Source organism: Lactuca serriola, chromosome 5, assembly GCF_051521515.1.
Source record: "Lactuca serriola cultivar US96UC23 chromosome 5, Lser_US96UC23_V15, whole genome shotgun sequence".
Classification (NCBI taxonomy): Eukaryota; Viridiplantae; Streptophyta; class Magnoliopsida; order Asterales; family Asteraceae; genus Lactuca; species Lactuca serriola.
In genome coordinates, this window is record NC_136412.1 from 270,550,060 (window position 1) to 270,622,148 (window position 72,089).

The 72,089-nt window shown below is 37.5% G+C and overlaps 1 protein-coding gene across 1 annotated transcript; it reads right to left on the reverse strand.

Moving 5' to 3' along the window:
- Positions 1–37,627: 37,627 nt before the first annotated feature.
- On the reverse strand, positions 37,628–39,725 carry LOC145054286 (gibberellin 2-beta-dioxygenase 1-like). The gene is made up of 3 exons (XM_079002439.1): positions 39,269–39,725; positions 38,835–39,189; positions 37,628–37,882 (listed from the first exon to the last, which is right to left on the reverse strand). Exons 1-3 carry the CDS (start codon positions 39,670–39,672, stop codon positions 37,628–37,630), a joined length of 1,014 nt encoding a protein of 337 aa, XP_078858565.1. The 5' UTR covers positions 39,673–39,725.
- Between the last annotated feature and the right edge of the window lie 32,364 nt (positions 39,726–72,089).

Consider the following 72,089-nt stretch of genomic DNA (forward strand, 5'->3'; position numbering starts at 1 on the left):
AAATACCGGTTGTGGTAGCCACTGCTGAGCCAATAACAATGGTCGGAGTGCAAGCAATGATCCAGGCGATGTTGGATCGTCAAATGGAGGAAACCAGACGTTTGCTCCAGCAAAATCAAGAGGAAGCGACCATTCAGGTCGAACAGCCCGAGTTGAACGAAGGGCAGACTGAGGCAGGAAACTACAGTGGGACTGTTGGTCAAGTCAACCCACCAATAGTTCGACAAAATAACCAAGATGGCGAAGTCGAGAGGAATGGATGCAAGTATAAGGATTTTCTGACTTGCAAGCCATCGACTTTCACTGGAAAGGAGGATCCGATCAGGGTCATGGATTGGATCTCGAAGATGGAATTAGCTTTCATGACGTGCAGTTGCAAGGGAAAACAACAGACCATATTTGCAGTGCGTCAGTTTCGAGGAGGCGTTGTGCATTGGTGGAATACCTTGGGGAAGACTCTGAGCCCCAATGAGCCCCTGCAACTGACATGGGCAGAATTTCTGGTGCAATTCAAACGTAGGTACTGCTCAGCCCAAAATCTGCTCGAGCTAGAAAACCAATTCCTTACCTTGAAGATAGGAAGCATGTCTGTTGATGAATACACCAACAACTTCACAGAGAAGATGGATTTCGTCTTACGTCTTGTTCCAGATGAACTGACGAAAGTTGACAAGTATGCAAAAGGACTTCCATGGGAGTACGCGGTGCCAGTGCGTCAGGCACCTACTTTGGAGGCAGCTATTTGGGCTACTAAGTCGGTTGAGGAGATGATCAAGGGAAGAGCTGCCAACAAGACCGAGGTTGGCGAAAAGAGGAAGTTTGAGGGGTCTGCGAAGCCCGATGAGAGAAGCAAGACCAGTACCAGGAAGTTTAGAGGAGGGAGTGAAGAAAGATGGTGCGAGAAGTGCAAAAAGAAACACTCTGGAAAATGCGGTGAGGAGGTGACTTGTTTCAAGTGTGGGAAGCATGGGCATTATGACAACGAGTGTAAATTCAACAAAAGGGTGTGTTATGAATATAACGAGGAAGGGCACTTCAAGCAAGATTGCCCAAAGAGAGAAGGGGCTACAAAGCCAAACGTGCCACCAAAACCAAAGGCAAGAACATTTCAAATGATCCTTGACGAAGCAGCTGACGATGCAAGGAATCAGGAGTAAGGATGGATATATAGAGATCGAGTTATGAAGAAGCCATATAGATAGTGTCATATGATGTAGCCTATTAGAGGCATAATCTAGAGTGAACTTGAACACCCATGTAATCGTTTCAAGTAATAAAATAAAACCTTCGTTTTGATATTTGATGTGTTAAGTTGTTATGTGATGGTGACTTGGGAAACTGCGGGACAATACTTGGGACGAGTATGAGTAGGTGTGAATGGTAGTAGAGGCCTATACTACCGGAAGCACATGACTCACACTTGGATCAGGGAAAGTCACAAGGTTACCAAGAAACTAGTAACTGATTTCGTTTTATTCAAGTGTGTTGTTACCATCGCTTCGGTAATGACTAAGAAGATTGTTGATATTCCGACCCTAGTGGTCATATCGAATTGAGTCCGACTACGCTAAGTATGCTATGTGGTTTAGAAAATCAAGATCGATGTAGCGTCCGACTTAAACCAAACGATTGAAATCAAAGCGATCAATAGAAATATCGCGCTCGTTGTTAAAGAAGTTGGTAGCTAGAAATTCCTAATGTTAAAGTGTGATTATATCACATTAGAACATGAAGGAAGGCATAGTCTGTTTTAGAATTTAACTCTAAGAGACCTAAGTCTAAGTGTTGCAATATACGATGATAAGTCATTAGAATATGACACATTGATCCATACTAGTAATAAAAGAACTCATCTCAAGTCCGTATCCAGTAAGGATCGAGATTGTGACTTGAAGGTCATAATTGGGAGTCTAGCCTGAGGTAGAGAGCTGGTGCACGATCGAGTACTCTTACAGTCAATGAGTTTAAGAGATAGACTTGAAGGAATGTAAAAGTTATAATTATTACCTAGGATGAAGAGATGACGGATGGAGTCATTATACGACCCTGTTTCGTTGATGATTCCGGGAAGTAATCATCCTAAGGGGGAGATAATTGTAACGCTCGCAAATCCGGGCTAGTCAATTAGAGGCAATAGGGGTCGAAAATGACTTTTCGACAAAAGATTATTTAGAATAAATAATCTTAACCAAGTTGTATAATATGTCACAAGGTTTCCGTACATATCAAGAACGCCGAAATCCGAGTTATAACGAAGAAGTTATGACCCGTCGAAGTTTCGCGTCGGAACCGGCACAGCACCAGGAAGCGTAAATAGTGAATTTATGATAGAGCGAGATTTAGCCTTAGTGCTCTAAATGAAAGTCGTAGAATATGTTAAACTAAGAACATCGATAAAAAGAACGCCCAAATCTGACTTCGTATGAAGAAGTTATGATTTTTCGAAGTTTCGGATTAGTAGTGTACAGCCCGAAATTCGAATGTTAGATCGAGCGGTTTTTAGCCGACACGACCTAAACGAGAATCGAAGATCTTGTTAAGAGTAGCGTAACGAGAAAAGTATGGGAAAAAACGGACATCGGATGAAGAAGTTATGAGAATTTAACGGACCACTCGTGTCCCGGCCCGTTAATAATATAAAATTTAAGATCGAGTCAAAATTAGCCGACAAAGTCTAAATGAAAGTTGTAGAGTACGTTCCCACCTTCGCGTGGATATAAAGAACGTAAAAAACGGAGCTCGTACGCGAAAGTTACGAATTTTTAAAGTTGAAGCATGAAATTGCGAGACCTGATGAATGATCGATGACGTGGCGCGTTCTGAACCGTCCATCGCTGAAGAAAGCCTCACTTCGGATCTTGACACGTCGCCCTTCGCTTTACGCCCCGCGTCCGAGTTCGGTACGCCCAACGTACCTCGGTTCTTATCCGTCCGAGTCCAATGTGCGAGCCAGCTGGTACGAGCTGGCAACCCTATCCGGAGTTACGCCCAACGCAGTCCGAAGTCAGGCGCCTATAAAAGCCATGCGAGGTGTTCCAGATTTCTCACTCATTTCCACCTTCTTTCTCTCACTAGTTTCTCTCTCTAGCTCCCCTAAACCTCCCAAAACCCTAGGTAAACCCCCTTAGCTCCCAAGGGAAGCCCCGAGGCTTCCGGAGTCCCGAGAAAAAGTGTCTTTCGGTTTCGAAACTCTGCTCCAATTAAGTTCCGGTTTTCGATAAAATTCATTGTAAGTGTGCTACACTTACGTAATTTTTAATATAGCTTTCAAATAATTATAGGAATGTTAGTAGGTCCTTAAAATAATTATTTGGGCTATTATTATGAGTTATATTGAGTGTTATTTAACGCTTATATAATAATAATAATAGTCAGACTATTAATTTGTCGCGGTTATCGTTAGACTAAACCCCAGTGGTATTGATACTAGGTTTTATCGAAGGAAATTGTTTTGAGAGTATCGAAGCGCTGTCTGAGTGCTGAGTCATCACCTTTCAGGTGAGTGCATGGTCCCCTTTAACTTAGACATAGATATGAAGTATTTACTACGTGTTATGTGTGCATATTGTCTGTTTACTTGCTGTCTATGTTCGGTGAACGATTTTATACATGTTTTAAATGATTTAAATTGTATATGTATTTTATATCTACGAAAATGTTGGGGTAATACATGGGTAGATGTAATAGATGAAATATGAGTTGGATGATAAGTTGAGAGGTGAAATAGACCGTAAGGTGAGGGTGAGAGGTAGACGATGTGAGAAGCCTTTTTCCCAAATGATGGCCCCGTCATTCAGCAGAGTATGGATGACAACCACAGACTATTCTAGACAGTCCAGTGGAACACTAGCAGGCTCGCAACCTGTAGGTGTTGTGAACGACGTGTTCACTGGTGTACTCTAAAAACCCATTGATATGTATTGCGAGTGGACTCTCGAAAACAATACTGTCAATAAAACCCGGCAGAAGCGCCTAAAGGACTCTACCGGCAGAAGCGCCTAAAGGACTCTACCGGCAGAAGCGCCTAATAGAGAACCTCATAATCTCGGCAGATGCGCCTTAAGGACTATTCCGGCAGATGCGCCCCATAGAGAATGTCACAATTTTGGCAACTGCGCCCTAGTGACAGAATTAGTAGTTGTGTTTGACAGATGGGTCACTTACAACGATGGAATTCATACCTATTCCTTAGGATACTCCTTAGGAATAAATGAACGAGAAATAGCTGATTCTTAGGGTAGACCCTAAGGATAAAGAAGATAATGGGGATGGGTAATTGGGTTGATTATTTGATTGTTTAAACATAATAATTATATTATTGTGGGTTGAAAACCCTATGTACTCACCAGGTTTCCCAACCTGACCCACTCAGATTATTTATATCACAGGTGTTGATACGAAGTCACATTACACTGAGAGATTAAAAGAGATGTAGATCACTAGTGTAAATAAATGTAAGTTCTGTTTATGCTTATATTCCTGTATAGACAATGACATCCCAAAAGTTTTAAAATGAATAAAATACGTTTCTTCGAAAATGTTTTGATAACGTATTTATCGTATTTTTCTGGGAACAAATTCCGCAACTCTTTTATTAAAAGATTACTCTGATTTTAAAATAAAGTATAAACAAAACTGGTCTTTTCTGGCCGTGATTTTGGGGATGTCACATCAAAGAAGAAGACGGTGTATTGGAAACCAAAATCATTGGCGACATAATCGTACCCATCTACAAGTCGACGTTCCTCAAAGCAATTGGTGTTAATGAAAACCCCAGAGGTTTCAAAGTTCAAGAACCCACTCCAGAAGAGTTCTAATATTCTTGAATCACATTGGGTACAACCAGGACTACAAGGCAAAAGACTTCAAGAAATCATCCGTTTCTAGACTCTGGACCGTGCTGGATCTTATCATTCGAGGACTTTCCAGAAAGCATGGCAGTACAGATACTCTCAGCAAGGACTGGCTCTATGTGGTATACAACATCTTTTCCGGATGCAACAATGCGGTTGATCTTCCGGAAGTGCTACGGCAAGACTTCTGCAAGTTTGCCATCAAGAGAAAGGACAACAAGATTTCAAACCCTAGGTTCTAGGCTCTGACTATTCAACAACTCTTCCAAGAGCTTTTCGAACTGCTTCCTATATTTGTGATTCATCTGGAGGTATGTGTTTCTTTCAAATTTATCATGACATATAGGATTCCGGACCAATCCTCTGTTGGTCCGGTTAGACGACTTCCGGACCATATTTGGCGTTTATCCCTTCCGATTCTATTCATTTGAAACAACATCTAGAGAATTCGATTGTGTTTGCCCCAACAAAACCTGCCCCAGTCTCAGTTGAGCCCACTTTGGAAGAGGCCAATCCTTCCATGTATGGACCAAGGAAGACCAAGAAGTCCGCCAAGAGGAAAACTTCCCCTACTAAGTCAAAGCCTAAAAAGAAATCCAAAGTCAGTTCCTCCTCTCAACAGGAAAGAACACATGAAATTCAGGCTGATTCTGGCCATCCGAACACCCCTCCTGCCCACTCATCTGAGGGACCCCTTGATGATTCAAAATCACAAGCACACACTCACAGGGAGTCTCCATATAATCCACCCTCACCTTCTCAAAAAGGTGTTGCCGGTGTTGAACATAGTTCCTTGCACCCCCTGGAACACACCCACGAGTCACTTTTGATATTCCTATTGTTTCTCCTTCACGCACACACTCCGGAACCCATGTTCCGAACCCTAAGCATTTCGAAGTTGGAGTAGTCCCTCCGACTTTGGAAGCCACAACTAGTCTGATACCCGAACGGTGTACAGGACGACCATGAGCTAACGATCCTAAATGGGAAGATTATGTGAGCATGGCTGTATCCAGGCGTTTGGATCTTAAAAGAGCTCAGGTGGAAGCTACGCTTATTTCAATGTGTAACAAAGATATTCAACGCAATCTTCCATACGTTCCTCCCACTGATGCTGATGTCGACAATGAGCTTGCTTCGGAACAACCACCAGTCAACCCTCAAAACAACTTCATCCAAACCAATCTGGATGAAGAACTCTCTGAAGAAATAATGCTAATTGATGAAGGAAAAATAGTTCCGGATCCCAACTTCATGTCTTCTGTTCGATTTCAATCTAAGCCATCATCCTCCAAAACCGCTTTTGACTTCAGATCATCCTCCTCAACCACTCCTAATGATGAATCAAACTCCAACATCAAGCTACATGAAGATGATGCCACCACTCAACCTGGTCCATCTATAAATCCCTCCTTGCATCAAGCAAAGCCACAACACTCCAATTCAGACTCCGAATCCTCAGCTGGTGATTATGTAGATCCATTCGCTCGCCTCGAAATTCAAACCAACGTGTCCGATAACATGAAGAAAGTCTCTTCAATCGAAATCTCCGTAACTGATCTCAACACCAAATTAGATCAAAAGGTTTCCAGATTGGATTCCAAGCTTGATGCTATCATTCAATCATCATCCAATCAGTCCGGAACTTCAATTGCGGCAAGAGAAGGTTGGTTAGATCAACTCATCTCTCTTCGGCTCAAGCACTCCATAGAAGAGGTTGAAGCTAAGTATGATGCTTCGGTTGAGCATTATCTAGACATAATCACCTCAATGCTAAAGGTCCATGATGACTTGGTGTCTACTACCAATGATCTTATTATGCAGACCCATGTTCGTAATGAGAAGCAAATTCAGCGATTGGAGAAGGAAATTAAGCAGAAGTACAAGATGAATCTGATAATTCAAGAAGTCCTCATCAAGCTCCTTCGATTAACTTGGAACATTGTTTATGTTCCGAATCGAAAGTTTGATGAGATGTTAGCCATCCTCGGACACTTGTTCGATCATCTTGCTGCTCAAGCTCCCACTTCTGTAGCATATGATGCGCTTACCCGTAAACTCAAAACCGGTCTTCAAAAGGTGTTTGAGAAATTTGATGGGTTACAAGATTCTTTATTGCTTGCACCGGTTCCTCGGTTCACCGATGCAAGAGGGGGAGAAGGTCCCAGTCAAGAAGGTCCCAACCAACCATGGAAGTTTGCCTCAATTTTTCAACTCTGAGATGAAGATCTTAGTTTCGATGATGAAGTCCATGTTGTTTCCAGACTTCTAGGAAACAATTCTGATAATGATGAAGAGAAGTATGTTATGGATGGAGTTCTTGGACTCGAGGCTACGAAGAAGCTTTTTCAGAAAGTTATGACAGATGAAGCAAAAAGAATTTGGTTCGCTGTCTCCTGGCCATCTTCTCTACCTGATGCTCTTCATATGGGAATTCAAATGGCAAAGGCGAAGTCCCTACTTACATCTCAAGCCTTTCGAGCCACTCCTTCAATTCTTCCTCCTATTCCGGCCCCAAAGATTGCTGCTATAGACCAGGGTTCTCCACTCTGGATCCATGATGACATTCCGGAAGAACCTCTTCCGAATCCTATTCTGGAATTTGCTGTTGATGAAAACATGAAGCTCAACATGTCTGCACTGAAGAATGACAAAGACAAAAAGCCTATGACAGCCGAACAACAAGCCTTCCACTCCGGACCTCCTCCAAAGAAAAAATATGGATGGTCTCAGGAGGAAATCAACCAGGTACTAGAGGACAGCATACATATCCAAGCTCTCAAGGACAATCCTGATCCGATGCGTGTAATATCTCCTCTATGCCGAGAAGGAGTTCTTCATAATCATGAAATCATTCCATTCATGTATTACGATGTTCCTTCAAATGACTCTGAACAGCTCGATCTTCATCTCTCCCCTTACAGCAAATACTACATCAAGTTTGCTCCTCTTCACCCCTATGACAATCCGGAGTGACTTTCCGGACTGAGTGAGAAAGGCTCGAAACATTCTATTCCAAGAATGCACAACATCTTAAGGAAGTGTGGACAAGGAAGAGAACTACCATAGTCGAGGGATTTGGAAGACAAATTCTAGTAAATTTCGAACTTAATTGCCCATTGTTTCGATTTCACATCCTCCAGAACAAACCAACACCCCAGACCATCACTGATGCTGATTTCCCCTCGATGAATCCTAATGACATTCTCACATTGACTGCTTACTTCCTAGGACTTCATAACAATGATATCAGTATGGGTGCTTACCATGCTGCTCTAAGCTTCCTCAAGGATTTTGTCACAGAGTTTTGCAGATGCGACTATGAGCTGGCACACCTATACGGAACAGAAGAATTCGTTGTGAAAATCGATTTTGTTCTTCCGGAAGCTGAACTACTTGTAGATGGCCCAATTGATGAACCAGTTCTAGGGTTTGTCTACACAACCAGAAAGACTAACAAGAAAGACTTTTTCTGAGTCCTTGACAAACACCTAGTTCCTACCAAATCCCTCAAGAAGTTCATTTCTCGAGCATCCAAGTCTGAAGCTCTGGAACAGATCAAAGCGAAGTTTGTAAATCAACTATTCTGGTACATCAAAGTCAGAGAATGGTTATTTTGTGCCTACACTTTCATCAAGGATGAAGCTGTATAAATTGAATGGATTGCTAAGTTCACTTAGGGGGAGATTGTTGGAACATGAAAGTGAACCTCTAGCAATCCTAAGTCTAAGTGATAATTCTGAAGTCGGTATGAGTTCCAAAGTAAAGAGTAGTCTAGAATATGTCCGGACCTGAAGAGAAGAAGATGAGGAGTTCAGTAGTGAAGACATTCCGGAATGGACATTATGTCTGGAATGTATGTTGTTCTGGAGTCGCTTTTTTTTTATCTCTTTATGTATTAATTACTTTTGTCTCTTTGCATGATTAGACATTTCATAGGACTTAGTTTGTTTGTCAACTTGGACAATCAGCATGTAAGAATTATTCCTTTTATCCGGTCATATGTATGTTTATTGGTTTGTACGATGTTTCACTCACTCCTATTTAAAGGAGCTTTCAATACAAAGTCAAAATATGGATCATTCACTTATTCTTGGCATTTACTAAGTTACTTCAATTCTCTTTCAAACATTCTTCTTGTTCTTCATTTATTAACTTTACATTGATATTTCATTCTCATTCTTCATTTATGACTTGATCATTTGTTGAATATATAAACTCAGACTTGACTGGTCTATCCAGACTTGACTAGAACATTTATTAGCAAGCAGACATTGACCTTAAGCATTCACTCAAGGTTTGAGTTTTCAAACCTTGTCCCTGCGCATCATATCTATTTGTTCTCTCAAAGCATCCAAGAGTATAATGTTGCTGAGGATCCTTCATCGAAAAGGATCCTTTTGACATAATGGTTGGTGAGTAAAGAGTGATCACCAATCCGTCGTGGTGAGGATCCTGTATGTCTTGTCTATCTACTTTGTCGAATGTAATCTCCTTCTCGTTTGTGATTGATGTATTCTTCCGTGGCCTTTCTTATTTTTCTATTTTTGACACCTTGACGTGCCTTTTTGTTGCAGAATAAGAGGCACCAAAAATGTCTGATCCTCTAGAGATCACATTGATTACCTTGGTGTCAACAAGAGGGGATCCTAGTTTATCGAGGATCTTCTAAGGATCATGATCTTTCTCTTTGGATATTTCCTTTCTTCTTCCAAGGATTTCTTTGAGGTATCCTTTGCTCAAAAGGTAGCTGATCTCCTTCTTGAGATCTATGCAATCCTCTGTGATATTACCAAAGTCTTCATGGTATGTACACAATTTGGATTTGTCTTTCCAAGTGGTGGATTTTTCTCCCTTCCTTGGCCATCTTGCTTTATCTCCAAGATCCTTCATAGTAAATATTATACCTGAAATATCCACAGAAAAGCAATAGTCAGTAATCTTAGGAAATTAGTCTTCCCCTCCTTCATCTTCAAGGGCATTAACCTTGTGATGATCAAGTTTGGAATATGGTTTTGACATGTACGATCTTTGTGCCGATGAGTCGACCTTCCTATTAGGGTGATCGTATGATCTTGGTGGGTTGCTCCTTTTTTTTGGATCTCCTTGTCTTCTTCGAGCCTTATGAATCTTAATGATCTGCTTCAGACCTCATCAATTCTCTTGCATGGGGTCATTACAAGGTCTTCGTAGAAAGGAGAGTCCTTTTTAAGCCCATTTTAAAAGGCTTCAACTGAAGTCATCCTATCAATGTTGGGGATACTCAGAGCTTCCGTGCCAAACTAGTTCACAAAAGTCTTGAGGGATTCCTTAGGATCCTGAACCACTCGATAAAGATCATTAGTCATCTTCTCGAATGTTCTGGTACAAGAAAATTGATTTTTAAAAAAATTAACTAGGTGAGCAAATGAAGTAATAGAGTCGGGAGGAACGTTAAGGAGCCACTTTAAGGCTGATCCTGTGAGGGTCGAACCAAAACCCTTGCACAGGAAGGCTTTCTTCAAGTGTGTGGGAATAGGGATGATCTCCATTCCTTCCCTATACTATGCGACATGCTCCTCAGGATTCGTGGTCCCGTCATAAGGCTTCATGTTGGGCGTTTGGAAGTTCTTTGGGACCTCAGTGTCAGTGATTACAGGAACTAATCTCGAGATCCTATAACTTGTAGGGGATACTTCCAGTATATGTTGAACTACCCCATGCACGCTGAAGATCATTTGTCTTAATTGTTGAAGCTTCTTAGCCATGATCGGGCTTAAACTTGTATCAGGGTCCATAGAATAAGTAGTAAATATATTATTATCGACGAAATTACCAGTATCCTTGTTATTAGGAGTAATGAAGGTTTCGTTGGGATCCTGGGTCGTATGGGCTTGCTCACTTGGAGTTGCGCCCCAAGCGGGAATACAAGTCGGTATTGGGGATCCTATCTCGCAACGATTTGTTGAGGATCCTATGTTATCAAAGTTCAGGATCTTGGACTGGAAGATCGAGGGTGATGCTTCTTGAGGTTTGTGGATTTTTTCCCTCATTCTCTCCACTTCCTTAAGTATTGTCCTGTTATCCTCCTGCTATCGAGTGACTTGTCGTTCTAGTCTCTTCATCATAGAAAATATTTCATTATTGGAAATCAACATAGGAGGATCCTGAAGTCCTTGGGTAGTAACCGAAGAGGTGTTTTTCTTTGGTGCCTTAGAGGCTTTCTTGGGTGCTTCCCTTGGGGGTGGAGGAAGGTTTTAGAAGAAATGGGAGGAATGGAGGAGGAACATATGGTCGGTTGTGTAGATATGATTTTCCGAAAGGTTTTGAACACCATGGTCCTACGGTAGGCACTAAATTTTTTTGGTCAAAAATCAACTAAGTAGCATCTAACCAAATTATATGAGAGGCTGTGATGTTTGTGGTAAATCCAGTAAGAAATGATAATCAAAGTGACACACGTGAGTTACAAGGAAAACCCTTGAGCCTTGATAGGATCTCCCGCATAAAAACTTGGGAGGTGATAATGATCACTCTCCTTGATGATTTTATTGATATAAAAATGTTGAATACAAAGGTTAATGTGTAAATGTAAGTACAAGGATGAGCTAAGTGTGTCCCTAGTGTTCTAGTTACATTTGATTTTTATAGTTTAATGTTAATAACAAGAAGTCTGATAATTCTAGGTTCCTCCAGAATTAGTATATGAACGCTATTTGACTTGGTATTCTGGGTCTTTTGCCTGGTTGAGATGACTCTCCGTTGAGAATGGGTCTCGTGTTGACTCGTTCTGCACATGTGAGAAAAATAAAGAGAATATAATATTTACAAGTGTTAGAAATATTAGTGGTGATAATCAGGATCCCAATACATGTTTAAGGATCCTGAGGCTTCAGAAGTATGTGAGGATCTTGGATATGAGTCAAGGATCTTGCCCCTAACACCAATTATGATTACTTGTATATAATTTGTTGATAAGATATTCATGTTAAATAAAGTTGGAGAATGGAACCTAGTACTCTTCGTGACTGTAATGTTATGGTTCACAATGACTTCATACTGCAGGGTAGTCTTGGTGGTCATAATATCTAGAATACAAACTATTGAATTTAGTGGTAATCTTAGTGACTGAAATTTCACAATATTGCAAACTATTGATCATGGTAGTCTTGGTGACTACAATGCCATTGATTAAAATGTATGTTAGTAGAGAAAGAATGGTGAAAGGTATGATAGATGTTGCAAGCATGTTGGAGAAATTGTGATTAAATTAAAAGTGTACTGAGATATGATATAGTAATCATTGATAGAAAAATGGGTTATACTTGCATGTGAATGCACGAGAATGATAAAGTATGTCATTATAACTTAGTTATAGTTATTTTAACGAGATTCCAAGGATGAAATCTTTTTAAGGAGAGGAGAACTTGTAACACCATGAATTTTATAACATGTATTATTATATAATAATGGATGGGAATTAGTGGAACAAAATGATAGTTCACTCTGAGACGATTATGTGGACATAAAGATCGTCGAAAATGGAGTTTGTATGAGAAAGTTATGATCGTTAGAAAAGTACGTTGCATATCAGGAAAAGCTGAAGGATGCGGAGCGCCCTTTAAAAAGCACAGCGTGCTCATGCTGAATTGATGCGTCGAATGATTAGGAAATATGGCGAACAACAATGAACACATGGCGAAAATGGGACAATCCTTATCACCGTGATGCGGCCAACATCCTATTACGTCATGGTGGCGCAAGGGTATAAATATATGTGTTTTGTGTCGTTTGAGGGGTGTTTGGCACACATGAATAAGAGAGAGGTTCATGAGGTGTTTCAAAAGAATTGTTATCGTAAAGTCGTACTAGTATATGGGATATAGGGGTTGAGTTACGAGAGGTGTTTTAAAAGAAGTGTTATTTTGAGAATCACAATTGTTGTGTGAATGTAATAACAATTCTTGAGCGTCGGGTCAAAATAATCAATTATTTGATAAGAACCAATTATTGTGTGAATGTAATAACAATTCTTGAGCGTCGGGTCAAAATAATCAATTATTTGATAAGAACCGTAATCAGTTCATAATCAATGGCTTGATTGGAATCACAATAAGTTCTTCCTATATATCAAATTGCTTCAAATTGAGCAATATCCTTCAAGCAAATCCATGGATATATTTGTTGCATAATAAAATGATGATTTCATACCTAATCATCGTAACCAACCCCATAAAATTTGAAATTATAGGAGAATCAAAACCAAAAATCATGAAATTTTAAGAAAAATGAAATAAAAATCAAAATTATATCAATAATAAGAGGCAATGGTGTAATTAGAAAACATATGACAAAATGAGGAAGAAAAGGATTAGGAGAAAGAGATGTACTTGCTTCATAAACTTGGATATTAGTTAAGAATCAACCAATGAAACATGGAGAAAAAACTAAGAATGACTCATCAGTCAACAAAAGAAAGGGGTGTCAAGGAGCTTTCAATTCAATTTCTAGGGATGAAGACGACAACATGAAGGATGCATGAGGCAACGAGAGTATATCGACAACGAATTCCTATTGGAAAAAATTTGGCCTAAAGAAACCAAGGCTAAAATGAAGGGCTCTCAACCATTTGCATTTCCTTATAGGTATACTAGGACAATTTGGAGGCCTGTGTTGTGAACCCTAGAGACGTACTTTGTATTTAGTTTCATAATTGAGGGTTAGTTTTGTTTATTTGTTTAGATAATTACATAACCCCATCATCAATAATCCATATTCTTATGATAATCAACATAACGTAACATAAACTATCATTACATTCTTTAGATAATAAACTTAATAGTAGACACTCATTGATTCATAAAACCTTCAAGAATACAAGATCTTTTAATAGAGGAAATCCATACTATCATTGATTCAATGATACAAAGTAGAAATATAGGAATAAATACAAAATATATTGGGTTTGTAGTAGATATCAAAAAGATTGATATGCTTTAAATGGGTAGATTTTCAAAGTAAATTACTATAATAGAGAAAATATAATTTCAATTAATTGGACAAAATACAAGAAAGAGTTTCACACTTTCTTTTGTTTTTTAACAAAATAATAAATATAACTTAAAATTAGGAATGTGGTAGACGTGACATTTTTTCACCACAAAATATTTCATTCATGCTTAAAAGTTGTTTAATACTTTTATTTTCATATTTCCTCCATTTATGTGACAACCCAAGTTGTTCCGTTACCTTTCCCCGTTACCGTTAATGGAATATTCCAGTTGTAAAAGTTCCGTTAATAAAGAGTCGTCAAATAAATAAATTTTTCATTTATTTATGTCGTTAAGTCGTGATAAGAGAAATAAAAACTCAAAATACACATTTCCATTTAGTTGGAAAAGTTAGTTTTTATTATTACGACCACTAAATCGGGTGCGACCAAAAGCCCCATATAACGACAGTATCGGGTAGAATTCCACTGAGCCCCGACTCAAAACCCTATATAAGGGTGAGTGGAGTCCATTGGAGACTTTTTACACTCCCCAAACCTCCTCTCTCTACAACTCAATTTCGAGCCAAAAATCGTCCGTTTCGAGCCTCAAACGAGTAGGTAAACTATCCTAACTCGTTGTATGAATTATCTAGCCTGCAATTTCGAGTTTAAAACATAAAATAGGGACATAATCATGTGTTTACGGCCCAAGAACACTCTTGGACTGTAAACACCAATTATTGGGGTTTTAAGCCCCAAAACCCCTCCAAATTGCCCCTAAGGCTTAGATATAATTTTTAGGCATGCATATTCGGACTTAGAACACCTTGAACTAGCATTTTGAAGAGTAAACATGAGTTTACTGCCCAAGAACATGCTTGGGCCGTAAACTCCTCTTCATGGGGAGTAAACTCATATTTGTGTGTTAAAAATGCCCTTAAACACACCTATGACCTTGGATTAAATTCTAGAATTGACCACCAACAAGCTAGGGAACTTAAACCCAATTAAACACATAGATTTGAGGGGTAAAAAGGAGTTTACGAACCAAGCACATGCCTAGGCCGTAAACACCTCCAAACCATGTCAAATGATGGTTTTAACCCCCCAAATGGCATCATACTTCATTATAAATCACTAGAATTGAACCAAGGGCCTTAAACTTCAATGAAACCTAAGGGATAGGAGTTCACGGCCGTGAACTCCCATAGGGGTGGTTCATGGGCCGTAAACTCCCAATTAGTGCCCAAGTGATGCCCAAAACTCTCAATATGACTTAGAAAAATGCCTAGGAATTTACCCTCCACCATTTAAGACTTGAAAACACCAAAAGAAAGAGGGTATAGGAGCTTACGGCCGTAAGCTCCCTTGCTTAGGGCCGTAAACTCCTCAATGGTCCATATGATGCCATAAATCCATTCACACCTTTTATATTTGGACCTAGGAAAAATCCCACAATTGATATGAGGCATTTTAGCACACTAGATACCCTCACCATGAGTTTATGGCCGTAAACTCATGGTGAGTAGTCCCTGGGCCGTAAACTAAGTGTTAAGGGTTTACTCTCGGAGAGTAAACTCCATTCCTAAGTCATACACACCCTTAGACGCTACCCGGGACACCCAAACACTTAACCAAAGTGTTTTCCGCTCATTTGAGTGCGTATATTTGTTTAATTATTATTAAACATACTAATTGTATGTGAACATATGTTATCATATGTTAAATAGGTCATTGTGTGTGTTCAAGTCCTTGCGTGACACCGAACGCCCAAACGACACCTTCGTCGGACCTACTTACACCAGGTGAGTTCATACCCCTGAATGAACCTTTCAATGTTTTTACATGTTTTATAGGGGGGGGGGGAATACAAGTTAAACATGCCAGTTATCATATCAATCACATGTGATTGATAACCCGCATGCACAAGATTTTACCACACTTTACACTGTTTTATCGAGTAGGATACTATGATGACTTTCAATAAGGTTTTCAAACTATTTCAAACTCTTACTTATATTTTTTTATTTAAAATCATTTCAAACTGGTTTATAAAGGTTCCAAAGATTTCTAAAGGTTTTCCCACTTATTTTACCAAAGAATACAAATGCGATTTTCCTGAGTATAACGGTTTTTCCAAGGTTTTCATGTTTACTTTTACTTGTTAGTTACTGCTGCTTCACTTATACTTATTTTTAAACTCCTACTTGATAACGCTTTCACTTTGTGATGCGTTTATACTTGTTATTGTCTCTACTTCGCTTATACTTGTAGTCGCTTATACTTGATAGACGTTCTTACTTCACTTATCGTCGTTTCCACTTCGTGATACACTTACACTTGATACACTTATACTTCACGATTCGATTATCCCACTCTGTACGCTTATACTTCACGACTCGGATGTTCCACTGTACGCTTATACTTCACGACTCGGATGTTCCACTGTACGCTTATACTTCACGACTCGGATATTTCACTGTATGCTTATACTTCACAAGTCGGTTATTCCACACTGTACACTTATACTTCACTGTATGATTTCACTTGATACACACTCAAGCGTAGTTAGATGTATGTTTGTGCTTGTATAGATGCATATAAATAATGATTGAAGGACTTAGGAAGGCTTGTCCGCCCTATTTCCTTTTCTTCGTTGAGATGTGGTCTGATGGGATCGGATGTCCATCCGAAGGTCGTTTGATTCATTAGTTATATATTATGTACACAAGCATAGACATACGGGTTTTCTTCAGTCAATTCAGTTATGAGTCTCTACCTCTAGGTCAGCACCTACATTAGAAACCCACTAGTTAGAAGTCTCTACCCACTATTTGGGATGCATCTTCAGGACACGGCCTTCTCCGTCGTCTAGTTGGTAACCAGAGTCTCCTGTAGGGAGAGCGGACATTGTGTGTATAGATCTATACGGGATTGACACCCCCGCACCCTGACTGCTAGCTACAGTCCACGGCTCACCAAGCCAAGGGGTGACAAATGTCACATTATATAGACGCTTGTAGGGCGTCTGGTACTCTAGTGTCGGTTAGTATGGTTACGAGTATCCCGGGTTACCTTATAATTCATGGCCTTAAGGTAACAGTATTCACCGGCAATCTACACTGTATGCTGGTAATTCAATTTCAGAGTCACACTGTTTTGACCTTACAAGACGTATCTTTCATTTGATACCGTCTGGGGTCTGTCTCCTCTGTTTTGACCTTACAAGACGTATCTCCCGTTTGATGTTGTCTGGGGTCTGTATTCACTGTTTTAAACCTTGCTAGACATATCTTTCATTTGATATTGTCTGCGGTCTGTATTCACTGTTTTGGACCTTACCAGCTGTACCTTTCATTTGGTACCTTCTGGGGTCTGTGTCTCTATTTGTTAGACTTAACCAGACGTGTCGTTCGTTCGATACTCTCTTGGAGTCTATGATTACTTTGCCTTAGTCAACAGTCCCCACTGCTGAGGCATATGTTATTTCCCTGTTGTCTCTTGCTTTCTTTAATAATCAAATTCAAAATTTTGATAATAATAGCAATTAAGGGAAAACCACTTTTTACCACATAACACTGACCAGTCTTGGTAGAAGGCTGCTTTGATTAAAGAAAATATAGGATTTTCTGGAAAGAACTCTAATACACTGTAAACACTTAAACTATTACTTTATAAAGTTATTTGAATGAAATGTCACTAAATACTTATGAACTCACCAGCATTTGTAAAAATGTTGATACTCGCTTTTCAAATAACTTGTATTCTCAGGTTAGCATTAGACAGGAACATCTCAGAGCTGTTGATGAAGATAGCTTAGTATCATGTTGTATCTATTCTATTACTTGTATTACTTGAATTGATGTATTAATGTAACCATGTAAAACTATTACTATTAATGCAATGTTTTGTTGTACTTTGATTACTATAATGCATGTGTTGTGATACTTGACATGACGTCATCCACCCTAGAACGTTTCCGCCGTTCCGGTTTTGGGGTGTGACAATTTATATATCATTTGACTTGAGATTTGTCTATCCTAGATCATAACACACACACACACACACACACACACACATATATATATATATATATATATATTAATATAAGAGTAATTAAATAAAAATACTAAGGTACTTAACTCTTTCCACGAATATAGGAAACACACATCATTTTTTATCCATAATATCAATGTACTTACAATAGTAGCAATATTTACCTCATAATAACAATGTACTTTTACTACCAATATAGACAACATACTTCATATTTCTATCCACGATAGCAATATACATACATTTTTACCCAAAATAGCATCATACTTATTTTTAATCTGGATAAAATTTATTTCAAAATTAATTGTCTTTTTTGTTGATGATTCTTTGTTTGTTTATCCATATATACTATGTTTTTCTATCTCGATTTCCCTACTATGTTTTTCCTATTATCCATATATTCATGTATTTGTGTTAGATACAAATTTACACGACCCGAACATGACACAAACTGTAAAACATGTCTAGAATGAAGATGATGTATTCATGTTAGATACAAAGTTTCACACTTTGGCCAAAGTGTGAAACTTTGTATCTAAGATGGAGGATCAAGCCACTTTATGATATATCATTGTTTAATTAAAAAAAATCAAATCATGATAGTCAAAATTATATGTTTTCTTATAGTTGATTGTTTAGAAAAACAATAATATAATGGTTTAACTTAATTTAATAATGATAATGTAATTATTTGGTTGTTAAATAATGAGTTAATTATATGTTTTATTAAAGTCGAATAGTTAAAAAACAAAAATATAAGTTACTAGGTTACAACCCGTGGAATCCACGGGAGATAAAGTAAAAGAATATTGATAATTCAAAATGAATTAAATCATGTTTTCTCGGTAACTTCAATGGTTAGTTCAAATTAATATGTAAAATGGTTTGAAGGTAGGAGCAATGTTTTTTTATGTGTAGATAAATAAAAAAAATGATAATTGTGTATAATGAATATAAAACTGAATAGACTGAAGAAAAAAAATAAAGAAGAAGCAAACGCATCGAATCATGAAAACGGCATTGTTATATGCAAATAAAAAATTAAGATACTTATATGAACACAATAAAATAAATTACAAATTCAAATGATGAATAAAATGTGTTCTACTAATAATAAAAACAATATTATATAAAAAAATTCTACAAATTGTTTACGAATTTTTAAAAAACTTATTTATACACAAAAATAATCATTAATCATATATTTGCAAATATTAATATTTTTATAAAATTTGATATGTTAACGGTAACAAATTAGAATAACTTAGATAATAATAATAAAATGATAGATTTATAAATGCTTCTTTTGATACAATATCTTTATCTACAATCTCTATATCAAATGGTTCAAAATTGTAATAAATGTTATTTGAATGATGATTAATAAGAAAATGATAATAGTGTACATAGAAAAATAAATTTTGAAAAAGTCAAAATAAGAACGACAATCATACATTGTATTAAAATGAAATTTTAAATCTGAAAAATGAGGTAATGTAACAAAACTACATGTATATAAGGAAGTGTGTAAATGAACTTTGATCGTTTAATGTTGCAGACGTTTTATTAGATTTTATGTTGTTCAAATATAGTTCTTTAAATTTTTTATTGTCTTGAGCGCCACCAATATAATAAATATTATTTGAATTGTAAAAAAAATAGCAATTTAATGCAATAAAAAAACACCGATGAACATTCCTAGAGTTGTTATAAGTTTTATTATGATTATATGTTTAATTGTTAATGAATAATTGGTCAAAAAATAATAGGCATAAAATATCAAATTTTAAGTTGGAAACTCTATTTCGAAAAGTACCCAAAATTATTTATAAATATTATTTTGTGGGTTCCTACAATGAAAACTCTTTTTCGAATAGACAACAAATAAAGAATTAATTGAAAATTAGGAATCATAAGGTAATAAGGTAACTGTTTTTTGTGATGTAGAATGTTTCTGTGGTGAAGGGAAAAAAAAGAACAGCGGTAGTAACAAAAAACAATAGAAACAAACAACCAACTACAATGACACAATAACACATACACACACAAATACAAAACTACAAAAGCAAAAAAAAAAACTGGAGAAGAATATTTTTGATACACATGAGACGATTTCTCTGATGAATAGTATATGGTTATTGTGTTTTATTGAATTGAATATAATATATAGTGACTAAATAAAATGGGTAAGTCTATTATTGTTTTACATATTAAAGATAATTTCCGGAAATATTGATAAAAAATTTCAAATTTGAAATATGAATTTAAACCAACAGCTGATGTTAAGGGATATCAATTTATATATGGCAAATATATTTTTTACCATTTACTTCTTTATTAGTTCCTAATTTAAATAGATTTTTATTGGTCAATGCAATTAAATATTATTAGGGGTAAGAAGGTAATTTAACTTTCATATGAAATGGTAAAGTATAATGACACGTGGCTGAAAAGGTTTCATTTATTAGGATTATGATGTTTCTTATAAAGTTAATGCGTAGAGTATTTTTATAAATGATAAGAATAAAATTTCAAACATTAAGTTTATATAGTTCAACATTATATTAAAAAAAATGCTTTTATAATCTCTTTATAATTAATCATAACTAGTAACTTACTACTTATGTTTCGTACAAGGGATTGAACTTGCATAACTACGGAAGTATAGGGAATAAACCTATAAATATACAAAGGTTTTGTGGCCAAAGTGTGAAACTCAAAAAGTCTAGGGATGAAATATGAAAATATATGAAAATATAAAGATCATACATGTCAATATACAAAAGTCTTATGGGCCAAGTTTGAAACCCAAAAATATAAGGACCAAAACTGTCAATATAGAAAACTAAACCAACAAACTATATTATTCATGTTTCATATATATATAAGTCCTACCGGGTGAGGACTCCAATTACGGTGAGGAATGCGATGACAAATCTAAGCTGATTATTGCTGAAATTTAATGGTTGAGATTTAATAGGATAAAAACAAATAAGTTAAAAATTTGAGGGTGTAATTATGTATTTCTCTGAAAGGAGGGGCCATTTTTGTAATGTTTAAGGGTAAGAGTGAAAATTGCAAAGACCTCACGATCGATTAATCTGAGGAAACGCACCGACGCGCTAAAGCACCCCACTCAGCTGGACACGTATTTCTCGGGAAGTAAGTTTTTTTTTTTTTTTTTTTCTAAAATAAATAATAAAGATGAGATTTTATTTATTATTTTATTATATATAAGAAAACAACAAGTATGAATAGTAAATCTTTGTTTTTTTTTGGATTTTTTTATAATAGTTTTTGGTTATTAGATTTCGACGAAAATAATTATGAGTACTTTATTTTTGCCTTTTTAATTTCCGCTATAATGGTTTTTACTTTTAGACTTTTGCCACAATAGTTTCCTATGTTGGTAAATTTGGTTTTTATGTAAAAGAATAAATTATAAAAATTGTCCCTATAATTTACAGCATGTCTATTTTTTTACGTTTGCGTTTTAGAATTTGGGCATATTTCGTATGTTGAAAGGTTTGATCTCTGCATAATAAAAAATTTCAAGATTAAGCATCATGTAAGTCTTCCTATTCTAATAAAAGAATATGTTTATTTTCGTATCGACAAGTGTTATATTATTAGAACTGATAATTAATATTATATCACATATCATTCTCTTGTCAACCTATTAATTGTCCATTTTAAATTTTAAATTTTAAATTCTCACTCTAATTATATTAAATTAATAATTGATTATCCATTTTAAATTTTTAATTTAAAATTTTCTCACTCTAATTACATTAAATTAACAATTGATTTTTCATTTTAAATTTCAAATTTCAAAATTTCTCTCTAATTATATTAAATTAATAAAATTAATGCAGATTATAAGATGATATACCTTCACGTATTTATTTAAATTAACGATTATAATTTTATATAACAAAAAATATCTCTTAAATAATAATTTATTAATAATTTTGATTTTTTAATATATAAGTTTAATTAATTTTATAACCATGATTATCACAAATATAAACTAGTTAGATATAAATAGACTCCCAACCAATTTACGTGGCAAAGCGGTTTTAATCAAATTACAAAAGCAATCCTTATGGTATATTATATCTTTTAGATTTGATCCAAAATAAATGTGTCATTTTAAAAATATTAACATGTAAAAAGTTAGAATTAAGAAAAACCAACGATGTTTTGAAAGCAAGACCATCGTTATAACGTTTTTCTAAAATTATCCTAAAAATATTACTTTTTAAAAAACACAGACACTATTTATAACATTTTGTCAAGAAAGAAACTGTACAATCTTCCACAATCAGCTCATGCCCACATACCCAACTCGTTCTTTTTTTGATCTCCCTATGCACACGTGCCCATCATTTCATGGTGGGGCTAAATTATGTTTTATAATTATATAGATAATTTTATGAATAATTATACTTTATCTTTATTAGAAAGTAAAACAAACTATAATAAAATATATAATTTTTTTCTAGATTAATATTGATATAGTACTTTATATATTATTTTTAATTTTAATTTAGGTTGATTGGATTATAATGTATTGACAGATCTAGTATATATCTCGGGGTAGGCCGGAATGCCCCTCAAAAAAATTTTAACATTGTAATTTTTTTCATAATTCTTTTTCTTATTGTGTACTATGCTATTTTTTTTACGGGGATACCATTTATTTGTCGGGGATACCTCTTTATTTTGATTATAGATCTGCCACTGTTATAATACTCAACAGTCTAAAAACTAGTTAAAACACTAAAAAAAAATTACATACCGAACGACTAAACGTTCATGCATAAATCATGAATTAAAGTATTTTGATACAATTATGTATGACACTAAACATAAGTCGTTTACTTATTATATTTGGATATTATTTGTAGGTTTAAACCTACAACCATCGTCTTTAAACTCACTATACGAGAGGCACTCTAGGCCGAAAGGATCTTCCTCTTTCATTTTCTTGTGTTTGTATGTTTTTTAACAGAAAATTTTAATATTCTCTTAAGCTAACAACACCTATTCCACATATATTCACGACGATACTTGAACCCTCGACCTCACAGAAGAAGAATATCACTTGATACCGTTGGACTACAAACCCTTTAGTTTATGTTTGTATGTAAACAATATATTCTATAAAATATGTTAAAAGTTTAGCATCCCTTTTCAATTTTTATATAAATTATTAGAACAATTCATTTAGTCTCCTTTTAATCACTGTGAAATTAAACTATCTTATCATATATTGACTGGACCTTTCATTCTAAAAGCATACATTATAAATAATATGGTTTGCTGTTTTCTTTCAACTCAAAGGTAAACTAACTTAATTCTAAATATCATCTATGTCTCATAGTGAAACTTGAACTCATGACTTCTAATTTGAGAGGGTCACTCTTTACCGACTCCTGATATGTGAATGTTTAGTTAGACAAAATTTCAAAAATGGTCCATGTGGTTCGCAAAATTCTATAGTTTTGGTCCAAAACGAAATGTTGGTGCATCACTGGTCAAATTTTAGATACATTTTGTGGTTTTGGTCCCTATGTTTGTATTTTCTTGTGTTTTTGATATGCCTCTTAAATAATTATATTTTAATTTCTTTTATTTATTTTCTTATTCTTATAAAAATGAAAAACAAAAATAAGTAAACCCACCACTCTCACGCACTCCATCTCTCTCCTTCTCTCCCTCCCTCTCTCTCTCTCTCTCTCTCTTCATCTGCCACGAACCATGTAGGGATGTCAACGGAGACAAACGGGACAGGGATTGCATCCCCCGCCCCCAAAATTTTCCCGTTCCCCCGCCTCCGCCCCCGAATTCCCCTTCTGACCCCCACCCCCGCCCCCGTTCCTCCGTCCCCGATTGATTTTGGGCTACCTTATTTGAGCTAAAAGAAACTATTTTTTGGGTAACAAATAGATATTTATAACATAATTTTACATGTTACAAACAACTTTAAAACATGTTTTTGTTGAATTTTTGTACGTAAAAATCATTTTATTATTTATTATATTTATATAATTAATATATGCCAATTTATATAAATATACGGGACGGGGCTCCTACGGGATCAGGGTCCCACGAGACTTTTTGACATCCCTAGAACCATGGGTTGTGGTGGTGTGTCCACAACAGCCTCATCTCTCACACTTTTCTTGTCCTCCAAGAGAGAGATGATGCTCTCTCTCTCTCTCTCTATATATATATATATATATATATATATATATATATATATATATATCTTCATATGCCATGAACCATGGGCTATGGTGGTGCGTCAGTGAGCCACCAAGACAACAACAACGTCATCTCTTGCACTTCTCTTCTCCTCCCATCGAGCAAACTCCACTGAACCCCACCTGCTTACATTGTTCCACCAGACCATTCTTCTGTCCACCTTCCCTTCGAGTTTCATCGTTGGATGCCGCCTCCATTCTTCTTTCTTTGAGCGACCCAAGGTCGACAATTCTGCTGCTTTGCGTCTCTTAGATCGTTGCTGAAGATGAGGAAGAAAAACCCACGAAGGGTCACCGGTCTTGAAGAAATGTTTCATCCCTCTCGACGGAAGGACCTCTGCCTTGTTTCCCTTCTTCCTCACAATGAACACAACGAGCCCTCATGTTCTTTTCAAATCGCCTCGTTCGACTGCCTTGTTCGTCCCCTCTTTATCCCGATTAAAACAAGAGACGGGGGCTTATGAGCCCTAATTTCATTAAGCTCCAGGTGTTGATTTCACTTTTACGATAAGTTTTTGACCAAAAATCATCAATTTCTTATCTATCAATTTTACATGAGTTTTCCAAAATTCGATCTTACTTTCAGTAAAAATCGATATTCCTTTCAGTGGAATTGATTATCTGAAATCGATGAAACCATAAAAAATGGCAATGTTCATGTGAAGTTATGTGATTAGGGATAAACAATTGATGATGGAGTCGATATCTTCATTTTTCAGATATCAACGCTGCTACCGCCACTGTTTGAATAACCTTAACCCAAGTGCAGATCTAGAAAACTCCTCTGGTTTAAAACTGTTGGATTAGTGTCTAAGTCCACAACTATTTTGGTATGTACTTGACCCGATGGTGCATGGTCCTTTTGGGTTGCCTTCACCAAAGCAACTTGATAGGATGAATTATGGAGATAGAAGATTAATTATGATTTATTAATATATTATGAGAAAAATATATTAGAGGAGAAATCATATTGTTTAATTAATATTAGTCAAGAATTAATTGATAATTAATTTTATGACTAAAAGAGATTAATTAAACTTAAGGGACTGGAACTGTAATTATAAGATAATTGCATTTGGGCTATGGATTACCTTGGGATAATAGGTTGACGAATTCTATGGGGAAACCCATTAGAAATCGTCCAAGGGATATTCTAAAAGGGTCCATGGGCTGCTTAGGGCTTAAGCAGTCAAATTAGGGTTTCCTAGTTGAAAACCCTAATAGCCTACATGTATATATAGTACCCTTAAACTCCAAAAACGTGGCTAAGAGTTTCACTAGGGTTTCTGGACGTTTTGGGCAGCCTCCTCTCTCCTTATTCTTCATCCTCTTGCTCTTGGTGTTTGTGAGCCATTAGAGGAGTGACAATTGTGACTCTAAGCTTTCTAAAGTCATCACAAGGAGGATTTGAGATTGTTATTGCTACATAACAATCAAAGGTAATTCTCTAAACCCTACTTTCAGTTTATAATATGTTAGATCTAGGATTGTAAGTCTTGGATACATTGCATGTACAATAGAGAAACCTAGATCCAAGCAATAGGGTTTGCATGAGCACATAGGATGTTCTTATAGCCAAAACCCATCAATGGTATCAGAGCCAGGTTGGTTTCTGTTGTATGTGATGCTATGTTGAATTATTAACTGAAAATCGAATTCTGGCCTTCTGTTCGAACTGACTCGGCGAGTCACTACATGGACTCGACGAGTTCCAATGTGTGACTCGGCTAGTCGGAGCGTCAGACAGAGGGAATTTCAGATTTTATTGCTGTTTTGCTTAAGGATAATTACCATATTCGTTTTAAACTTATAAAATACGATTTTTAATGTTTCTAAAAGATTATCCTTGCCAAAACACAAGATAATTACCAATTGATTAGATAATAACTTCCTTATATGATTTAAGATTGATTATTTGTATTAATTTGGTAACTTATCTTGCAAGAAATTGAAATTAGGTCAAATATAGATAACGACAAAATTAATTGTTTAATTTCTATTATTTGTTATTTGATCCTTGTGTTATGAAATAGTTTCATTTGTGCCCATGTAAGTTTTATGGTTTAAATTTGAACTTAAAGGTTTTGTTTTGAAATTTAAATAGTTGAAACCCTAATGTTTTGAAATGTTTCAAAACTTGCCCTCAAGTTTTGGAATTTAAAAGTTGATTAAAAGTTTAATTTAGAAATGTTAAATTCTAAAACCCTAGTATTGTTTTGAAAAGTTCAAATCACACCTTTATGGTTTTATTAGTTAATTAAAGTGTATAATTATTAAATTTGACCACCTAGTATTTTAAAAGTGTAAAATACACTCTATACTATATATAACATTAAAAGTCTAATATATATGTATGAGTAAAAGTCAGTCTTACCGTTAGTAGGCCTCATTCACGAAGCTGGTCTATAAGGGGTGTTTAAGGAAATTGCCAATAAAATGGCGATTGAATGGTTATCCACTCTTACCCACCGCACTCTTGACTAGTGGAGGGTCGTTAGCCGAACGGGTAGGATATGACAGAAACCTTCCATTATAAGTATAATGAAGCACAAAAGTAACTAAATGCTTTTACAAATTCCCAATCTTAGTTACTTTAAGCAAAAGCGAATTGATGCAATTCCATAAAATTACACTTTGTGCCCTTGCGAAGACGTTAGTGGAGAGTGTGTGGTTAACCGGAACACTAAATGGTTCTAAGCAAAGGTAGCAAAGGGTGACTCAATGTTTTTCATAGTTCGGTGGAGCGTGTGTGGTTAACCGGCACATCGAATAGGTGACTGTAACATGTGGGGGCACCATGTAAGTCTGCATGGTTATTCACACCCGCTTTGTGATCCTCGGTATCCCAGTCACAAACTAGAGGGGCATATCGAGATTTAAACATGCCATTGAAAAGTTCATTGAATCTCAAAAGATCTAGGAATTTTTAATAGATTTAAAACTTAAATTTCTTTTTCGTTTTTCATGGTGGAAATTAGTGAATCGTCATTCACTTACCTTCAAATATTCTGCAACTAGATTACGGCATCCCTTTTCTAGGTTGTAGAGTATTGTGTTGGGTCCTAGCCTTAATATCTCATTTGGGTGATTTATTAAGGACTCAATCAATCAACTAACTTGAATTTAATTTTTCTCCCGTTTTGTAGATGTCAAAGTATGATAACTATGGTCTTCCCAAATCCTGTGGAACAAGTTTTTCACATGAAGATGATATTCCACGATTCGATCGAGGAACACAAGATCATGCTTCACTTCCTCCACCTCCTCCTATTGTTCTCCCTAACCCACGAGTTCATAAGATTGAAAAATTCAAACTCACTCAAGCCCTTTTGGCAAGAAAACATGTAGAAGGAAAGTCAGTGTGTGCACACGTACTAGAGATGAAGTCACACATTGATAGGTTAATAATGTTGGGATCTGTTGTTTGTGAGGAGTTGGCTGTTGATTGGGTTCTTCAATCACTTCCTGACTCATATAGTGAGTTCGTAAGAGAGTACTATATGATGAGCCACGATGTAACCCTCATCGATCTCACCTATATGCTCATTGCTGCTGAATCAGCAATGATTTGGCGTACTGGAAAAGCAAAGTTAATTTGTGGATCTGCCTTCCAGACCTCTATGGATATATGCAATGGCAACGAAATGCATGCCATGATCGAAAAGTTTGATCATAAGAGAAAGGCAAAGTCAGAAGTAGTTCCATGTGCTGTTCCAAAAGAGTTAATTTGCTTTTATTGCCAAGAGAAGGGGCATTAGAGACGAAGCTGCCCTATTTACCTAAGAGATCTAAGAGATAGGAGAGTCAAAACATATGGCTCTGCTTTAGGTAAAATCCATTAACTAACTCTTTTAAGTTCCTATTCTAGATTCTTGATACATGATGTGATAAGATTACAATTGATGTTTTGTAGGATCGAAGAAAGGAAATGAAACTTAAGGGAAGAAGTGAGCAGAATCTAATCGTAAAGAAATGGATTTCGATCGCATTGCTTGAAGTTTGGATTCTTGAGCTACTACTTAGAGTTAGAATAGATTGCTAAGAAATATGTATTAACATAGTTTTTCAATGAATTGCATTGTAAGGATAAATTTTTCCGCAATAAAATAGATTTTGTTTTTATATTTATCCTTGCAATGGCGTGTATGAAAAATTGATGTTTGAATGTTTCTGTTATTAGCAATAATGGATTTGTTTCTTAATTATGTTATTTGTGGAAATGTCAAGAATTTACCAAATAGGGAAAGTTTCTCATCGCCCAAGTTTCAATTGGACAGAAACTTGGAATCATACAACTTGGTTGCATGATGAATAAGAAATTTCATATTTGAAAATTAGACTAATTCGTTGACAAAGTGTCAAGTGAAGGACTAGGAGATCGAGTACACAAGGTTGTGTGTTGATCAAGTCCACCACAAGAGTGACAAAGATATTCGTCATGATTTACTAAGGTTAATTAAATATGATTATACTTATGAGATTAAGTGTAATTCTCAGTTGATTGAAAGAGTTTCAATAAATAGCATAACGAATAAAGAAGAATCAAGTAGGCAGAAAGATAAAAGTTTCTCTATTCTAAGAAGAAGGGAGAGTACTTTTATTATGTTTTATGATAGGTCTTAATGATTAAGAATCATATCTTAATTGATCCTGTAAGTGAGTCTCAGTGCAATTGTATGTCTGAGAAGAGGAATCAAGAATTGAAGAAATGGTTAAATCAAGAAGTCAATCATACTTCATTCCAAAACAAGTCTTAGAGTTAAGATTGTGACATTGAGTGACAAGTCTTAAGAAGGTTTATAACATTCATCGAATGTAGAATTTGAAAAAGGTTTTCTTATTCTTGCACATTTGAAATTGGAAAGTTGTGATGTCTTGGATAAGACAAAGACCAACTAAGACCAATTTTGTGAAGTGTTTTGTCTTGATAAAAGCTACACTAACTCTTGAATATTTGTTTGTCAAGAAATGTTTATTGACAAGAGAATCTTATATGTCAAGGAGTCAGTGGGAGTCTCAATGGTCTTGAAAGGTTTCAAGAACAAATCAAGAATAAACCTTATCGATCATCACTAGCACACGACTTGAGGTTTACAACCCATTGTGTTGACATTATTTTGTTTATGTGCCATTCCAATTGAGTTAATTATGCATGTGAGTTCTATGAGTTCTCATTTGAATGCATAAAAAGCAAGGACCTTGATCAATGAAAAGTACATTGATAAGAAAGGATGAGCTGCTTAACTACTTGGAAGACATGGTGGGCACTCGTGTTACCATAAGACAAGAAATCAAGATTAAGAAAGGTCGGTCCATATGAGTCTGGATTTGTCGCAAACTTTGGTTTTGGGCAAATTCGCATGGATAGGAACACATACACCATTAAAACCTAAGTGTCATAAGATTCCCTCCTTCATGAAAATGACTGTGAGGAAATGCTTTCACTAAGAGAGATTTTAAGAAGATAGTGATTGTGAAATTGTATTCTCGAATTCGATTATGGTTACGGTATCCCTTTCATAATTCGAATTGTGAGATTTGACAATTAGTCTGAATTGTTTAGACACACATATGAGCTATCTAAGGCAAAAGTGTATAAGTTTAAGAAGCTTAGATAAATGATTATCATGTCAAAGCTAGTGGGAGCATAAGTGTTATGCTTATTTGATAATAATGATCATGATAGTCGGAGCATAAATGTTGTGCTTGTATGATTATTAAAACAAGTATTGCAAGTTAGCAATATTAATTATAGAAAACAAGAGTTATACTTTGAAAAGTCGTAAGGGTTGAATAGTTGTTTTGCTATAATTAAGGGAGAGAATATTATGCTTCATTTCTAATCTAAAGGCTTAGGTTGTGAAATGTTAATAAATTTAGTCAATGATACATAGTGTTATGGCATTGTTCGAATTGTGATAACGTGGCACATTAAATATTATGGCAGAAGATTGATAAAGTATCATATCTTTATGTAAGACATTATGCATCGTATCCCATACGCTTCGGGTATAGGATTGATTGCTAGTGCTATTATATTTGACCATTCTAAAATTTTCCAAAGGTCTAGCGCATTTAGAGGGAAAAGGACTAGAATCAGTTTTGACTAAAATAATTAAACAACTATCAAAGGACGATCCAAAGCTCGCTGAGGATTGGTCGCTTGTGAGTAGTTGGAAGTATTGTATTGGATGGACCATATCGACATTATTATGAATAGATAAGATTCTATTAACAATAAGTTGTCGTATGACAAAATATGGAAATGTTTCTATATTGGGAGTTGGATATCGAGAATCTATGTCTGGATTAGAAACTTTTATGCAAGAAGGATGTTCAAAGGAATGTACTTTGAATGAAAGACATCATATCTATAGAATTGCTTCTGATAGAGAATGGCCAAGTCTTGATGATTTTGAGCTATGAATTTACGAAAGGAACATTGCATAAAATGTTAGAATCTAGCATATTCTATATGTGGCAAGAATTTGATATTCTTATACTTATGATAAGGATTGGGAGTTGTGAAATGAGCATGATTGGAAATGTGTTCATTTGATCTATTTCACAAAGTAAGGACCGTAGGTAAACATTGTGTGCATGCTGAGAGCATGGGACAAGTGTAGTAATAATTCAAGTAAGAAGTTGATTACCCGAAACAACAAATAATGAGTAATCAATATAGTGATTAAATAAAATGTTTTATGTATACCCAGAGTTTGGTGCCATATGGGATTAGTATTATTCTTGTGTTTCACTTTGCATGTTTTGACTTCCTGAATAATTAAATTGGTTCAGAACAATCAAATTATTCGAACGGGCCACATCGTTCATATGTTGGAAGTAGGTATGAATGAAGACTGTCGTGAATTGGTGTGTGGATTGTCTAAAGTGTATTAGACATAAGCAAATGTTTGTTGCAACGTTCATGAGTGCTTATGAATATGAGTTTGAGCATTGGATTAAACCCACGCTCACTTGGATCACTTCATGGATTTTATCACGAGTGATTGGTGAGACGATAATATCTTATATTCTTGAAACCGAGATGTGTGAGTTGTATCTTGCGAGTCGGTTACACATTGATAATATGTAAACGCACCAGTAACTTGGTGTTATAACACATATTATTGTATGTTATTCGGTGAGTAAGTGCAAGCAAGCATTGAATCAAATTTTATCCGTTCCTTTTATCCAAAGTAGGATGAAAGCGATATCTGTGGGCCCCTCGATGATTTAGTGATGACACTAAGTGCTTGGCCAAGCCGGGACTAATTTGATGTGTTCAATTGTAGTTTGTTGTCAGTCGTCATAAATCGGAAATCGAGAAACAACACATAGACATAGAGAATGATTTAAATCCATGTATCAGTCTATACGATATCTAGAATGGAGGAATATATGATCCCTTATCTAAAGGACGCGTGTCTGATAAGATCAGGGTTGACAGCGGCTTTTGAAAGCTACGATTACAGATCAGGATATGAAGTCATACGCATAATAATTATTAGAGTTATCCAAGTGGGAGACTGTTGGATTAGTGTCTAAGTCCATAACTATTTTGGTATGTACTTGACCCGATGGTGCATGGTCCTTTTGGGTTGCCTTCACCAAAGCAACTTGATAGGATGAATTATGGAGAGAGAAGATTAATTATGATTTATTAATATATTATGAGAAAAATATATTAAAGGAGAAATCATATTGTTTAATTAATATTAGTCAAGAATTAATTGATAATTAATTTTGTGACTAAAAGAGATTAATTAAACTTAAGGGACTGGAACTGTAATTATAAGATAATTGCATTTGGGCTATGGATTACCTTGGGATAATAGGTTGACGAATTCTATGGGGAAACCCATTAGAAATCGTCCAAGGGATATTCTAAAAGGGTCCATGGGTTGCTTAGGGCTTAAGCAGTCAAATTAGGGTTTCCTAGTTGAAAACCCTAATAGCCTACATGTATATATAGTACCCTTAAACCCCAAAAACGTGGCTTAGAGTTTCACTAGGGTTTCTGGACGTTTTGGGCAGCCTCCTCTCTCCTTATTCTTCATCCTCTTGCTCTTGGTGTTTGTGAGCCATTAGAGGAGTGACAGTTGTGACTCTAAGCTTTCTAAAGTCATCACAAGGAGGATTTGAGATTGTTATTGCTACATAACAATCAAAGGTAATTCTCTAAACCCTACTTTCAGTTTATAATATGTTAGATCTAAGATTGTAAGTCTTGGATACATTGCATGTATAATAGAGAAACCTAGATCCAAGCACTAGGGTTTGCATGAGCACATAGGATGTTCTTATGACCAAAACCCATCAAAAACCCTATCACTAGGTGGCGTCCGATGATTTCTAGGTGGAGATGGAGGTGCTTGTAGGTGGTGATGGAGGACAGTGGTGACACTCGGTAAAACTAGGAAAACTCCTAGTGCATATATATAAAACTCCTCTAATGTGTGTTATTCTTGAGTATGTATCTTCATAATTATGTATGTGTGTGTGTGTTTAAGAAGACGAAGTTAAAGAACCCAGATGAAGATTTAGTTAGTTAGAGACAGAGAGAGATATGTTTGTGTGTATGAGAGAGTGAACGGGATGGTGGTGGGTTTTTTTTTGAATAAAAATTGATAATAAAAAACGGAAAAACAAATTATAAGGCCATAATGGTCTTCTCCAGTAGATAGGGACCAAAAACAATAGAAAGATCCAATTTTGGATCAGTGGTGCACCAATGTTTCGCTTTGGACCAAAGACACATAAAATTGTCAACCACAGGGACCATTTTTACAATTTTGTCATTTAGTTAACATTCAATATGTTATATTCAATCATAATAGGATTTCAAGTTGACATTCAATAACCACAGTGTCGGAGGCAATACAGGGGCAAACGGGTACTCTGCCCCCATAATCAGTAATCCCCATCTAATTACTTTACCATAAGGAGCTTATAAGCTAGCTTTTTGAAAAGCTACTTAGATTAGCTTTTTAGGAGCTTTTTAAATTTTTTCCAAATACACCCCTTAATTAATTATAGAAACACATATTCTTACATGTCCTTTTATGTAATTTTATATATTTCAGCTAGCTTTTCAGCTAGTTTTACCAAACGTTATTTTTTATTAGTTAGCTTTTTAGCTACCAGCTAGTTTTTTATTTAACAGTTAGCTTTTCAGCCATCAGCTAGCTTTTCAGCTAACAGCTAGTTTTTCAGCTAGTCCGCTAAACATAGCCTAAAATTCGATTGGTTGGTTTCTATTTAGCCCACCACCCCTGTTATCTCATTTAATTGTGGCCGATTCCAATTAAAGCTCACCACTAATTTACACGCATGATTACACCTTAAATCCTTAATTAGTTATGTGATTATATCGCGAATTTGGTCAATGATTCTAAACCCCACCCATAATAAATATTAAAGAACTTGCATTTGATATGCTCTCAAAAGTCCAAATCCTAGTGTAAACGAGTGACAAAAATTGTTATGAAAATCAATTTGAACGAAAATTGAAATCATGTCATCGCTATTAATTATGGAAGGTTATCTCAAGACTAAGGGGCTGTTTGTTTTTTGTGTGAAGATCTGCGCAACTACTTTTGTCTGCGCCGCGCAGACATATGCCCTCGCAGATTGTTTGTTTTTTGGAAGTGCGCAGATCAGAAAACGTCTGCGCGAGATCTTCCTGGCGCAGACATGGGCCACTGTCTTCAAAGGTGTTCAGACCTCATTTTAACCTAAACCAAAAAAAAACATGGGCCACCGTGCAGTTTTTTTTTTTTGTTAAAAATGTATTTTTAATGTTTATGACATGAAATTAAGTTTAAAAAATCAATTTATTTTAACAACCCGCAGACGTTAAAAACAAACAGTCCTCTTATTGCAGACTGCAGACATTTGGTCCACCTCTTCTGTCGCAGAGGCTTGCAGATGTGGTCCGCAGACTGCAGACATTTTGACTTCAAAAAAACAAACAACACCTAAGAGTTAATTTAAATTGTGTTGTTGTTGTCTATGCCTCCTCCTTTTCTCATGGTGTCGACGCCCCAGAACTCAAAGCCCCTAGTAAGAAATCGTCTCCAAATCTCCATTTATTATTTGTTTTATCTTTCTGTTCTGTTTTTACTTTGATGATGAGGTATATTGTGTATAGCTTTGAGTCGATCCAACGGTTTTTTCCTTACATATAACTTTCAATTGTTTATTAATTTTCGGTTTTTAATGTCTAGACATAATGTTTTGACGGCTTTGTTGTATATTCGTTGAGTTATTTTTAAATATTATCAATTTTCTAAGTTCCAATAGATTATTTATAGGTTAATTGATTAGTTGTTTAGCTTTTTATTAGTTTATTGTTTCAAATTTTTAAAACCACAAACTATTATTAATTGGTTATGGTTATGGTTTGTTGAATGAGAGATCCAAACATAGTGTTTTTTTTTTATTTTTTTTTAATGATAACTATTGGTTGTTTAGTGGTTTATTTATTGTCTTTCGGAAACAATAAATATGTGAACTTTTTCTACCAATTTTATACTTTCATATTTATAGATGATTGGGAATTGAATAAGAAATGCTAGGTGGTATTTGTATTTCATTGTAATTGTTTTAATAGCAAACAAGAAGGAATCAAAAGCTTATAAATGCATTTTAATATTTTAATATAACAGAAGCCTTTCTTATTCTAAAATTTTGGCTCGGTCCCTAAATAACCATTAAACTTTTCAATTCGAATAGATTTAAAAAAATTTAAATAACATTTCATTAAACTTTGTAAAAATCATTATAAAAACTAAATGGTAAAACTACATGAAAAAATGATGAAATTTAATCTAGTCCTTACATTATTTTTAAAAAACAAAATATTTATAATGTCTTTAAAGTTGCTAACAAACGATTTAAATAAAATGTAAACAAACTTTTTTTTTCTTTTTATATTTTTGCTTTTTTCATGCTATATTAGGTATAACATGTTATTTTACAATTTTATATTTTTTACCCAAGTGTTAAAATTTATTATTATTTTGGTCCAAACTTTCTTTTACAATTTCGTCTAAAAATATTTTTTAAAAAAAAATTTTTACAACCATTTTTTTTTAACTTTTTATAAAAAAATTTACAACTTTTTGTATAACCTTAAATTTTTTTTACACTCTTTACAACTTTTTTGTGCAATATGTTTAACTATTTTTATGACTTTTTTACAAGTTTTTTAGAACCTTTTTAATTTTTTTTAAGAACAAATTTTCAATTGTTTTACAACCAACATAAGAAATAGATTGAAACCCAAAGAACCAATCAACACAAAAAATAGACGATTGAATAACAAAGTTGGATTTATAAGTTTCAAACTGTTTTTTGTGTTTATTTGTTTTATGGGTTTTGATCTACATCTATATTTGATCTACTTTTTGTTTTGATTGTAAAAAAATATAAAAAAACTTTCTAAAATTGTAACAGAAAACATTATAAAAATAGCATAAAAAAGTTAAAAATATTGAAAAAAAGTGTAAAAACAATTAATTTGAAAAAAAAAAGTGAAAATGACTCTTGACGGTAATTAACTTTTGCGTTTGTACTCATTTGGTCCCCTTTTTGTATTCAATATACCATCGAACCTGTTGTTTGTGTTTATCATAACCCTTTTGACCGACTTTTGACATGTGATAGCCGATCAAAGGGTTATGGTGAACACAAACAACAAGTTCGATGGTATATTGAGTACAAAAAAAAGGAAATAGACCAAATGAGAACAAATTAAACAGTTGGTTACCATCCTGAGTCATTTTCCCTTTACTCATTTACAACAAATCTCACGTCATTAGGGGTGACAATTGTTGACACGACACGACAAATAAACACGACACGAAACGAATTTGGGACAAAAGTGAAATTCAAATTCGTGTTCGTGTCGTGTTCGTGTTAAGTGTAAATAACACGATGTCGTGTCGTGTCGTGTTCGTGTTTAAAATTCGACACGAAATTGACACGATTTAGCATTTATTTGTCGTGTTTTTCGTGTTATGTATGATTAAATATTAATTAAATAAACTATTTTTTTCATTATGTTATATTTGTCGTGTCGTGTCGTGTTTTAATCAGTTCGTTTTCGTGTTAGTTAAAAAAAACACGATATCGTGTCGTGTCGTGTTCGTGTTACATAAAACCTTGTCGTGTCGTGTCGTGTCAGACAAAAACACGACACGATGGCCCGATTTGCCACCCCTACACGTCATCTCCTACTGATATTAATGACTTTATGAGATTCATTCTTGCTTTTCTTCAAACATGACCTACGAAAGAACACTATTCATACATGTACAACTTTGTAATGCACTTGAGTATTTATTAGGGAAATCTTGACTAAGCAGTCGCATTTCATGACTACATTCACATTTCCAATCGAATGATTTATCGTATCATGGATTCTAGACAAGTCTACAAACGAGTGGAATCACAAGTGCTGTGATTTTTTAGTTTACTTAGCTTTAAGATCGAATTCATGGATGAGATACAACATCAATATGTACAATATCATGTTGTTTTTGCAGACACATCACCATAATATACCTTGAGGTAAACGTTTATGTTGATAAATATACCTCTCATACAAGATCATATCCTTTTGAAGAGAAGTGTTGACAGCTAACCACAGTAAGCATAGCATAGACCATGTTTTAACGAAGTTACCCCTCTGAAACGCTCTTCATATACGTTATGGCCAAAGAAGGTTGCAGTCTATGAAATTTTGCAACTTTAATTTCATTTAACTTTTCGGGGAAAATGACTCAGGAGGATAACCAACTGTTGAGTTTGTTCTCATTTGGTCCCTTTCCTTTTTTTGTACTCAATATACCATCGAACTTGTTATTTATGTTCACCATAACCCTTTGACCGACTATCACAGGTCAAAAGCCGGTCAAAATGGTTATGGTGGACACAAACAACAAGTTCAATGATATATTGAATACAAAAAAAAGAAAGGGACCAAATGATTACAAACGTAAAAGTTAAATACCCTCAAGAGTCATTTTCCAAAAAAAAAAAAAAAAACTAATTTTAAGACAAATTTGTAAAAAGAAACTTAGACCAAAATAGTAAAAGAAATTTAAAAAATATATATTTTACTTTTATATAATATATTCAGTTTGTTGGCAATTTGAAAACATTTATTGTAATTGTTTGTTGGCAATATAAAGACATAAATATATTTGTTTGCAATTTGTTATACATCTCCCGTTTCTATTCAAATGAAATAAATGGTTCCGATCTCCTTTAGCTTTTGATTCGTCATTCTTCTATTAATGTGTGTTGAGTTGTTACAACAAATAAATAGAAATTTAATTTCTTTTCTTTAAACGACAATATTACATATATATATATATATATATATATATATATATATATATATATATATATATATATATATATATATATATATATATATATATATTTCTGTAAAGAAATTAAAAATTAAATTAATATCTAGAAGAAATTTTTTCAAAGAATCCCAACCTATTATGAGACAATGGACAGTTAAAGGAAAATTTTTTGTACTCAAACCAAGTAAACTCTTTGTACAAACTTTCTTCATCCCTTTCAAGGAGTGATGCCAATGGTGTTATCTTCTCATTTAATGGTGGCCCTCCAAAATATATCATTGACATCCTGCTTTTTTTGCTATTTGCCACCACCCTATGCTTTATGCTCTTGAATCTTCCATTTGTCATCACCTTTAAACAAATACATATACATGATATATCTTTCAAGTTAATAATGTGGTGTTCAAACAAGTTGTGTTGCTACTGTTTCTGCCATGCTTAAAGGTCATGACTTCATGAGAGTGATGTGGAAGGCTTTAAATGTCAACAATAGCACTATTCAAAGTTGACATTAATTTATCCTGTTAAAATTCTCTCTTTTAAAACTTTATATTTTTATAAGTATGTCATTCTAGAATCATCTCTACTACCATGTCAATGTTTGTCATATAAATGTTTATATCATAATATATAAATTAAAGACTAATAATAGTGTAATGATTATTCTATTATTTTGTCTAAATTTGTAGGTAGAAAGTGACTTGAGGACGTTGGGAAAAAGATTGATTAGGACTAGGAAAGCAAATATGCTATTTTGATGGGGAATCTACATATATAGGAGTCATATGACCTTCTCTTATTATGCTTTAACAACTTCTATATTTTCTCACAAAGTACAACCCTTTTGGTAATCATTTTTAAAAAAGGTTTGTGTAATGGGCCCTTGCATAAATGTATGTTTTTCCCACCTCTTTATTTGATTAATGTAATTTTTAATATATAGATAATTTGTTAAAAAAATTAATCTGGTGATAATTCTATAAGCAAAAAAGTAGTTATTGAAATTATATACATCAATTTAAAAAACAATATAGATTGATAAGCAATACGTGATGAAACTATATATTAACTAACACTTCACTTTCATTTATAAAATTTAGCCAATCTTTTAATCATTATAATATTAATAAAAATATCAACAATAAGTCTTTTAAGAAAATGGTAAATTCGATTGGGGAAAACTCAGATACGGTTTGGTTTCATATCGTATCCTTCGAAATCGCAACAAATCTTGTAATGCCTTTTCAGGTTTCAAATATTACAAAGTTTGTGTGTGTGTGTGTGAATGTATAAGAATATGTACCTGTAAAGAGTCACCAACATTGATGAAAAACGACTCTGAATCCGGAGGAACAGACATCCAACTCCCATCTCTTAACGAAATTTCGAGTCCAGAAGTGTTATTGGATCTCAAAACAGAAATGATTTGTGGGTCTGTGTGTTCTCCAAATCCAATCAAATTCCCTCCTTTGATTTCATGTTCTTGAAGCTCTGGACATGGCGGATAGTAGTTGAGCCTGAAAACAGAGTCGCTCTGCTCATCCATTAACAGCTTACTAAAGACATTTCTCTGCTCCAATTTCAGTTCATCCGCCATAAATTCTAGAAGTTCACACGCCATTTTCTTCACAGCTCTCACGTAATCATCCACGACACACCTGAAAAAACCAAAATTCACATCGATCAGAAAACAGAGCATGAAGTTCTCATAAAATATTGATTTTAATTCATTCATACCGGAAACTTTCTGGGTGTTCTTCAAAACTGGAGATAATCTTATTGTAATCAGATTCAGGTTTTGTGTTGAGGAGAAGGTATTCCACCCAACCAACATCGCCATTTCGACCAATGTTCTTGTTACCATAACCAAACGGGTTAGGTGGGCCAGCTTTTTCTTTGACAGATTGAGGAGACGAGAAGAATTCTGTGGCTTCTGATTCGAGCTTATTGATCAATTTCATTGGGATTCCATGATTAACGACTTTAAAGAATCCAAAATCTTGGCATGCTTTAACAAGAAGGTGTTTTGAATCAGGTTTGGAAAGGTCAATGAGAGGAATTGCAGGATAAGTCAAACGGTTTACTGGTTTGCAGGTTTTAACATCGAACTGTTCGGTTGTGGGGTTTGGGAAAACCACCATTCTTGATTATCGTGAAAATTACAGAGAATTAAAAGAAGAAATTAATTTGAATATTTAAGAAAGAAGAAGAACACAGCGCATAAAGGCATTTGCTTGGTATTTGTAGGAGAGTAGAGGAGCTTTTTTTATTTTTTTTTATTTATTTATTTTTTATTTTTATTTTTATTTTTATTTTTATTTATTTATTTTTTTTTAATTGTAAATTTAATAAAAAATTAATTAGACTTTTCCTTTTCATCTTATTCACCATTCCACCGATAAAAGTCTTAGAGCATGTTTTGTTCATGGATTTTGAATGGATTTGGATAATTGAAAAAATTGGGTTCCATTTGCAAAATAAAAATTTTGGAATTTTTTTAATGAGAATTTAAATATATTTTTATTTTTTTTCCTCTAAATCCTCATATCCAATTAAATTGTGACATTTGTAATATTTAATGCTTATTTATTGATATTTTTGTATATTAATATGACACATGTCATTATTTAAATATGTATGAATATTTTAGTATGAATAAAAAATAAGAATATATTTAATTTCTCTTCTTTAATTCTATTAAACCTTGTGGTTTGAAGAAATTGATTGTTTTTTTAGAAAAATTCATTAAAATAACAATTATAACTAGCAATTATAAAGGAGGTATTTAACAAAAACATTATTTTTTATATTTTGAAAAATAATCACTTACTTCAGAATATCATATTTCAGAGTACTCATGGCCATTCCGGAGTTAGTGATGGTTAGTAGTAGTATTGTCCATATACCGAAGAAAGTGTATTTTGGAGACTAGTCTGCAAAGTACAAAAGTACAGACGTTTCAGACCAATGTTCCAGACTTGTAATATTCATGTATTTGTATTGTCATTCTTTTAGCATAACCCCATGAAGCTTTTGGATACTAAAAAATGAGTTTGTATAAGAAATGTTTCTAGAGGATCAATTTCTAGTGGAGAGTAATGACAACAAATTGATGGATCTATGTAATATATTGTTCCAGACTACACACGTTTTAGTGTAGATATAAGCAATGATATCAATTTTTGTGGTTAGTTACATTGGTTGCTTCAAAGTCCAACTTACACACTAATCAAATACGTATATCTTTACAATGTCCTAGATCAACCATAGTTATACAGGTTCTTGACGATAGTGATGTCAAATATTTTCTTAATTTTGTTAGTAGTATGTCTCCTAACACCGTATAGTTGTTTGTTGTTAATCATGTTATGTAAAGTAGTATTAATCGATTTCCAGTGGAAAAACATTCTAGTGGCAATGGGTCTTCTAGTGTTGGAAGTAACCAAATTTGTAATTTATTACCTATGACATTGAATCATGTTCCTTCTTACAATGACCCTGTGGATGAGAGTGATTATATGTATAAAGGTAAGAATGTTGTTGATGTTGCACCAACATTTGATGAATCTCCAAATGATCAGGCAAATCTAATATTGTTGGTTGATGATGGTAATATAATTCCACATGGAGAGTCAGTTGAACAATTCAAGAGTTTCACTGAATTTGTTAGGGATGAGACCAAATATGAACAGGAGGAATTTGAGCCCCGACAAGCTCGAAAATCCCGACAGGAACAGTTCCCTTTTTATTTTTTTTACATTATGAAGAAACACAAACCACTCATTGGGGGTGCCTGAACCCTTACCATTGCTCGAATTATCAGAAAAAAAACGTAAAGGTGTTGTATCCCACAATTATTCTTCTTATGTGAAGCTTTATTAACTCTTCAAAAGAAAAGAAGATCTTAAGCTTAAATTGGGATTCAAATGTGTTACTGAGGGCTTTCAAATAAGAGAGAGCAAATCTACAAATGACATGTATGAAGCTATTTTCCTTGTGAGAAATTGTAAATGGCGGTTAAGGGCTACGAAGGATAAAGACACTAATTCATTTCAAGCCATTAAACTATCGGATAGCTACATTTGCTCAAACACACGACTCATTCCCCATCATCGCAAAGCCAACCAAATAGTGTTGGGGCACTTCTTGAAGGCCATATTAGATGATGAAGAAAATATGTTGTGGGGAAAACATATCTAACGCACTTTAAATGACCATCTTAGTATACACATTTCATATTGGCAAGCATGGAGTGCAAAAATATATGCCCTAAATATGTTGAGAGGGAACCCTGAAGAAAGATTTCAAATACTTCTTTTATATTGCTATAGTTTATAAAGGAAGAATGTAGGGACCGTTACACATATAAAGACAGATAATGGAAACGAATTTGATGACTTTTTCATGACTATCGATTGCACGGTAATAATTTTTATAAAATGCCTAATCCATATTATGCTTAATTTAAATACTTTTCTACTTGCCATACATGTATTCGATTTAATGAGTAATTTATTAAATTATTGTGTAGATTTGAGTGTTTCAAACATGTTTACGTCCTATTATTATCATTGATGGAGCCCACCTTAAAGGAGAATATTTGGGCATGATGTTCCTAGCAGTAGGTATGGACAGTAATAACCAAATCCTGCCAATATCATTTGGCATTAGAAAAACAAAAATCGGGGAATCATAGATATGGTTTTTATCAAGACTAAACGAATGTGTTGGGGACATGGCCTCTCTGGCTATCATATATGATAGATTCAATTCCACTGAAATGGACATTCAAGCCATGTTCCAAAACGCAAGTCATGGACTGTGTTGTTGACATTTGTTGATGATATATGGGAGCAAAGATCATAAAACAAGACAAAATCCAAATTTTGTTTTAGGAGGCAACCAAAGCTTATCGAGAGTTTGATTTTAAAGATAGCTTGGGTATACTACGACTTGATCTATCTAATGATTGTGATACATGGATATACATAATCGTAACCATAAATGGGCCAAGCTGTGTTTCTCTATGGTTCGTTATAATTTAATGACATCAAACAACGTTGAGGCTATTAACGCGTTATAAAAAGACACACGAAAACTACCAATAACAATGTTGATTTACTTTTTCGAGCAACAATGCAACAATGGTGGTGTCAACGACCTAATGTTGGAGGTATTTAAAAAAAATTAAAGTTCTTTCAATTGAGTTTACCATAATGCAACATATAGAGAGGTGGTGTTTCATGTGCTAGTTCCATCTGAATATGAACAACCGAATGAAGTCATGGTTATACTACCACCATTGATGGAAAAACGAAAAACCAATCGTCCATGAAGCCATAACCATATGCCATCCCAACGTTAATATCTGATTCAGAAAAAACGCATCTTTTGCCAAAGGGTGGGTCACACATATAGAAGTTATGACGCTCAGTATCCCGTAGATTCAAAAAGTATTGAATCATCAAGTATGACTAAGTTAAGTCTCAAAACTGAGGATAATTCTAATGTTAAGTTCAATGTTATAGTTAGTAAAAAAAAGTCAAGAGCATGACATTGTTGATCTAAAAAACCCTTAGTCATGTTTGTACCAACTTTGCAACTTCTAAAATTATATTAAACTTCTTTTTCAGTCAAACATAGTTGTTCATATTATAACAGCAAAACAAAATTTTCCCTAACATGCTGAAAAATCACAAATCAAACATGTAAATATGCAATGTTTATCCAAGGCCAACTCTTAGCCTACCACAAAGCATCACACTCTGCCTAAGTAGACAACCGTTTGTTTGTGTAATCCTATATAACTCTTCCCCAAGGGTAACTGTGTCACTAATTTGCATTTTATAATAATAAATTATGGGAATCATGTGATATAAAATTATAATTTTAACTTTAATAACTTTATACATGTTGAACTTGTCCAAATTAGATACCAGTGCAATGTATTCTTCTTGCACTGGATGTTGTAACATCCTGATTCCCAGGTATGAGATTTATTCCCGTAAGTATGTTTTCCTTTTGAACTCGGCGTATTGATAGCCTCAACACGACGTGTTGAAGGGCTTTTAGGCCGCATATTTTTATGGACCAACTCGGCGAGTTGGTGGGGGGGGGGGGGGAACTTGACTTGTTGATGGTTGGATGAGAAACCCTAAATTTTAGGGTTTTGCACCCTATATAATCCCCTTAAGTCTCTAGGGCTGATCTTTAATCAACCTCCAAACCCTCATATCGACCCTTGTAAACCCAAATCATCATTGCCTCTCATATTGTGAACTAGTGTGGCATTTTGGAGCAAAAGCAGAAGAAAGTTGGAAGAAGGAAGTAAGGATCTGGCAAGCAAAGCTCTCATCTTCAGTTGACCCTCTTCTGGACCTTTGTAAGTGTCTAAAATCTGATTTTTATTCCTATATGTAGCTAGATATTGAGTTTTGTCCTTTTTTTCTCCTTATTCTTGGATGTTGCAATGGATGGACCTCATAAAGTTTGCAACTTTATGAATCTCAAGGTTAAGATGACTTTGTAGTGGTTTGGATTTGGCCTTTAGTCAAGCTTTGATGCCATGCATGGAGTTAAGCCATATTTTCCTCCTTTTGACCCATTTTGGGTTCAATACATGCATTGGACATGCATGTCTATAAAGCACCAACCTATGGGTCAATTTTGAGGCTTTAATCTCTTCTGGAAAGGTTGGGTTCCAGATCTCAAGGATTTTGTGCTTATTGGTTAAGCCCTTGAATCTTCAAGCCTTGTGAGTTGGTTCTTGAGCACTTGGAGTATCCCCAAAGGATAAAGTTGGAAAATTTACCCTTTTTGATAGAATTTGAGGTTAGATCTGAGTCTTGGAGTCCCTAGAATCGTAGGACCAGCTGAATGCATTAAGCTCGGACAAACTCGGCGAGTTTGCAAGCTAACTTGGCGTGTTGGCTGGGATTTTCCCGACCTTCTGATTATTGTAGGAACTCGATGAGTTTATTGGTGCACTCGACGAGTTGGGTCAACGTGGACTGTTGACCTTGACTTTAACCATGGTTGGCCAAGTTGACTTTTAAGGGCATTTTGGGTATTCCTGGATTTTGATGGAATTGGTCACATGGTGGTTGTAGGCATTTGAGTCGGGAGCTTCGATTCGGAGTAATATCTTATCAGTTATGCAGTACTTGAGATATGAGTGTTCCTCACTATGCTTGTTGGGTCGAAGGCACCACGACCGACCCTTTTGGATTGTTATCCTGATTATTGCATGATTGAGTATCGTTGTGATCTGTTAGATCAGTATCTTGGTATTTAGGATGTTGTTATGCTTATTGATCTGTAAGATCTTTCTGTCTGTTGCTGACTGCTGGTTCATAGTATGATTATCTGTATTATGTGCACATGATTAGTTGGTGGCTGAGGCTTCACCGCTTTGTGCGTAAGCCAACAGGCCGACACATTCTAGCCCGATGGTTGAGGGCCTAGGGTATTCAATCCTGAGGATAATTGGACCCATAGTATTTGGCATTCCAACCAGATGGTTGAGGGGCATGGGGTATTCCAACCCGATGGATGATTGGGCCCATAGTATGTTGTTATGTATTGGTATTTTGGGGGAAACTTACTAAGCTTTGGGCTTGCAGTTTTGGATTGTGTTTTAGGTACTTCTAAGGATCGTGAGAAGGTGAAGGCGTGATCGTGCACCTCATCATATTTTATTTCATGATTTTGGGATTTCTCTGATGTTGAACTTATTTTGAAAACAATTTGTAAACAATGATGGTTTTGAGTAAATTTGAAAGTTTAAAATTTTTGAGAATTTTATGAATGTTACAAGTTGGTATCAGAGCCATAGTTTGAGAGATTTGGAGGAACAATATTGTGAATCCAGACTCAATCCAAGGAAAAATATTTAAAAAAAATCAAACGACTTTCAAAATAATCAAGGAGGATGCGATGTGTACAATCAGCCGGAGCCAGTAAGTAGACCCTAAAATACCTTATTGTTATCAGATATTGTGATATGTTAGAACAACATGCTAGTAATAGGCTAGGGATCTTCAGGTTTTGCATGATAGAGTTATCTGATTATATGATGCATATTAGCCTAGCATTCTTCTCTAATGGAATTGACATCATTACTGTAATTGCTTAGTGTATGCATCATGGTTATATCAGACTCGAATCTTATAGCCTGAAAATGTTTGATTTGGCCTTATTTCCTGTTCTTGTTTGATTAAAGGCTTAGGATAGGATCGTATATTTGAATGTCTATAGGGTCCAGTGTTATTTATGGCTAGCATATACGAGTGCTTCAGGGTTGGTGGAAGTTTTATCAATGAGTCGTGTGGGGTCAGCAGGCCAATTTTGATATATATATATATATATATATATATATATATAGAATTCCTCTAGGATGTGGGGATTGAGTGTATGAGTTTGCTAGCAGTATTGTTAGGGTGTTGTGATGACTCCCTAAGACAACTACGGGTAGGTGTGGAAGGCAGTATAGGCTCGTAGTACCGAAAACACATGCTGAAACGTGGAAGTAGCCAGCATACCGGCGTAATACCAATTCTACGAATGGACCCCGCTACATTTCAAGCCGTTGTGGCAGCCGTCATGGTACAACTTAGCATTAACAATGCAAACGGAAGCGGGAACAGTGCCAACAGTTCCAATCACAGTGGCAACCAAGAATGCCAACACGTGTGTTCCTGCAAGGACACATCAAGCTACTAACCTAATAACTCCCACAACAATGGAGGGGGTACTACCCAAGAAATGAAAGTTCTGGAATAAGAAAAGGGGCCGTTCGACTCAGGAGCCTTCCAAAAGACAACGAACTGTGACAACCTATACCATCACTATCCCCACTGCCTCCGTGCCGATGAAAACATATGCTAGGAACCTGCCTAAGTGCAACAAGTGTAAGTTCCATCACTTTGGGATATGCCGAGAGATGCGCTACAACAATTGTAACAAAAAGGGGCACACCGCTCACTTTTGTAGGGTGCCAACTCAACAGACCACCCAATCCACTAATGCTGGATTGGGTTAGACTTGTTATAGATATGGAGAAATGGGGAATTTCAAGAGGGAGTGCCCAAAAGTCAATAACAGGAACGTTGGAAGCATGGGAAGAGTTCAAACAACGGGATATGAGAAAGCGACGAGGGACCCCACTATGATTACTGTTACGTTTCTCCTTAAATGACTCATATGCATTCATACATTACAATAGGGGTGCGGAGAGGAGGCTCGTGGCTCACAAAGTATAAATACATACTCAAAAAAAACCCCCAAGCATTCACGAAAACATTTCCGGTAGAGATGGCTAGGGGAACAATCGAAACCACCAACAACACATAACTAGGATGCACTTTAACTCTAAGCAAACATTCCTTCTAAATCGACCTAATATCGGTGATAATAGGAAACTTTGACGCAACTATTTACATGTTTTGGTTAAATCCTCACTATACCAATACCATATGTTACGAAAAGGCCGTTTAACTTAACTTACCAAATAACAAAATCCTTGTTATCTATGATGAAAAATACGACACAAACCTTCGAATCGTACCTTTCATCAAGGCTCAAAAGTACCTAGGCAAGAAGTAACACTATCTTCCTTAGGCCACGATAGGAATACGAATCAGGAAGTGAAGGACATCCAGGAATATTCTAGAAATCTGTAACTTCCCTATGTATTCCCAAAAGACCTTCCAGAAATACCACTCGTACGCCAAGACAAGTCCAGAATTGACTTGATTTCCTGAATTCACTCTCATAGCTCAATCCCCATATCGATCAACGCCAACGGAAATGCAGGAACTGTCCAGTTAATGGAACGATCTAATGAGTAAAGAAATTATCAGGCCAAGCTTCTCACCTTGGGGAGCGCCAGTCTTGTTCGCAAAGAAGAAAGGCGGATCATTCCATATGTGCGTTAACTGTCATGAGTTGAACGGACTAACTATTAAGGAACGATACCCCCTTCCCCGAATCGATGAACTGTACAACCAACTTCAAAGAATGAGCTATTTCACAGAAAGTTGGTCCAAGGTGATACAATCAGCTCATAGTTCCGGACAAAGAGGTTCCCAAGACAACTCAAGACTCATGAGGTCAACTACACCACGCATGACCTCGAACTAGGAACAGTGGTGTTCGCCCTGAAGATCTGGAGACACTACCTTTACGGCACAAAATGCACCATCTTCACCGATCATAAGAGCCTTCAACACATTCTCAATTAAAAGGAGCTCAACATGAGACAATGACGTTGGGTAGAACTGCTAAATGACTACAAATGTGGAATTCGTTATCATCCGGGTAAGGCCAACGTATTAGCAGACGCCCTAAGTCGGAAGGAATACTTGGACCGCCGAGTAAAATCATTAACCATGGCCATCCATTCACACATATCCACACAGATCAAGGAGGCGCAACTTGAAGCCTTGAAACCCGAGACCGTCGCAGGTGAAGAACTGTGGGGAATGGATAAAAACCATGAAGCCAAGGAGGACGGGGCTTATTATTTCATGAACCGAATCTGGACACCGAAATTTAGAGGGTACAAAGATGTGGTCAGGAATGAAGCTCACAATACCAAATACTCCGTTCATCCCGGTTCAGACAAGATGTATTTGGACCTCGAGAAACATATTAGTGGCCAAACATGAAGGCATAGATCGCTACCTATGTCGGCAAGTTCCTAACTTGTGCCAAGGTCAAAGTAGAGTACCAAAAGCCCTCGAGTTTGCGCCAGTAACCAGATATACCCGAGTGAAAGTGGGAGCGGATAACCATGGACTTCATAACCAAGTTACCCAAGATAACGGTTAGAATTGACACCATTTGGGTGATCGTTGACATGCTAACAAAATCCGCACACTTCCTACCAATAAAAGAGACCGACAAAATGGAGAAGCTAATAAGGACGTACATTAAAGAAATCGTACGACTACATGGGGTGCCAATATCCATCATCTTCGACAGAGATAATAGATTCACATTGTAGTTTTAGCAATCCCTATAGAAGTCCTTGGGAACCAAACTCGACATGAGTACAACCTATCACCCTCAAACTGATGGGCAAAGCAGGGGACCATAAAAACGCTAGAATACATGTTAAGAGCTTGTGTGATAGACTTTGGTAAAGCCTGGGATACCTATTTACCAGTAATCGATTTCTCATACAATAACAGTTATCACACTAGAGTCAAAGTCGTGCCATTTGAAGCTCTCTATGGGCGCAAGTGCAGATCACCTCTGTGTTGGGCTGAAGTGGGTGACACACAGCTAGCAAGTGGACAAGTGACTAATAGCACTCTCACCGGCCCGTAAATCATACGGGAAACTACAGAGAAGATCACTCAGATCCGTGAACGATTAAAGGTATCCTGGGATTGGCGAAAGAGCTATGTTGATAAGCGACGAAAACCCTTGGAGTTCTAGGTTGGTGATCATGTGCTGTTGAAGGTCTCATGCTAGAAGGGAATGATACATTTTGGCAAACGTGGGAATATAAATCCAAGGTATATCGGTCCATTGGAGATCCTTTCAAGAATCGACCCGGTAGCCTACAAACTTCAACTACCATAGGAAGTCAGTAACGTTCATCCCACCTTCCACGTATCTAACCTAAAGAAGTGTCTGTCTGACAAGACTCTTGTAGTCCCACTCGATGAAATCGACGTAAACGAGATTCTACACTTTATAGAGGAACCTGTGGAAATCATGGACAGGGAGATCAACATAACGAAACAAACCCGCATACCCATAGTGAAGGTTTGTTAGAACGCCATGTGAGGGCTTGGATTCACTTAGGAACGGAAGGACCAAATGAAACAGGATTACCAACATCCTTTCCTTAGCTCGTGAGAAGCTACTCAAAGTGAGAATTTCAGGACGAAATTCCTACTAACGGGGGGATGATGTGACAACTGCCAATTTTGGATCCAACAATAGTCAAGCAAAGTCAACAAGTCAACAAAAGTAAACAAGTCAACAAAGGTCAAACTAGTAGGATATAAATATGTAAATTATTCTTTTCCTTCAGAGTTCTTGGTTAGGACCGAAATCTCTAGGATCTCGGTGGAGTCTTGGACCGAAATCTATAGGATCTTGGTGGATTCTTGGACTAAAATCACCATATGATTTTGGTGGATTTTAAGGTGTTTTTGGTTGGGATGGCTGTAAATACGAGGTGCCTCTCCTTCCGCTAATTATCAAACATTTAGGATTCAACTGAGATAATTAATAATTTTATACTAAACCTTTTCTACGTCATTTTTAAAAGTCCAACATTTTTATAAAATATAAAAGAGTTGACTTTGGGTGCATGGAAAGCCCCAACTTTGGTCACATCTAGTTCCACCTCCCCACAAGACATATTGCACAACATGTATCAAGGCCTTTAAGCAACATACAACCAAGCAAACATCACCTCACCTCACCCCACCCCCACCTCACCCTCCCTTTCCCTCCCCATAATATTTCGTCCAACCCTCTCCCCTCTTCACTTCATCTTCTTCGGTTTCTTCATTCACTCATTTTCTCTCAAGAACTCTCCATCTTTCTCGAGGATAATTCCTCCTAAGTTGGTTCTTCAATTTTTGGTAAGCTTTCCTCCATAGATCTAGTGATTTTAGACACATAAATACTAGTTTTCTTACATTTACACACATTTATATTTGTTATTATCCATAGGGTAATACCATGTTCAAGTGTTCAAAGCTTGAGGATCTTCATCTTCATCTCTTTATCCACTAAGAAATCCACTCAAGGTGAGTTCATACCCCTCATATTTGCTTTTATCCAAGTTTTAGGGCAGAATACAAGTAAACAAATCCTATTTGGAAGATCTAAAGGCTTTGCAAACTAAAAATACTAGTTATGACACTAAAACATATTTAAGCTTAAAAATCAGCTTATTACAGAAAAGTTGTGGTCTGTTCACCGGCTGTTTTTCCCTGCTTAAGCTTCGTATATTTAAAAACTGTTTAATATGGAAATAGTTCAGGTCTATATCAATTTAAGGACTACTCGCATGCATTCATACGATTTTTTTACAATTTACGGTGATTTTTACAAAACTGCCTATCATTTCAGAACATTTTCAGATCAGTCTGTAAAAATGAACATTTTCACTTCGGTTAGGAACACTTTAAGGCCAGGGAAAAATATTATGGACAAATTAGACTCACTTTCTAAGCCCTGAGAGTTTACGGATTCAAATATTGACTTACAATGATTTTTCTTTAATTTTTCTAAAAACATGGACAGAAGAGTCAAAAACTAGAAATTGTGTTTATCATACTGAATGTTTTATACTTGTGTTTAGATGTAAGTTTGTAACATCCGGATTTCCAGGTATCATAATTTAAGTATTTCTTCTGAGTTAAGAAGAGGGACTCGACGAGTTGATGCCTAAACTCGTCGAGTATGATCGCGATTGATGACTCGGATTAATGAATGGACTCGACGAGTCGGTGAGGCGACTCGACGAGTCCGCGCTGTTTCCAGAAACCCTAAATCTTTGGGCATGAGTTGTATTTAAAGGCATTTATGGCCTTCATTAGCGACTACCTTCCCAGAAGAGAGAACCCTAACGAGCTTGAGTGTGTTGAGTGAAAGGAAGAGCTATCTTGAACTTTTTGGTGTGATTTTGCAAGGAAGGAGGAGAGTTCCAACAAGAGGGATCAAGGAAGGTTATTGTTTTGAGTCATTCAAGCAAGGAGCTTCATTCTGAGGTACAAAATTGATCCCCTTTCCTTCCCTATTGTGTAGATTCCATTTTGGGGTTAGCGCTTGAATCGCTTCGTCTTTTGGGTTTTGAATGCGTCAAACCCCTCTTACTAGTTTGTGTTATAGATCTGGACCCTTCTAGGTCTAGAGAGCCAATAATATGAAGATTTAGTTGAGTAAAACTTTGGGTTTGATGCTAAGAGGCATTTATGGGGTTTTATGGTATGTTATGCAAAATACACCATGCATGAACGCCAAGTTCAGACCTTTACATGACTTTTGGGTGTTAGAAGGTCAGATCTATAATTTAGACAAATAGATCTGACCTCAGAAGGTCGTTTGAGCATTTCCATGGAGGAAACTCGCCGAGTCCATGGAAGGGCTCGACGAGTCAGATCGGGTTGCTCCGTGTTTCGTGATCAGTGGTAACCCTTCGAGTGAAAGGTCAACTCGAAGAGTCGTGTGAGTCCTTAGGAGGATTCAGAGGACACGCATGGACTCGCCGAGTCACCCGAGTGCACTCGATGAGTCTGGTCAGAGTTGGGCCGTTGACTGGAGTTGACTTTCGTTGGCTTTTAGGGTTTGGTCAACATTTGGATATTTGGACCATTGGAGGGGTAAAATGATCTTTTCCCCTTATGTGAGATTATAGGAAGGGATTAGTCCAGCTTCTTTAGGGCTAATATTAATTAGGGATAATTATTATGTGTTAGGCAGGAACTAGACCCGGGAGTAGAGATCATGATCTTGATTATGATATTTTCATTCATTAGCTTACGAGGTGAGTCTTCTCACTATACTTACCTTGTGTGGTAAACCTTATGTGTGACTAGAGGGTCTTATGTGCATGAACTTTGTAATGAGATATACTGCTATTCACTTGTGTTATGCTTTATGAGTATTATATTGTGATGTTGAGTTGAGGGACCGGAGGGTCCATATGAGTTGTGGGACCAGAGGGTCCCACTGAGACACATCGACCAGAGGGTCTAACTAAGTTATAGTCTTGAGTGGATATTGTGCTATGTGTGGTATTTTGGGGAACTCACTAAGCTTTTATGCTTACCATGTTATGTGTTTCAGGTAGTTCCGAGGATCGCGACAAGGCACCGACATGATTGTACACACCGGCAGAAGATTTTTTTTTTATGATTTTGGGATTGTGTTTCCTTTTGTTGACATTTGAGAAATAAGTGTTTGAGAATTATGATTCAAGTTTTATTGTGTTAAAAATGAAAATTTTGGTTGAAAAATTACGTTGTTACAAGTTGGTATCAGAGCCTTGGTTTGAGGGATTCGGATACACCCTCGGGTGTGTGTGGACTCAAACTGAGGAGTTGAGAAGGATTTTCAAAAAGAGATAAAATTTTCTAAAAATGAGCAAGAGTCTAAGAGAAGTCGAGCCGGATCAGTGTGTACAATCATCCAGAGCCGAGCGGTGATTTCCCAAAATACCCTCTTTTTGTGTTATGAGATATTTTATGTGATATGATGCATGCTAGAGAGTAGGCTAGGTGATTCGTATATTAGGACTAGGGTGGCCTGATTTGTGATGCTTTAGCCTAGGGATTTCTGATATTAGTGTTTAGCTTGAGTATGAGTACCTAGCAGGAACGAGCCAATGAGAGAACTTCTGTGAGAGTAGATTGTGAGGCATAGAGTACTGGTAAATTGGGATCCGAGGAGGAGGACTAGGGGTGAACATTGATGTAGTGTGGAAGGTAGTAATGGGCTCGTACTACTGGAAGCACTAGATCAGTGAGCAGCCCAAGTAAGAATCCTAGGGATGCTAAAGAACAAGTAGGGTCGGGTGATCGAGTGTGAGTATGCTCAAGCGAGTCTCTGATAATATTGTGTTATGTTTCAGAGACATCATGGTGGGGACACGCCACAACCCTGGGAGTAGTGGGAGTAGCGATGAGGAGATACGGAGGATGATCCATGAGGAGGTGGTTGCAGTTATCTGAGCAGAGATTCCGGAGATGTTTGGGCTATACGAGCGTTATGCTGCTATCACTGAGGCTGCTGCTGCCGCCGCCACTGCAACTGTTTCCGCTGCTAGGACACAAGGAGGTGACTCGTTGCTGTTCTGAGAGGTCAGCAACACGAAGCCACCAGAGTTTGATGGGACGCAGGATCCGATTACGGCTATGAGGTGGATCTACGATATCGAGGGGTGTTTTTACACGTGCTCCTGTCCTGACCATTTGAGAGTTCGGTTTGTGCTGAACCAGCTTCGCTTGGGAGCGAAGGACTAGTGGAAGTTCGTGACAGCTGGCTTTACCACTGCAGATGATGCTGTAGTGACATGGGACATGTTTGTTCAGATGTTTCGAGACGAGTATGTTCCTCCGGTGGAGAGGGAACGTTTAACGCAGGAGTTTCTATCTCTCATGCAGAAGACAGAGTCAGTGACTGAGATCTCGAGGATGTTCCATGAGAGGGCGATGTTTTGCCCTGAACACGTGTCCACTGAGTAGGCATGTGTGAGCCGATATCTGAGCATACTGAGGAGGGATATACGAGAGTTCGTGGCGAAATCGTCATACTGTACATTGGCCGAGCTTCAGGCCAATGCCAGGAGGAGAGAGATAGAGCTTGAGTTACATACAAGGGAGGATGAAGAGGAGTCCCGGGGGAGGGACCGAAGTCCGGTGCAGTCGCAGCCGGCGATGAAGTGGGCTAAGCCACTAATTCCAGAGTTGGGGGCCAGAAGGGCTGCACTTGTGGCAAGTGTGGCAAGAGCCATGAGGGTTCTTGCCGAGCGGGGATCTGCTACAAATGCGGTAAGGAGGGGCACATGGCGAAGGATTGCCCCTTGGATTCTCTGTTTGCTTTCATTGCAACCAGACCGACCACCGGAAGGCCGAGTGCCCCCAACTAGTGTAGGGACCAGCGCAGGGATCTACACCTACCTCTGTGCATGCTTCTGAGAGCCGGCCAGTGAAGGCCGAGACATCGAGGGCTCGCGAGAGAGCCTTTCAGTTGACAACAGAGGAGGTCCGTGCAGCGCCCGATGTCGTGATTGGTATGTATTCTTTTATTTACTTATGCCGAGTTTGAGATATTATGCTTATATTGTGATGTGTTTAGGTACTTTCCTTGTGAATTCTATACCTGCTTTGGTGTTATTTGACCCGGGTGCGAGTCGATCTTTCGTGTCATTAGCCTTTATTCAGCACATCAGTATCCGACAAGAGGCGTTGAGTCGACCTCTGTGAGTTTCTATAGCTAACGAGCGAGTGGTTTTTGCTGCTGAGGAGATTCGAGGATGTATACTCGAGATTTTCGGTGTCGAGTTCCCAATAGATTTGGTACCTATTGCGATGGGGGATGTCTGTGTCATCGCGGGCATGGACTGGTTGAGTCGACTCAGAGCTATTATCGACTGCGAGCATCAGTTGGTGACCATATGAGACCCTAGTGGGGGAGTACTTACAGTATATGGCGAGGGGTACCCAATCTAGGTTAGCATTTTGCTCGGCTTCTAGAGTGAGGCAGAGCCTATAGCAGGACTGTAGAGGTTTTGTAGCCTATGTGATGGATACACGAGCTACCACAGAGAGGCCGAGCTCGGTCAGTGAGGTTCCTATAGTACGAGAGTTTCCAGATGTTTTCCCCGAGGAGTTACCGGGTGTGCCTCCTGAGAGGCAGGTGAAGTTTCACATTGATTTGGTTCCGGGTGCGGCGCCTATTGCCAAGGCACCTTATCGCCTTGTGGCACCAGAGATGCAGGAGTTATCCTCGCAGCTTCAGGAGCTGTTGGGGAAGGGATTCATTCGACCGAGTAGCTCGCCGTGGGGAGCGCCGATCCTTTTTGTCAAGAAAAAGGATGGTTCACACCGGATGTGCATTGATTACCAGGAGTTGACACTACTAGAAAAACAGCCTTTTACGACGCTCATTGCGCGTCGTAAAAGGCTCAGACGACGCGCAAATGCGCGTTAAGGAAGGCCCTGTCATAAAGAGAGACGACACGCTTTTACGACGCTCATTTACGATGCGCAATTAGGACGCGCGTTACGACACACAATGAGTTTCAAGGAAGGCCCTGTCATAAAGGAAGACAACACGTGTTCGCGTGTCGTAACCTTACGACCCGCGTGTTAATGACACGCAATGCGTATCAAGAAAGCCCTCGTCAAGAAAGGCCATGTCATAAATGAAGATGACACACATTTTTGCGTATCGTAAATTTAAATGTTTAAAAAAATAAATTTATATATTTATTAATTTTAAATTAAATTTGCATTTAATTTCTCATAATAGAAATAAAACACCATATACAAAAAATACAATCCATTGCACAAAAATTAATGTCATACAAGATACAAAATAAAATACAATAAATAAGTAAGATAATTCATTGCATAAAATGTCAAATACAAATAATCATCGGTAACTATATAACCTAATACTACATTGCTATTAAGGGACATCATCATAACTCACTGAAGGTCTTGGAACAATGTTCTCATCATTAACTCTGACACCAACCTTGCTTTAGTAGATGACTTTCACACAATCAATATTGAAATAGATGCTGCCCGGGCCACCATAGATGCTGCCCGAACTTCCGAGTTCAAACTTCCATTGTTTGCTTCATCTCTGCTAACCTCTTTCTGCTTGAAGAACACAAAAGAAAATGAAACCATGAAAATATCACATGAAATTTAATACCCTCATAAAATGATATTAGGATTAAGGGAGTTGAAGGTACTTGTATTCTTCGAGGAAACAACTATCATCAAGATCATCTTCTAAATCTTTGAGTTCTTCTGTCTTGTTATCGATCCGAGATTTGGTTTTAGGTTTGGAATCTTCGTCTTCTGCAGGAGTGAAGGGATCGGGTTTGAAGGCAGAGGGTTTGGGAGGTAAGTTCCTGAGTTTTCTTTGAATATCATCCCATTGAGTTGATACTCCTTCAACATCTTTGTAGACAAAGTGAAGATCAGCTTTATCACTTGGCTCCCAAGATCTCTACATGCATAAGGAATAATGGGTATTAAGACTTAAGAGATTACATAATAAAAGTTATAGAATCTGAATTACAATATAGATCATACCTTCATATATCTTTCCTGCCCATCAAAAGCCATTTGTAGTTTCAGCTGACTTCTGGTAGAAGCTAGGATTTAAAAAAAACAATTAAGTTAGCTTTATCAAATTTAATACATGAATTTGGTAACTTTTTAAGGAAATTGATAAAATAGAAAGAACATGTGTCTCCAAAGAGCCAAAACCTCCTTCAGAATCAAGAATGTTGATTAGCCCTTCCAATCCTCCCATGATTGACTCAATGAGCGACTCAACATATAAAACTGCATCTCGACCAATTCTAGTTAACTGCATCAACCAATCAATATTCAGTAAATTTCCCTTCAAAAGATAAAATAAAATTTACATATAAAATTTAGAGTAAGTTACAATTTAGAGTGGTGTCCAGGTCAAGAGCATGATATTAACTGCATTGTCAACTGTCATTCCAGGTATAACCTTCATCAACACTTGCACAACATATTCCCTCTTATTGTAATTGTCATTGTGTAGCATCACTCTATATGGTGGTGCCATTTTCCTTGATTTCCTAAAAAAACAAAAAAAAAGGTAAATCGACCTAATCTTTTACTATATGCATTTCAAACTTCATTAAAAGTGATACAATACCTCAAGTCAAACTCAGACTCTCTTCCAGGAGTTGTTTTCTCTATTACTGGCTTATCTAACACCCCAGAACCCTTTTCCAGCCTTGGAGGCGCCATTGTCATAACTGTGATCCATTTTGTGCTTTGTTTATGAAGCAGGTATTTGTCCCCTGTGTATGGTAGAGTAATCCGTTTATGACAATTATTTCTTAGAGCAAAGTAACAATTCTGATAACAAATAGAAATGTTCAGATGTCTGTGAAGTAAAAAGAATGATTCTTGGTTAAGATTCAGCATGCTAGGTGTATTCAGTAAAAACCGGACGCGGACCGCTAAAGATGACGGGTAGGATAAACCATACCCTCTCACAGCTGTAAAAACATTGTGTAAATATTTAAACCCGAGCCTCAAGGGTAAAAAGGTAATTAAACATTTTATACCCTCACCTACAATGTATTTGTGGGATCATTTGCATTCTACACGTGTTGACAAGTCAAACTTGTTAATTAATATTATATTATATTATATATATATATATATATATATATATATATATATATATATATATAAAACAATAATTTATGAAGTAATATCTACCCCCACCTATTCACAGAAGCTCTCTCTTTGCATCATAAAAGTCACATGGCCTACCATAATATGGTCTTTTGCACCCATCCTCACAAAGATACGATCAACGGGGAGACATCTTAAAGATTTGCGCAGGCACATCTACCCCCACCTGGAACATCCATCCATAACTAACTGTATGAATATTGAAAATAATACCTAATTGTATGGACATCCATCCATAACTAACTGGAGATCCTGTTTCAATATCAATTGCAAGAATAGAACAATCTGGAGAATCAGTGAGGATCACTGATGACAAAAACACACATTCAAAATCAAGTTTAAAGAAACAACAACTATGTTGCTACTAAGGTAAAAAGTAAATTGCATGGTTCAAGAGTATATAAAGTATAAACAATGTTGGTTCATTACCAAGTCCTTCATTGATAGATCTAACAGCTCTACAAGATTCACTGTGTGCACGAACTTTCAACACCCTGAAATGATAATTTTTAGAGAAATCACATTATAAGAACGGTTTTTAATGACGAAATTACCCCTAAAAAATGTTATCTAACAAAATGAGAGTTAACTACCTCATGGTGAGCGGATTCTTCAATTGTATCTTTCCTGAAAGATGAAAGCCTGGAAGAAGCTGCAGCAGCAGTAGTTGCAGCTGCAAGCACATCCTGGGCTTCCTTGTGCCTTCTCACTTTTCTCCCCTGTTTCTTGACTTCTCTAAGATCTGAAAGATATTGGCTCACCAACACAGCATCCCGGTTTCATTTTCTTAGTGTCTTAATCTCTTCTAGAAGAACCTTGATCACCTTTGAAATCAAATCATCTAAAACAATAAATAAAAAAACATCACAAAGTAAAACATCCAACCTTCTTATTTTGATACTTAGTAAGTTGCAATGATTAAATTTTCAAACTTACATGGTATCAAGGATGTCATTCATAGGATTTAAACAATCATGGTTCCCAAGATTGGAATTCACCCTGGTATCACACTTAGATTCTATAGCCTCAGTTTGACCACTGTCAGAATTATTGACCAACAGATCAGAAGCAGGACAGGATTCTGCTGATATCTGCATGAAAAAAAAGTTAAAGTTATTGTTAGATTCTCAAAGCCACCAATCTATAATCATCAATATACAATCACAAAGTTGATTATGTGACAACCTTTTCCATAGAATCAGGAGAAGACTGCCCCTGCTTATCTACAATGAAAGATTTATAATTTGGCTACCCTTTAAATCCTTTCCCTTCTCCAATTTTTCCTCTTTTTTCCTAGAATCCACACTCTCTTTCCCATTATGCCCCTGCTTATCTACAATGAAAGATTTATTATTTGCAGCAACAAACTCCTGTTTATTTTGATGATTCCAATGGCTAACACTCCCCCTATTCCAATTCCCACTATGACTTATGTTATTCCAACCTTTATTACCCTTATTAACACTATTATAGCTTCCTCTTTTGTTATTCCCTCCATTCCAATTACTACCTTTGCTTCCAGAAACATTGGGATGAATATCACCTGTACCGTACCCCTTCACAGTAGCAGTCCCTGCATTTCCAGCTTTTTTTGTGACCATAGTGAACCCCTCACCATCTTTATCAATCACATCCTGAATATCACTCTTGACAACCTACCATTATTCCAGCAGTAACAACTATGGCTGGATAATTCTAAGCTTTTACCTATTCAAAATAGACACCCATCAGTAATTAACTTCAACATTTTCATTTGATGATCTGTCAGATGGATTTATGTCAGTTAAACTGAAACAAGATACATTGGCACTCACATTGTCAACTGGTGAATATGATTTCATGTAAAAGTAGAACTCTTCTTTCCGAGGATCACCCCATTCCTGCAATAGAGCAAGTCATTCACATTTAGAAAGAAACATACTAATATTATCATAGCATCCTGCTTTGAGTTTCCAAAACAAAAAATATTATATATAAATCACCTCCCATTCTACAGTTGTAAGAGGAATAGTTGGACCAAGCATTGTAGTCACAACATCTACAAATGGTACTCCAGCTACAATAGCCTTAAATAAATCAGGTCTCATGTTCACAACAGCACCAATAAGCAACCCCCCTGCACTTCTTCCATTAATGGACATCTTTTCTTTTGTACAATATTTCTTTTGGTCTGAGAAGTTTGAGTTTCACCTATGTCGTTGGCTGATTGAAGGCGATGAGGCTGCGTTTAATTCTTAGAGAGAGGGAGGGCAAGAAAGTAAACACAAACCTCACATATTAGAGAGGTTATCGAAACCAGTAAGGGGAACACCAATGAAAAATCCAACGGATTATTGAGAGAAAAACTGATTTTTGTTTGTTTAAAAGCTAGCGAAGTATCAAGAAATTTCCAATCCAGGAGAATTCAGAAAGTAGATAGATAGGTACCTGATTTGACTAGAAGCACACCTGGACTAGGGTTTGTAAATTTAAGGAGTCGTTGTAGATGGAGTAGGGTAGAGGTGAAGAGGAGTTCAGTTACGAATTTTATGTTGAGATTATTGTGTCTAAATTTCGCTATGTTGGGCTGAAAAGAGTTTTGATGTTGCGTCTTTTGGGCTCGGTAGATTAGCCTTTTATTCTCCGGTTTGGGCCTGTCCAACCGAGAGCCTTTTATGTATAGTATTTAAGTTAATGCTTGCATGCATATTAGGTTAAGATTCTAGAGATTATCGATATAGCGATTTATCAAGAGTACAATATTTTCCAGTAATCGTTCTTGTAATCTTCCAATCCTTTACAGTTGATGTTCTTAATCGAGCTCTTCTAAGGATTTTATTTAATCATTCGACACGATTGATTCAAGCTGTTTTGTTCTTAATATTGCGTTCTGCTTTGTTTTTAATATTGTGTTCTTGCTGTTTCATATTCATATACTTGTTCAAGATCTAATCGATCTTCATAGATTAAAAGTTGTTTTAATCCCATCAATTGGTATCAGAGCAGGAGGCTGTGTAATCGATACACATCTTTTCTATGAAAAAGATTTCCATTAGGGTTTTCCGCAATCATCGATATTTATTGAGCCGTCATCTTAATTGACGTATCTTAGTATTTATTGTTTTGCCCTAATCTGCTTTATTACAAGTCTGATCTTTGAACAGGTTTTTATGATCATTATGGACGCAACGCAATCAAACCCTATTAATATTTCCAACAGCATCGGTTCGACGACAAAGATTCCAATCTTATACACCCATGACTATGAAGTATGGGCGCATCATTTTGAAGATTACGTGATTGGATCGGAGGACAATGGTTTTCTCATATGGGAAGCCATCATCAATGGACCGTTTTCTCATTCTGCTACATCCAGAATCATTAAGACGCAAAAAGAGTATAACGATCTGCTTAAGGACGTGACGAATATTGCGCAAGATGAAAAAGATAAATTTCAGTGCAATATTAAGGCACTAAGGTTGATCAGATTCGCCCTTCAGTCCGACACATTCAGGCTGGTCAGCTCATGCACTACGGAGAAGGAAGTGTGGGATAGACTTCGCGAACTGTATTCCACAGACGAAGATCTTGAACATTCCATCCAAACCTTGCTTCTATCTGAATTTGGTGAATTCTGGCAAGGGGCCGAAGAAACTGTGACCCAGACGTTTGATCGCTTCAATCATCTTCTCAGCAAGATGATCAAACACGACATTGAAAGGAAGCTCATCGAACAAAAGGTTACTTTCTTGAACGGACTACGATCTGAATGGAGAACAGTTGTTTCCACAGTCAAAGCCCATGAACAGTTTAAATCATATTCTTTGGCGAAACTGGTGGGTATTCTAAAATCCCAAGAGAAGATTGTGGTTCAAGAGAAGAATGTTGTCTCCAGTCTTGGTTCGTTGGCCCTCCTATCCAAAAGTAAAGCCGTGATGGAGGATGAAGAGCTCAACTTGGAAGAATATGACCTCTCATCTGAGGATTATGCCATGATGGTATCAAATCCTAAGAGGTTCATAAAGAAGAGATTCCCCAACAACAAAAACCGAAACTGGCAGGGGAGTTACAGCTCAGAAAAAGCAAACAATGAACCGAAAGCTGAGGAGCCCAAGAAGGAACCGAAGGCAGATGGCGATTCCGGAGTAAGCTGCTTCTACTGTGGTGGCAAGAACCACTATGCTAAGGACTGTGTTCTTAAGAAGATGGCTGAAAAGGACGATGGAAAGGATGAGGAAGCCGTGCTGCAGAAGAGATTGGATGAGTTGAGAAAGAAAAAGTCTACCGCTAACCCTTCTATTAATGCTCTTATTGTGCAGGGTTCGGTTAATGACGATGAGTTCGGTAGCACCGAAGTTTGGTCTACTGACTCAGAAGACGAAGAAGTGAGGAAGCCTTCTCATGGAAAGGCTTATATGGCTAAGGAGGAAAGCAGTGGTGGAAAATGCTTCATGGTGTCTGGCGTATCTCAGATGAGGGGATACAATACCGATGGAGGAAGCAATGGACCGAAGGTGCAGGAGGATATGTGCTTTACGGCCAAACCACTCAGCCAGCAGTTCAATGAACTTGATGAACTTATAAAGAAGGTACAATCTGCTTTTATTTCATCTAAAGTACCATCATCCTCATATGAGAAAGAACTAAAAAACGTTAACACAAGAATTTCTCATTTAGATAGTAGCTTAACTCAAACTCGAGTCACCAATTCTAAGCTGACTGATCAATTAAGCAGGGTGGCGTCGAAGAGTGAGGAGCGGCGAATGTGGATTGAGTTAAAAGAGTCGGAATTAATTAAAGTTAAAGACGAAAACATTTATTTGCAGAGAGACAATTTGAAATTGTTAAAACAACGAAATGTTTTTTGTTTAATAGCTAAACGTTTATATTCCAATATTACTCAACTTCACTTGGACTGTGAGATAGGCCAAAAGATTCATCGTATGATTTTGCCCTTCCTAGAATTTAAGGAGGATGAAATCGATGCCGAAGCTTACAATTGTGAGAGTGTGATATCGTCTGATGATGTCAACCCAACTTATAAAATTGGACTGGACAAAATTGAGTCCTTCATTAAGTCCAAAGACCACAAGGACATGCTCAAAAACCTTTTGGACGAAAATGACCGACTTAAACTGAGAACCGAAACCATACAAAAGTTTGACTCTCTAAACGCCAAAGTAAGCTCAGAAAATAAAATCGATGTTGAAAATACATCTGAGCTTAACGAGGACGAAAACATGAGTGAAATTTCTGTAGAGGATACGGTTGACTGCTCAGAATTTGTTAAAAGCGAAACTGAAAACCACAAAAATCTTATTTCTGAAAATTCTGTGGAATTCGCTAGATTGTCCCAACAAAAGTCCCCGAAATTAGTAGAAAAAGCTGTTGTGTATCAAAAGGTAAGGACCACTCCAAATCAGGTATACAAGGTAACTGGAGTAACCGAACATCAAACAGCTGAACTCACAGCTATTGTTAACGAAGACAATGCTGATGGCTGTGATGAGTATTTCTGGGAAGCTCCTATTGATAATGGAAACGAAACCGTCGGCCTATCTGAAAGAACCTCCTGGATGAAGAAAGGGAGGTACATACCTGAACCCTTGAACAAGCCCGATAATTTCAGTGAACCAAGCACCAGTGGTACCAAAGAAATTCCTCAAGAGGATGATCGTTTAGCAAAAGAAGACATTCCTTCAACACCTACAGCTCGAAGCGAAACTTCATCAGATACTCCTTCCACTTCCTCAGGGCAAACTGAATCTTCTTTAGATATTCCCTCTGCTCCCTCGGCTCAAAGAAAAACTCCTGAAGTTCAAAAGGAACCAGCCAAGGTGACATCAAAAACGAAAGCGAACGTTCATCTTCAACCTAAGCAGATGAGGGATAAGAAGATAGAGAGGAACCAAAGATACAGGAAAAATCTTTCTGAAAGGAAACAATTCTGGCACTCACAGAATGCATACTATTCACACAAAGACAAGAATCTGAAGTATGAAAACAACAACCGAAAGCCAAGGTTCGGTTCACAAGAAGATACCAACCGAAAGCCAAGGTTCGGTTCACAAGAAGATACTAACCGAAAGTCAAGGTTCGGTTCACAAGAAGATACCAACCGAAAGCCAAGGTTCGGTTCTGAAAAGGATTCCAACCGAAACCGAAGGTTCGGTTCCAAGAGCAACTCCAACCGAATGCAGAGGTTCGGCTCTGAAGTAAAAAGAGAACAAGACTCGAAGGTCCGCCCCATCAACGATCAAAAGCAAAAGGGTCACCTAGAGTCATCAGCAAGGGAGACTTCTCCATCGAAATCCAAATCCTCTCGTTCTAATTCTTCTCGTTCTTCCACTTCCACTCATTCATCTCCATCTAGTTCCAAAACTAATCCCGCTTGCCCTCAAAAACCTCATTCTTCAGCTGAACAGAAGGGAAAGCAGAAGGTCGATGAATCCAAAACGAACATTCCTAATCTTAACAAAATAAAAGTCTACACCATTAAAAAGAAAGATGAAACAACTCTAATTAAAAGAACATATCTAGTTGACATCTCTCTTACTATTCCCGTTCCCATGAAAATCTCACATGGACCCAAGAAACTTTGGGTTCCTAAATCTGCTTAATTTTTGCAGGTTATAAGTGACGAGCAGTTTGACGAAGAATGGTACATCGACAGTGGCTGCTCGCGTCACATGACAGGGAGAAAAGAGGAGCTCAGGGAATACAGATCTCTTGCAAATGGTGGTAACGTTAAGTTTGGAAATAACTCTTTCGGCACCATAAAAGGGATATGGGATGATAACGAATGGTGATTTTACCATAAGGAAGGTGGCCTATGTGGAAGGACTTCAACACAACCTCATCAGTGTATCTCAGCTTGTTGGAGGTACAGGTCTCAAAGTTTCATTCGATGATGAAGGTTCTGAAATCATAGAGAAAAAGACAAAGAAAGTGATTCTGAAGTCAGAGCGAAAGGGTGAAATGTTTCCTATAAACATGAAACCCATCAAAGGAAACCCAGCCATATGTCTGCTATCAAAAGCTCAATCCGACGAAAGCTGGTTGTGGCACAGAAGACTCTCTCATCTCAATTTCAAAGATATCAACCGACTTGTCACTGGAGGTCACATTAGGGGTCTTCCATTGCTCAAGTTTGACAGAGAGCATTTATGTGCTGCATGCGAAATGGGAAAGCAGAGTCGTCAAAGTCACCCATCCATAATTAACACAAAAGTTGTTGAACCACTCGAATTGCTTCATATCGATTTGTGTGGTCCTTCATCTATTGAAAGCATCGGTGGTAGCAAGTACATTCTTGTTATCGTTGATGACTTCTCTCGATTTACATGGGTGTTCTTTCTAAAGCTCAAATCTGAAGCGACTCAAAAGCTGAAAGTGTTTATCAAGCAAATTGAAGTCCAGCTCAAGAAGGTCGTTCGCAACATCAGGAGCGACAATGGTCTCGAATTCAAGAACAGGGAGTTTGAAGAGTTTCTTGCAGAAAAGGGAATTAGCCATAATTTCTCAGCTCCCTACACACCACAACAGAACGGGATAGTCGAAAGACGAAACCGATCTCTGTGTGAAGCTGCCCGGACTATGTTAAGTTTCGCTTCCTTACCTCTTTATTTTTGGGCTGACGCTATTTCTGCTGCTTGTTATACACAAAACAAGTCCTATCTCAACAAGCGATTCACGCTCACACCATATGAGATATTAAACAACAGGAAGCCCAATGTGAAATTTTTCCACGTTTTTGGCTCAAGGTGTTTCATCTTTAACTCTAAAGAACTCCGCAACAAGTTTGATGTCAAAGCCGACGAGGGAATTTTTCTGGGTTACTCTCTCACATCCAAGGCGTACAGGGTCCTAAACAAACGATCAAGAAGGATTGAAGAGACATACTATGTGACCTTCGACGATAACTACGTCAAGAAGCTACAGGCCATAGATGACACTGCCGGGGAAATATTTCCTCAAACTGGCCAAGTCACAGTCTCAATCGCCAATTTGTACGAGAAATTTCTGGAACTATTTGACGAACCGGAAAAAGCTTCTCTCTCCGAAGCAGGTGCAGCTGACAACAAAATAGATCATATGAAGCAGATTGTCGAAGATGCTGCAAGAAGAATGCATGAAGGAGAATCGCCCACTGATGACCCTCCAACCAACAATGCTTCTGTCGAGGGGGAGCCAAGTTCTCATGACGAGGGGGAGCTAAGCTCACAAGTCCAGGGGGACCAAAGCTCTGCCACTTCACCCGAAGGTCCTTCACCAACCGAAGGTACCTCTCCAACCGAAGGTGCCCCTCCAAACGAAGGTGCTTCAATGCCTGAAAGTCCAGCACCGCAAGAAACCCCTGAGCCTCATGTTTCTCAAGATTCATCAATTGAGGGGGAGCATGATGATATGAAGCTTGATGACGATAGCCAATCTGAGCCCGAAGAGATGATCAATGCTGAACTAGATCCAACCTTCGATCCGAATTACCCTCCTCTCACAAAATGGACCAGAGATCATCCTATCTCTCAAGTAGTTGGTGATGTATCTGAAAAGGTTCTGACCCGATCTCAACTGAAGGCAAAACAGACATCCTTATTCTCAAAGGTTGAGTTTGTATGTTTAACTCATTCGTATCAAAAGTTGAACCGAAGACAGTGAACACTGCCCTCGATCACTCTGATTGGGTTCAAGCAATGCAAGACGAATTGAACGAGTTCGAAAGGAACAAAGTCTGGCGCCTCATTCCAACTCCTCCGGATGCTTCAGTTGTTGGTCTCAAATGGGTTTTTAGAAACAAAATGGACAAGGAAGGTAATGTCATAAGGAACAAGGCTCGTCTGGTTGTCAAGGGATACTGTCAGGAGGAAGGGATAGATTACGAAGAGACGTTCGCTCCAGTAGCTAGGCTAGAATCGGTTAGAATATTTCTGGCCTATGCTGCTCACAAAAACTTTGAGGTCTTCCAAATGGACGTCAAGTGTGCATTTCTCAATGGAGAACTTGAAGAAACTATGTATGTGGAGCAACCTCTTGGGTTCGTCAACGAAAAGTATCCAAATCATTGCTATCTTCTAGATAAAGCTGTGTACGGCCTCAAACAAGCTCCGAGAGCCTGGTATGAAACGCTTACAAAATTTTTAAAGATGTCCAAATTCAAACAAGGTTCGGTTGACCCAACCTTCTTTCGCAAAAAGGAAGGTAACCACCTTATGATAGTTCAAATTTATGTCGATGACATCATCTTTGGCTCTACGAATCCCAGCTTAACTGTTGAATTCAGAAAGTTGATGGAGACTAAGTTTGAAATGAGCTCAATGGGTCCTATTAATTTTTTCCTTGGTTTAAATATAAGACAGGGACCCGAAGGCATCTTTGTCAATTAGGAAGCTTACACGAAGACTCTCCTAGCAAAGTTTGGCATGATGGGAGACTCAAAAGTCAAAGTCCCAATGGCATTCGGCACCAAACTTACACCTTCACTAGATAAACCGGCTGTCGACATCACGCTCTATCGTCAAATGATAGGCTCACTGATGTATCTAACTGCTAGCAGGCCTGATATCATGTTTTCTGTGTGTTATTGTGCTCGATTTCAGGCTAATCCACGCGAACCTCACATGCTGGCAGTGAAGAACATCCTACGCTATCTCAAGCAAACCGCCTCCTTAGGTCTATGGTATCCATCCAATTCAGGCTTCTTCGTTCAAACCTATTCTGATGCTGACCTTGGAGGATGTGGACTCGACCGCAAAAGCACAACTGGTGGTTGTCAATTTCTTGATAGGAAGTTGGTCAGCTGGCAATCCAAGAAACAAACATGTGTGTCGCTGTCTACTGCTGAAGCGGAATACATTGCCGCTGCATCCTGCACATCACAAGTGATTTGGATCCAGAGTCAACTTCGAGACTATGGACTCAATATGAAGAAGATCCCTCTATATTGTGACTCTGAAAGTGCAATTAGGATCTGTCATAACCCGGTGCAACACTCTAAAACCAAACACATAGCACTGAGGTATCACTTCATCAAAGATCATGTGGAAGATGGAAATGTCGAAGTTCACTTCGTAAGAACCACTGATCAACTGGCTGACGTCTTTACCAAAGCTCTTCCAGAAGCATCGTTCAATAAAATATTGCAAGGGCTAGGAATGATGGAATCAGAGTCAGTACCCCACACTACCTCTCAATCTCAAACGTAAGAAGCGAAACCAACCGAACGTTCGGGTTCGGTTCAACCATCTGACTCGCTCATTACTTCAAAGGTAGTTTTTCTATGTTGTATATTTCTTGTGCAAAATTTGTTTTTCTTTATGTAAAAAGTTTTTTTTTATTGCATATCTAAACTCCTTGGTTTCTTAAAAATTTTCCAAAACCGAAACCTCCAGAAGGTTCGGGTTCGGTTTTTCAAAATTTTCAAGAACCGAAACCAACTGAAGGTTCGGGTTCGGTTTTTCAAAATTTTCAAGAACCGAAACCAACCGAAGGTTCGGGTTCGGTTTTTCAAAATTTTCCTGAACCGAAACCAACCGAAGGTTCGGGTTCGGTTTTTCAAAATTTTGTGCAACCGAAACCAACCGAACGTTCGGGTTCGGTTTCCCAAAATTTTCTACAACCACTTCCAACCGAACGTTCGGGTTCGGTTTTTCTTTTTCACCAAAGTTTTTTTTTCTTTTCACTCTTTTATTTTTATTATCTATCACAAATCCAAAAATATTTTTTTTCCAATAATATCAAAGATCCAAAAATGTTTTTTTTTATTGTGTGCTAATTTGTTTATGGGAATATATTCGATGCCTTACTTAAGTGTCCCTAGAAGTATGCTGCTGTATGTGTCCCAAGCCTCATAAGATTTTGAATAATAGCCTTCATGACCTGGTATACACAAACCTTGTCTTCCCAATAAGGCTAACTCATTTATTCTAATCGTGAGCTACCTCACTCTTTTCTCACATGAGTTCAGAGTCTCCTGCTTGGTCCTTTTGTTCGCAGCAGAGGTACTATGTCTTCTTTCACCATCTCCATTACACTTCTCCATTACATTCGTTTCATCACTGTAACCCTTGAGACTCTCAGAAACTACCACTGAGGTTTATGGTTACACAACATCTGTGTTTATGATCCTAGCTTCGTGCCACTACGAGCTGAGTGAAACCCAAAATTCAACACCAACGAATTGACGGTGACCAATTAACTTGATCAAGTATTCACCAATGAATTGACGAATGTACCTTCATGAAATCTCAATTTCTTTTCTTTTTGCGTGGTTCCAATGAAATTGTTACACACCATGACATTTCTTCCCAAGGGATCCAGTTTTAAATTTCTATCTGAGATTTCATATTAATCCAAGCCACTACAAAATCAACTCAAACCTATTTGTTCAACAGACTACACCGGTCTCACAAGTACTTTGTTCACATTCGTTCTTATATCAAGAATTGCATTGTTGAATCAAAGCGAAACCACCATTAATTTGCCTTATTAAAAGATGCCTTTCAACATTTCTTAATAAATGTTTGATCGTAATTCAACGGGATTCCACATTAACACTTTGAGGTTCTTCTGGACCTTGAAGGAAGAGATTCGTGCCCGGGATCATCAGTTTCGTGTCATTATTGACATCACAGATTATCCTAAAAAGAGTTGCTTTATTTCCTTTTCTTTTACACTCTTTGCACGAAAATCCAAGATTTTCAAAAATTCCATTACTAGTTATTTTACAGGCTGGATATTTACTGGATGGTTACAAATGAAGTTGTGGTCAAAAATAAGCCACGTGGATCATTAATTGGAAACAGCTGATTAAAAAGGGGAAAAGACAAAAAGTTGCTGACTCGGCGGGAGTTAAATGGATAGAAATTCAAACGACGGTAAAAAGGAGGGCGCGTGAATTTGAAACGGCCGCGCTTTTTCTGACACTTGAGGACGCGTGTGCAATGTCGAAGCGTCATATCTCTGAAGTTACAGGCGCGTGTGGAAATGGAAACGATTTTTTTCTCTGAACCGGCGCTTATTGGGCGGCGTGATCCTAGGAATCTGACACTCTCTCTCCTACGTGATCATCGCACGTCCCAACTGTCACCAATCAGTCACTACCAAAAACCCGTTTCGTATTTCCATAAGAGATTTGAAACGATCTTTCTCTCTCCTATCACCCACTATAAAAACCCATCAACACCACCTTTTACCTCTTTACTGCCCCCATAATTCCCAAAGCAAAATTACCCCCAAAACACTCTCCCGTTCTTCTTCTTCTCCTCACCTGCAACAATGGCTGAATCTTCATCTGTTCATGCCACTTCTCAGATTCTTCCCATCAGACCTCAACAATGCCTCGTGATTGATCTGAACCCACTGGCCTATGATCCCTACATGTCGCCGGTTATCGAATGCCTCAAGTACTCCCAGCTTGCTCCGGCATTGTCCAGAATTGAAACGGTGCCACTGGTGGCTCTATCTCAGGTCTATGCGACGGCCTACTACGACAAGGGCGTCGACCGGGTATTCTTTGAAGTGGGAGATCACAAGACTTCCATTTCTCGCCCCCGTTTCTGCACGTTGTTAGGGTTTGCCACTGACCCATCACGTGTTCACCCGGAGACGATTCCAGTTGGTATGCTCTACAACATGTTCTACAACATGGGCTACATGGAAGTTCTTACCTCCGTCGCAAGGTTCAAGAAGTCCTGCCTACCGCCCCAGTGGAATGGGTTATTCACAGTTCTCTTCAAGGGACTGTCATAAAGGAGCTCAGGATCGGACGGGGCCAGTCGTCTTTTCCTGACAATTATGTATGGAGTGTACAACGGGATCAATCTGGACTATGGATTTGTCCTTTGGCAACAACTGATTCAGAGCCTCTCTTCCTCTTCCCGACACTCCGAGGTGTCGCTGGCCCGGTTCTGGATCTTGATCACCAGATGGGCTATGGACAAGTTTAACGTTCCCACAGCCGACGGTGCACCGATGTCTTCTATTGGTACCTTTCATACCAAGAAGATCATCGTATCCGATGCATCGAAATTCTCCTTCATTGGCTCTATCCCGGAGTCGATGTATGCTGATGTGCCAGCAGATAGCAGATTGATCAGAACGATCATGGAGTTTCGCCAAACTGGTCCGAGGGAACTGACACCGGACATGCTGCGATCAATTCATGATGCCGACAAACCGGTGGCCAGGGGCAAAAAGGGTGACAAGGGAAAGCAAGTGTCCAAAGCTCCAAAGGGATCTTCTCCAAAGAAGCGTAAACAACAGAAACCTGCTTCATCCCCACAACCGAAAAGGAGGAAGACCCAACCGAAACGAAAGTTCCTCATACCCTCCTCTTCAAGCGAATTCGAAGGTGGGAGTTCGGACTCTGAGGGCTCACAAGGAGACGAATCTCCACAACGAGGCAACACACCCCCTCGGTCCCCAACCCCGGAGATGGAACTTCACCAATCCCCAGTTCCTTCCCCTCCACCCACAATACCTATTTCCATTCCCACCATAAACCCTTCTATACCACCAACCTCATTCCCTATACCTCCACCCATATTCACCACATCAACCGAAACACCACCAGTAACCGAAACCCCTCCCGTAACCAAACCTCCACAATCCGAAACCCATACACCACCACCACCCGAAACTAACCCCCCACCCACTCAACCTGAACCAACCAAACCCACAACACCCCCACCTTCACCACCACCTCAATCTCCAGAAGACGCCTCCGATGGCGATGATCAATACCTTGGTGGTGATCACATGAACTTTGATTTGGTCTACTATAGTCCGTTTCAAGTTCAGAGTGATGAGGAGGATGATGCTCCAGTGACAAAGAAGCATCTCCGCGAGCTTAACGAGAAGGTTGATCAACTTCTCGCCTCCTCTTCCAACCAGCAGTCATCCTTGTCTGAAGCTGCCCTTCAGAAGATAGTTGATGCCTTCTCCAGGGCTCAACATGACTCAGTGGCCTCAGCTACTGCTGCTATAGACGCCTCCACCCGAGCTTGTGAGGCTGCGACCGAAAAAGTCGATAAACTATTCTCCGACGCTTCTGACCTGCTAAAGTCTCTGCAGGAAAGCGCCAATGCCACAAAGACAACTCTGGAACCGATTGTTCAGCAATTGGCCAAGTTCGTCTCGACGGAGTTGACTTCGTTCGCTACCCTCCGACAAAATATCAGCGACGACAACTCGGCACTCCGTGCCTCCATCGATGCCCGTCTGGCAAAACTACAAGAGGATCTTGCGGCAGAGAACTCTCTGATGGACGTTCTGGCGAGTAAAACAACTGCCCTAAAGGTCAAGAGCACGCAACTTTCCAACTCCGAACAACAATTGGAAGCTCTTCGATCCGAGAGGGAAGTCATAAACACGTGTGTTTCGGATGTCCACGCAGCTCTATCCAACATCCTGGAAGCACACGACCCCATCCTTAATCATTCGGTGAGGCGCACCCTCGCTGAAAAGCTCTCCCCGGCCATGGACCTCTTAAGCAAAATTGAAGGCCTACCCAGTTTCGTGTCCATTCCGAAACAAGGGGGAGATGAGAAGAAAGGATCGAAACCACCTCCTTCCTCCAAAGCTACTCACACAACCGAACCACCCCCAACTGGTCATGCCTCGGGTTCGGG

Coding starts and splice junctions, on each gene's coding strand:
- LOC145054286 (XM_079002439.1), bottom strand. CDS start 39,672: ATGGTGGTTTTCCCAAACCCCACAACCGAACAGTTCGATGTTAAAACC. Junction 39,190..39,268: donor GAACACCCAGAAAGTTTCCG/GTATGAATGAAT, acceptor TGGTTTTTTCAG/GTGTGTCGTGGATGATTACG. Junction 37,883..38,834: donor ATGTTGGTGACTCTTTACAG/GTACATATTCTT, acceptor ATTTGTTTAAAG/GTGATGACAAATGGAAGATT.